This window comes from Symphalangus syndactylus, chromosome 14, assembly GCF_028878055.3.
Source record: "Symphalangus syndactylus isolate Jambi chromosome 14, NHGRI_mSymSyn1-v2.1_pri, whole genome shotgun sequence".
Lineage (NCBI taxonomy): Eukaryota > Metazoa > Chordata > Mammalia > Primates > Hylobatidae > Symphalangus > Symphalangus syndactylus.
In genome coordinates, this window is record NC_072436.2 from 61,143,055 (window position 1) to 61,215,143 (window position 72,089).

Here is a 72,089-nt window from a genome sequence, read left to right on the forward strand (position 1 = left end):
CAACACCCCCCCATCCCAGGTTCAAGCAATTTTCCTGCCTCAGCCTCCCAAGTATCTGGGGTTACAGGTGCCTGCCACCATACCCAGCCAATTTTCGTATTTTTAGTAGAGACAAGGTTTCACCATGTTGGCCAAGCTGGTCTCCAACTCCTGACCTCAGGTAATCTGCCCGCATCAACCTCCCAAGGTGCTGGGATTAAAGGCATAAGCCACTGTGCCTAGCCTATAGGGAGGTTTTAAAACAACACTTTGCATCACTTCTAGGCCTTTTACCTAAGATCAAGTGTAAAAAACCAATTTGAGTTTCTTTAATAGATACAGGGCTATTCAGGTTATCTATTTCTTCTTGGGTGAACTTTGGTAATTTTCTTTCAAGGAATTTGTCAATTGTATCCATGGTGTTGAATTTAATTGGCATAAAAGTATTCCTAATGTTATTTTACTATCGCTTTATACTGTAGAATCTTTAGTGATGTCACCTCTCTCATACCTTCTGCTGGTAATTTTCTCTCTCTTTTTTCCCTGATCAATCTGGCTGAAAATGTATCAATGTTATTGATTTTCCAAAAGAACAAGCTTTGGGATTCATTGATTTTCCTCTAACCTATTTTCTTTCACTGATTCCCACTTTGGTCTTTATTATTCCTCTTTTTCTGCTTACTTTGGATTTAATTTGCTTTTTTTTCCATCTTTAAGTGAAAACTGAAGTCACTGATTTGAGCTCTCTCTTCTTTTCTAATATTTGATGACATAAATCTTCCTCCAGGTACTGTTTTAGTGACAGCCCATATATTCTATGTTGTTTTCTATTTTCATTCACTTTGAATTGGTTTCTAATTTCCCTTTAGATTTCTCCTTTGACCTATGGGTTATTTAGAAGTATATTAGATGTCAGATATTTGGGGATTTTCAAGGATCTTTCTGTCACTGATTTTTAATTTAATTCTAATTCATCATATGCAGTATGTTCCACAAAGAACATACTGTGTATGATGAATACTTTTGAATTTATTGAGACTTTTAAAAATGGGCCACAATGTGGTCTAGATTCATAAATGTTCCATGTGCACTTGGGAAAAATCTGTATTCTGCTATTGTACAGCAAAGTGTTCTACAAATATCAATCAAGTCAAGTTAGCTGATAGTGTTGTTCAAATCTACTATATTCTTTTTTGTTTGTTTGTTTGTTTTTGAGATGGAGTCTCATTCTGTAGCCCAGCTTAGAGTGCAGTGGCACAATCTCGGCTCACTGCAACCTCTGCCTCCTGGGTTCAGGTAATTCCCCCTGCCTCAGCCTCCCAAGTAGCTGGGATTACAGGCACTTGCCACATGCCTGGCTAATTTTTGTATTTTTAGTAGAGATGGGGTTTTGCCATGTTGGCCAGGCTGGTCTCGAACTCCTGACCTCAGGTAATCTGCCCACCTTGGCCTCCCAAAGTGCTGGGATTGCAGGCATGAGCCATTGTACCCAGCCAAATCTACTGCATTCTTACTGATTTTCTGCCCACTTGTTCTATTAATTATTGAGAGAGGGCTATTAAAATATCTGATAGTTGTGCATTTTTCTAGTTCTCTTTGATGTTTTATTAGTTTTTCTTTTATTCGTTTTGAAGCCTTATTAGGTACAAAAACATTTATGATTGTTATATCTTCTTCACTGACCACATTGTCAGTGTGAAATAACCTTTAATTCCTAGAAATAATTCTTTGCTCTGAAATCTATTTTGATGTTAATATAGCCACTCTAAATTTCTTTTGACTAGTGTTAGCATGGTATATCTATTTCCATCTTTATACTTTTAACCTATTTGTGTCTTTATATTTATAGTGCCTTTCTTATAGGTAGAATATAGTTGGGTCTCAGTTTTTCAATGTAATCTGACACTCTCTGCCTTTTAGTTGGGGTATTTAGACTATTTACATTTAATGTGATTACTGATATGATTAGGTTGAGCCACTCATCTTGCATATGTTCTCTATTCATCTCATCTGTTTTTTATTTCCTTTTTCCATTTTCCTTTGAATTAATCAAGTATTTTTATCATACCATTTTATCTCATTTTATCTCTCTTGTCAAACAGCCACAATTATTTTTTTTGAGATGGAGTCTCGCTCTGTCACCCAGGCCAGAGTACAGTGGCATGATCTAGGCTCACTGCAAGCTCCGCCTCCTGGGTTCATGCCATTCTCCTGCCTCAGCCTCCTGAGTAGCTGAGACTACAGGTGCCCACCACCACACCCAGCTAATTTTTTGTATTTTTAGTAGAGACAGGGTTTCACCGTATTAGCCAGGATGGTCTCAATCTCCTGACCTCATGATCTGCCCGCCTCGGCCTCCCAAAGTGCTGGGATTACAGGCGTGAGCCACTGTGCCTGGCCTACAATTCTTTTTTTTTAATTGTAAACCTTAAGATAATACATTTTATTTGAAGAAAGGTGCTGAAGAGGTGTTATTTGTGTAGGGTGTTAAAATAATGGTAAGCTATGAGAAGGGGAAAAGGGCATTGAGGCTAAGGAGTTAGTTTAAAAAAAAAAAAACAGACCAGTACACATGGGAATGTTGGTGTAGTTTTGTACTGGGGTGGTTAGATTTGCAGTCGCTGAAGCTAAGTTTGTAGGCAAAGACTGAATGAGAGATGAATCTGGAATGGCAAGTTCAAATTAGTCACTAGAAGACCTCAAACCATCCCCCCACAACCCCAGTTCTGTAGATATTGAAAGAATGGTGGACCTGGGGCCTGCTCTCTCTGAACTTGACTCCTCACTTCCCTATGAAAGCTGGCTTTGCTATGTTCCCTGTAATATATATCTGTTTGTCCCCACTTTACAAAAGTATGAACCTTGTCTCTGGTTTACCTCCAATGCCTAGAAAAATATGTGGCAGAACACATGCTTCAGTAAATAATCTTTTAATCACTGAATATTTCAAGAATTCCACATAATTCTATATGACATTATTAACTATTGTAAATTTTTAAGTGGAGAAAAAGTACTGTGTTGCCTTTATTTCATGAAAGCAACCTTAAGAGTTGGCATGAACACATCTATCCATCCACTTGTATTTGTGGTCATATACTCGTATCCCACTTACTATGGATGAATGGAATGATCTATCATCTAAAGTCAGTATTTCTTTTTCCTAACTTCCAATCCAAGGACATTATTCCAGAAATACTTCCTCGTATTTCCTACGTTATCAATTTTGCCCTCTCTGTGGAATATTTCCATTGGCATGCAAACATGCTATTATTTTTTCTCATCTTATAGAACATTAAACACAGCAATCTTGACTCTACTTCCTCTATAACTACTTACCTTGTCTCCATTCCTTTTTTGAGTGAAGTTTCTTGAAATTGTTGCCTGTGCTTACTGCATTCAACCCCTCTACTTTGTTCTCTCAGAAATCCCTTTCAGTCAAGCTTTCTCCTTATCACTTCACCCAAAGCACTCTTGTGAGGTCATCAAGGCTAGCCACTTTACTAAATCCAATGGCTGATTATCAGGTCTCATTATCAGGTCTCAGCAGCATTTGATAAAGTTGGCCACCATTTTCTTGAAATAATGTTTTCCTTCGGCCTTGTGAACATCATACTCTCCTTTACTGGTTGCTTTTCAATTTCTTTTTCTGGTTCCTCTTTACTCTTCTTTATTTTTATTTCAATAGGTTTTTGTGGGGAACAGGTGGTGTTTTGTACATGAATAAGTTTTTTAGTGGCAATATCTGAGATTTTTGTGCATCCATCACCAGAGCAGTGTACACTGTACCCAATGCGTAGTCTTTTATCCCTCGACCCCCTCCCACCCTTTCCCCCATGTCCCCAAAGCCCATTGTATCATTCTTATGCCTTTGCATCCTCATAGCTTAGCTCCCACTTACCAGTAACAACATACAATGTTTGGTTTTCCATTTCTGAGTTACTTCACTTGGAATAATGGTCTCCAATTCCATCCAGGTGGCTGCAAATGCCATTATTCCATTCCTTTTTATGGCTAAGTAGTATTCCATTGTATGAATGTGTATATATATATATATATATATATATATATATATATATATATACACATACATACATACATACATATATACATATATACCACATTTTCTTTATTCACTCGTTGATCGATGAGCATTTGGGCTGGTTCCTTATTTTTGCAATTGTGAATGCTGCTATAAACATGCATGTGCAAGTATCTTTTTCATGTAATGATTTCTTTTCCTCCGGGTAGAAAACCAGAAGTGGGATTGCTGGATCAAGTGGTAGATCTACTTTTAGTTCTTTAAGGAATCTCCACACTGTTTTCCATAGTGGTTGTTATTAGTTTACATTCCCACCAACAGTGTAAAAGTGTTCCCTTTTCACCACAACCACACCAACATCTATTTTAAGTTTTTGATTTTTTTATTATGGTCATTCTTGCAGGATTAAGGTGTTATCGTGTTATGGTTTTGATTTGCATTTCCCTGGTAATTAGCGAGGTTGAGTATTTTTTCATATGTTTGTTGGCCATTAGTATATCTTCTTTTGAGAATTGTCTATTCATGTCCTTAGCCCACTTTTTGATGAGATTGTTTGTTTTTTCCTGAACAGCTACAATTCTTTGGCTTGTTATTTTAGTGGTTGCTTTAGGGTTTATAGTGCATGTCTTCAACTGATCACAGTCTACCTTCAAGTGATAATATATCATTTTAGTATAAGAAACTTACATCAGTATACTTCTTCCCTCCTAGTGTTTAAGCTATGACTGTCATCCATCTTATTTTACATGTCGTAAATTCCATAGTACTTTATTATTTTTGTTTAAACAATTATATTTTAAAGAGGTTTAAGTCATAATAACAAATTATATATTTGTCCATGTTGTTACTATTTCCAGTGCTCTTCATTCTCTTGTGCAGATCTAGATTTCAATATGGTATCCTTCTTACTGCCTAAAAGACATCCTTTAATTTTTCTTGTAGTGCAGGTCTCCAGGTAAGAAAGTCTTAAGTCTTTACAAGTCTAAAAATGTATTTATTTCTTCATATCCATTATTCTCTTTTTGGTAGTATCTAGTTGGCTGTGACACTAATCCATTAAACTTTCCGCTTCAATTATGGTATTTTTCAAATCTAGATTTCTATTTGGTAATTTTTCCCAATCTACTTGATTATTTTCATACTCATGCTCTTTAATCCCCTTGTTTCTTTACGTGTAAGACACACTTTATGTGATGTTTGGTGACTCTAATATCTTAAGTCTCTGTAGGTTGTTTCCTCTGTACATTGTTTCTGCTGGCTCTTGCCCATTATACATGTTTGTAATTTTTGATTAAAAACTTACATTCCTTGAAGCTGTCTTCCATTTTGCTTTTGCCAGGCACCTGGAAGGCATTAAAAACCTGATGTCACTTTAAATTTGCAGCTTGGGACTTTTTAGATTTTACAGCTTGTGTGTGAAGCCACCAGTGGAAAGGCTGCCTATGGTTATATATTAATGTATACTCACTCTCAGGAAAGATGTTTTCCCTCAGGATGGACAATCTTGTCTGCTGTTCCAGGGGGCTGCAGGGATTGAGGGGGCAAAAGACAGGGGAGGCAGACAGGTTGATTCATAGTTCCCTCCTACACTAAACCTATCTTTTTGGTGTCCTACTTTTTGATGTCTTTTCCTAACCCTCCCACCTTGGACAGGATCTAAACTTTGTCTGCCATTCTGCTGCCCCATCCTCATCCCAGACTATGAAAAGAGAGTTTCAGTATGACACTTGGCAACTATCTTAAGGGTGAAAAATGGCATCTAATTACTTCTTTGGGTTTCTACTTTGACTTTTTAATTTTAGATTTTTTGCCTTTGTGAACTCTTAATTATTTTGCAGCTCATTGACACATTTTTTTAAAATGGTTCTTGATATGTATTCCAGAAGTTTTTGTTGTTTTCTGGTCCTTGTCAGCCCATGTTGCCGGAAATAAAATTCTTTCAACTTGTTCTTTAACAATTTACACTATCCATATATTCTTTCCTGTTCCAGAGGCAATAGAGTGAGAACACACACTTAGGAGCCAAACTGGCCTGAGATTAAGATCCACCAGCAATGTGACCTCAGTAGCCTATTTACATTCTGAGCCTCAGTTTCTCATAGGGTTGGTGTGATAATTAAATGAGGTAATATATGAATAACACTTAAAACAGCGACTGACACTGGCAAGGATGGACTTTCTTGTTATCACTATCTGAAAAAGTTGAAAAATTATGAGCCTGAGTAACAGTTATACATCTTACCCAATGGTTCACTAACCTCTGGTCCCTGGCTACCCTGGCCCCCTCTACCATGCAGTCACCCACACCCATGCTTATACTGATGGAGAGGAGTCAACTATGAGCTATTTACTGGATGACAGGCCCAGCTACTGTCACAGATGCGCCCCAAGTCCAGGACAGAATGCTAGCAGATAGCTGCTGGTCTGAGAAATGTCATCATCATATAAGCCTGAGTGAAAACACAGCCCCTTTACTACTAAGAAATCTGAAAACAAACAAACATAAACAAACATAATTTTAAATTTTGTATTTTTTATGATGTCATTTATCCCAACAGCCATCTGACATCAATAGCCCTGAATACTAAAAGTCTCAACGTTGTAGAAATGGTCTCCTCCTTTTTGAAAACCATGTTTATTTTTCCCCCACAATACAGCGCTATCTGCAAAGCCTTGAACTGATAACATAGCTCAGGAACTAACTCTGTCTTAGCAGAGTAGCAGCTGAAAAAACATGACAATTCTTAACAAACAGGGAGACCAGGAATGCTCACTTCTAAAAACATTATTTATTCAGGGCAAGTGGTATTTCTGATGTGAGAATGAAGCTTAAACTTCAGCTTTAATTTATAAGAATTAGGAAATGCAGATTAAATCTCTGATGCCATATTGTGAATTCAGTAAAGGTTAACTAATCTACGACGCAAAGACAAACGTTAGCTATCCTACTCTTATTATTCTGGAAATTTAATGAAAATTAAACAAGCAGACTCACAGAGTGTAAGAATTATCACCCCCGCCTTAACAGTGCTGTTTTCAGCCTCTGTTGCCTGAAACATTGCAGAATAATTCAGATTTTTTTAACCCCACCTTTTTATTGAGTAAAACCAAAGTACTAAACTAATAAATGTGAAAAAGGATGTTGGGTTTAAAAAGAAAAAGCCTCTAGACATCGAGCCTCTTAGATATTTTAAAAGTGAAGACTGAGAAGGAACGCACTGTTGCTAAATAGAATTAGAGGACTATGGTCAGTTTATAATCTTTTCAATATGGGATTTGAATGTTCTGATATTAGATATGATGTACATTATTTATATAGTACCTTCCGAGAAGAAAAAAAATCAATATTGGTTTATACAGTATTTGGCATGCTATTCACGTATGCAGTGATGTGTACGATGTCAGAGCTAGAAAATAGCTTAGATACGATTTGGATTCAGCGCTGGGCGGGTCCGCCCCTGCCAAGCCCCGCCCCATCCCCCTCCCCCTCGCCTCGCCTCATCCCGCGTCCTCCGACCCGCCCCCTCCGCTCCCCGCCCCCTGCCTCTCCGCCCCCCTCGCCCCGTCCGCTCCGCCCCCGCCCCGTCCCGTCAACCCCGCCCCGCTCCGCCTTGTCCCCCTCCGCCCCGCCCCGTCCCCTCCGCCCCGCCCCGCCCCCTGAGGCATGCGCGGTGCGCCTGGCCGGCTGGGCTGGCTGTTTGAGAACTGCGCGCGGAGCTCTCTGGCCGGTGTCTGAAGTCGTCAGTTTACTGCTTGTAACAAACATAGCGATCACTGGGAACCTGGAAGTAGAGACTCCTTTCTGCCGTCTCTCCGTCCCTCGGGCTGCTGCGAATTTCCCCCCACGCCGGTCGCCAGGACCCCGGGCTGGCTGAACGCCCCCACCGGTCCCGCCGCCCCAGGGCCCGCTACGCGCCCGGCATAATGGGAGAAAAATCACTACGGAAAGGCCCAGCCCCTCGCCATGCAGACGGGAAGCTTGGCCGCACGTGTGATCACCCTTATGCCCCTTGGGGCTTCACCCCCGCTTCGCGGGCTCCAACAGCCTGGGCCGGGGCCTCCTTGTCCTGTGTGGGCCTCTCGGCGGTAAGAACACAGTCCCCAGCCCCAGCGAGCTCGCGGGCCTCCCACCCGCCGTGCACAGGCTGCACTTCTGCGCCCCAGCACTGCGCCTGCGGGACCACCTGGGTCACTTTTCCATTCTGATGACGTCCTGTACTTCGTGGCTGCAGGCTTCTCAAGCCCCAGGTCTGTGGAGGAACGAGCAAAGCAGCAGAATATCCGTGCCACATCTTTCTGGAGCACCCGTTTTACTACCAGATTTGGAAGGAACGCAGTTAAGTAATTTCCAAGGTAAGTAATTAAAATTTTACGATGAAAAGGCTGGAAACTCTTCTGCTGGTAATAACTGTCAGACGTATCTGTGCCTGAAATGTCAGACTTTCTCTGAGAAAAAAACTGAAAACTTGTTTCCCATTATTTTAAATAGGAAAAATTATAGGGCACAGCAAGTCAATAGAAAAAAACCTACCAATTTCCTAACTCAAAGTGTGGCAGTAGGTTTAAGTTGCACATAAGTTAGGATGTAAAGTGCTTAAATGTTGCCACTTGGTCACCCACATTTGATATGGTTGTTAACATGCAGTTGCCTTGGATGCAGTAGCTGTAGCTTGAGACCAGCAACATCACACGTGAACCTCCCCTTTGTCAACACACCAAAGCTTTTTGAAGTGACTGTCATGATCCTGATGGTCTACCAGTTGTTTCTGGAAGCAACATGTGGCTTTTCCAGCAAACTATTTAGTTTAAAATGTTGTAATTTTTGAAAGCTCAAACATTATGTCTACAACCATCAGCTGAAAAATTTGAGACAGGTTCATGCTCTTTTGCCCAAACTGCACCACGACAGGGGCTCCAGCGATCCACCTGCTTCAGCCTCCCCAGTAGCTGAGACCACAGGTGTGTGCCACCATGCCTGTTAATTTCTAAATTTTTTGTAGAAACTATATCTCCCCACATTGCCCAGGCTGGTCTCGAACTTCTAGACTCAAGCAGTTTTCCTGCCTTGGCCTCCCAAAGTGCTGGGATCACACGCGTGAGTCACCGACTGCACCCAGCCTGAAAAATGTTTTGCGAGATAAATAGCTGCTATACAGTTTAGATATTAAAAACTAGGACGTGTTCTTCCAGGAAAGTAATAATTTCGGATATATTCTGTGTCACATCCTGTATTATGAAATAGATGGCAAAAAAAATCCCATTTAATTTAAAGATGGAAGCTGTAACTTCAAGTAAATTTGGAGCTGAGGAGTCCTTTCGGGCTATGACCCCAGAATTCTGGGGTTCTCTGTACTGATTTTTTGCTAGTGTCCACACACAAGCATTCGTTAATGCTGTGCGTTAAACAAATAGACCTTCTTTGACCGCAGATTTCTCTCCATTTACCATTCTGTTTCTCTGTTCCATGCAGCTACCTCACCTCCTGTCCTCTCTTGAACCCACTCCTTTCTAGCTTTCCTCCATGGCACTTTGCTGAAACGACTTTCATCTCAGTCATTTAGCTGCATTTGACACAGATGATCCAATTGTGGAGTTCCACCCTTTCTTCTGCATTTTAAAGACCTTCCCTCCTGGATTCCCTCTCACCTTTATCTTCATCCTCCTGCTCCTCCTCCACCAGATCTCTAGTGATCCTCTCTGAATGATCCCACACAGTCTCATAGCTTTAAATACCATCCATCTGTTGATTATCACTAGGCTTGGGTCCTCTTCCCTGAGGGGAACACCAAGAGTCATCCCTGACTCTTTTCCCTTCTCCCCCAACCCCCATGCAACCACACAGCAAGTCCTGTGGCTCTTGAGTGCAACCAGCATCCTGATTCACCATCTCCATTTCTACAACCAGTTTCAGTCACCTTCCTCCTACTGGTCTACTGCCAAAGATCCTCCAACCTCCCTGTATCCTGTGTTGCCCTCCTACAGTCCAGCCTCCCCTCAAGCATCCAGAGTGATCTCTTGAAAATATTAAAACATGATATAGGCATACCCCCACCCCTGTGTAAACCCTGCCACTGTCTACTCATTGCAGTAGAATAAAAGCTCAGACCTGGTGCCTGCCTCTTCAACCTCATCTCCTACCCTTGCTTGTTCTTGCTATGTGGATCAGATTTTCTGGTCTCCAGAGCTGAAAACAATCTTAACTGACAGACATTAGATCGTAGACTCTGTCCACAGCATAAGGCATGGAAGGCAAAGTCTGAGAGAGTGAAGGGCCAGAAAAGTTTGTTTAAAAAAAAACTGGAAGCATAACTAACCTGTATGTATATACTCAAAAGAACGTGGAAACAAAATGAACTCTTTAGAAACTGAGCCAATAGACTTGCAAACAAATAGAAATACCTTTGGTCCTACTCTGAAAACAAAAAGAATCCTTAGTGAGTATACAAGAACAAAAATTGTACACATTTCTGGGTCATAATGCAATAAAACCAGAAATAATGGAAAGAGAATTTAAAGATGTTCAGCTTCCTGAAAATGTAAATTATGCTTTTAAACAAATTAATGCCTACATCAGGGTGCAAATCCAAAACACAAATACCTTGCCTATAAAAATATATTTTTGCAAACAACAGTGTATCCGGATGTAAGGAGAGAGCTCACTGACTCAGAAGCTCCCAGAGTGACCAGATGTGTTCATGGGAACCGGAGCACTGCCCTGGAGTCATTTGACATCACCGTATTACAGGTAGGACAGCCATGCTGGGAGATGCCCAGATGCCAGTAATAAGTCAGAGGATTCCCTCCTGAACGGGACCTCCCAGTCCTCTTTGGCACAGGGTTCCAGGCAGTGACCACATATCCGTCGGTGAGGGCTTACAAGATCAACCTGCCCTCAGGCAGTGGAGTGGAAACTGGCACTAGCAGCTACAGTGGAAAAAATGAATGGCCTCTAAGAATATGTCATCTGCCCCATGCAAAGACTGGATCCCAGAAGTCCTCCTGGTAAGGACTCGGAGCCAGACAACTTCATTTCCTGTCACCTGGGCTGCTCTCCCTCTGGCAGCTATGGAAATTGGTGAAGCACAGGAACGTACTGGAAATGGCAATGATGTGCCATTCCAATGTGTGGAAGTGTACAAGTTAAGTAATATTTTAAAAACAGAACACACAACAATTTGCACAATCCGACCAAAGTGCTGTCATGTATGTTTCTAAACAAGTTTGGAAGAGAATTTGGAAATGGCTGAAATTTTTTTATAAAGCTTATGTTTTTAGTTTGTTTAAATGTAAAAGCATACACTTAGAAACAAGTTAGTATGTAAAAATTTTTAATCTTATCTATCTGGAAGCTTCAAATACCTAGAATGAGGCATTTCCCAAAGGTCTCTGTAACTTGAATTTTACTGTAGTTTGAAAACTCTTGCCCAGCATAGTGGCTCACACCACTGTGCACTTTGCACTACTGTGCACATCACTCAGCACTTTGGGAGGTTAAGGTGGGCAGATCACTTGAGCTAGGAGTTAAGAGACCAGCCTGGGCAACATGGTGAAACCCCATCTCTACAAAAAATTTAAAAATGCCTTCCATCCTTCCTTCCTTCCTTCCTTCCTTCCTTTCTTCCTTTCTTTCTTTCTTTCTTTCTTTCTTCTCTTTCCCTCTCTGGCCCAGGCTACAATCTACTCGGCTTGCTGCCGCCCGCGCCGCGGACTGCCTGGGACTGCCGGCGGGCGCGACCACTCCCTGCCTTTTCTCCTTTCGCTGCACGCACGCGTTCGCCATCTTGGCCACGCTGGTCGCCAGCTCCTGACGCCGAGTGCTCTGCCCGCCTCAGCCTCCCGAGGTACTGGGACTACAGACGGAGTCTCGCTCACCCAGTGCTCGGTGTTGCCCGGGCTGGAGTGCGGTGGCGTGGTCTGGCCTCGCGGCAGCCTCTGCCCCCCAGCCGCCTGCCTTGGCCTACTAGGGTGCTGGGATTGCAGCCCCTGCCCGGCCGCCGCCCCATCTGGGAGGTGGGGAGCGCCTCTGCCCGGCCGCCCCGTCTGGGAAGTGAGGAGCGCCTCTGCCCGGCCGCCCCGTCTGGGAAGTGAGGAGCGCCTCTGCCCGGCCACCCATCGTCTGGGAAGTGAGGAGCGCCTCTGCCCGGCCTCCCCGTCCGGGAGGTGAGGAGCGCCTCTGCCCGGCCGCCCTGTCCGGGAGAAAGTGAGGAGCGCCTCTGCCCGGCCGCCCCGTCCGGGAAGAAGTGAGGAGCGCCTCTGCCCGGCCGCCTCGTCCGGGAAGAAGTGAGGAGCGCCTCTGCCCGGCCGCCCCGTCCGGGAAGAAGTGAGTAGCGCCTCTGCCCGGCCGCCCCGTCTGGGAAGTGAGGAGCACCTCTGCCCGGCCGCCCCGTCCGGGAAGAAATGAGGAGTGCCTCTGCCCGGGCGCCCCATCCGGGAAGAAGTGAGGAGCGCCTCTACCCGGCCGCCCCATCCGGGAAGAAGTGAGGAGCGCCTCTGCCCGGCCACCCATCGTCTGGGAAGTGAGGAGCGCCTCTGCCCGGCCACCCACCGTCTGGGAAGTGAGGAGCGCCTCTGCCCGGCTGCCCCGTCCGGGAAGCGAGGAGTGCCTCTGCCCGGCCGCCCCGTCTGGGAAGTGAGCAGCGCCTCTGCCCCCGTCCGGGAAGAAGTGAGGAGCGCCTCTGCCCGGCCGCCCCGCCCGGGAAGAAGTGAGGAGCGCCTCTGCCCGGCCGCCCCGCCCGGGAAGAAGTGAGGAGCGCCTCTGCCCGGCCGCCCCGCCCGGGAAGAAGTGAGGAGCGCCTCTGCCCGGGCGCCCCGCCCGGGAAGAAGTGAGGAGCGCCTCTGCCCGGCCGCCCCGTCCGGGAAGAAGTGAGGAGCGCCTCTGCCCGGCCGCCCCGTCCGGGAAGAAGTGAGGAGCGCCTCTGCCCGGCCGCCCCGTCCGGGAAGAAGTGAGGAGCGCCTCTGCCCGGCCGCCCCGTCGGGAAGAAGTGAGGAGCGCCTATGCCCGGCCGCCCCGTCCGGGAAGAAGTGAGGAGCGCCTCTGCCCGGCCGCCCCGTCTGGGAGGTGAGGAGCGCCTCTGCCTGGCTACCCATCGTCTGGGAGGTGAGGAGCGCCTCTGCCCGGCCACCCATCGTCTGGGAAGTGAGGAGCGCCTCTGCCCGGCCACCCATCGTCTGGGAGGTGAGGAGCGCCTCTGCCCGGCCACCCACCGTCTGGGAAGTGAGGAGCGCCTCTGCCCGGCCACCCATCGTCTGGGAAGTGAGGAGCGCCTCTGCCCGGCCGCCCCGTCTGGGAAGTGAGGAGCGCCTCTGCCCGGCCACCCATCGTCTGGGAAGTGAGGAGCGCCTCTGCCCGGCCACCCATCGTCTGGGAAGTGAGGAGCGCCTCTGCCCGGCCACCCCGTCTGGGAAGTGAGGAGCGCCTCTGCCCGGCCACCCATCTTCTGGGAAGTGAGGAGCGCCTCTGCCCCGCCTCCCCGTCCGGGAGGTGAGGAGCGCCTCTGCCCGGCCGCCCCGTCTGGGAGAAAGTGAGGAGCGCCTCTGCCCGGCCGCCCCGTCCGGGAAGAAGTGAGGAGCGCCTCTGCCCGGCCGCCCCGTCTCGGAAGAAATGAGGAGCGCCTCTGCCCGGCCGCCTCGTCCGGGAAGAAGTGAGGAGCGCCTCTGCCCGGCCGCCCCGTCCGGGAAGAAGTGAGTAGCGCCTCTGCCCGGCCGCCCCGTCTGGGAAGTGAGGAGCGCCTCTGCCCGGCCACCCCGTCCGGGAAGAAATGAGGAGTGCCTCTGCCCGGGCGCCCCATCCGGGAAGAAGTGAGGAGCGCCTCTACCCGGCCGCCCCATCCGGGAAGAAGTGAGGAGCGCCTCTGCCCGGCCACCCATCATCTGGGAAGTGAGGAGCGCCTCTGCCCAGCCACCCACCGTCTGGGAAGTGAGGAGCGCCTCTGCCCGGCCGCCCCGTCTGGGAAGTAAGGAGCGGCTCTGCCCGGCCGCCCCGTCCGGGAAGTGAGGAGTACCTCTGCCCGGCCGCCCCGTCTGGGAAGTGAGCAGCGCCTCTGCCCCCGTCCGGGAAGAAGTGAGGAGCGCCTCTGCCCGGGCGCCCCGTCCAGGAAGAAGTGAGGAGCGCCTCTGCCCGGCCGCCCCGTCCGGGAAGAAGTGAGGAGCGCCTCTGCCCGGCCGCCCCGTCCGGGAAGAAGTGAGGAGCGCCTCTGCCCGGCCGCCCCGTCCGGGAAGAAGTGAGGAGCGCCTCTGCCCGGGCGCCCCGTCCGGGAAGAAGTGAGGAGCGCCTCTGCCCGGGCGCCCCGTCCGGGAAGAAGTGAGGAGCGCCTCTGCCCGGGCGCCCCGTCCGGGAAGAAGTGAGGAGCGCCTCTGCCCGGGCGCCCCGTCCGGGAAGAAGTGAGGAGCGCCTCTGCCCGGCCACCCATCGTCTGGGAAGTGAGGAGCGCCTCTGCCCGGCCACCCACCGTCTGGGAAGTGAGGAGCGCCTCTGCCCGGCCGCCCCGTCTGGGAAGTAAGGAGCGGCTCTGCCCGGCCGCCCCGTCCGGGAAGTGAGGAGTGCCTCTGCCCGGCCGCCCCGTCTGGGAAGTGAGCAGCGCCTCTGCCCCCGTCCGGGAAGAAGTGAGGAGCGCCTCTGCCCGGGCGCCCCGTCCAGGAAGAAGTGAGGAGCGCCTCTGCCCGGCCGCCCCGTCCGGGAAGAAGTGAGGAGCGCCTCTGCCCGGCCGCCCCGTCCGGGAAGAAGTGGGGGGCGCCTCTGCCCGGCCGCCCCGTCCGGGAAGAAGTGAGGAGCGCCTCTGCCCGGCCGCCCCGTCCGGGAAGAAGTGGGGAGCGCCTCTGCCCGGCCGCCCCGTCCGGGAAGAAGTGGGGAGCGCCTCTGCCCGGCCGCCCCGTCGGGAAGAGGTGAGGAGCGCCTATGCCCGGCCGCCCCGTCCGGGAAGAAGTGAGGAGCGCCTCTGCCCGGCCGCCCCGTCTGGGAGGTGAGGAGCGCCTCTGCCCGGCTACCCATCGTCTGGGAGGTGAGGAGCGCCTCTGCCCGGCCGCCCATCGTCTGGGAGGTGAGGAGCGCCTCTGCCCGGCCACCCATCGTCTGGGAGCTGAGGAGCGCCTCTGCCCGGCCACCCATCGTCTGGAAAGTGAGGAGCGCCTCTGCCCGGCTGCCCCATCTGGGAAGTGAGGAGCGCCTCTACCCGGCCACCCATTGTCTGGGAAGTGAGGAGTGCCTCTGCCCGGCCGCCCCGTCCGGGAAGAAGTGAGGAGCGCCTCTGCCCGGCCACCCATCGTCTGGGAAGTGAGGAGCGCCTCTGCCCGGCCACCTATCGTCTGGGAAGAAGTGAGGAGCGTCTCTGCCTTCCCGCCCCGTCTGGGAAGTGAGGAGCTCCTCTGCCCGGCCGCCCCGTGTCTGGGTAGAAGTGAGGAGCTCCTCTGCCTGGCTGCTCCGTCTGGGAGGTCTGCCACGGAGGCCAGAAGCAATGTGGGGGCTGGACGTGGTGGCTCACGCCTGTGGTCCCGGCACTCTGGGGGGCGAGGCGGGTTGATCACTTCGGGCTAGGAGTTCAAGACCAGTCTGGCCAACTTGGCGAAACATGAAGAATACAACAGACAGACCAACCAACCAACTCAGTGACAACAAAACAGGTCTACCCTGGAGTCATACTCTAATTTTTTCTATTTTCCTCCCTTTCTGATCCGTTATCCCACTTCCTTTTTCTTCCTCTTCCTTCTCCCTCTTCTTTGTCAAATAGAGGATTGAGTTATTATCACTGATCCATAAAAAAAAAAAAAAAAATTTAAAAATTAGCTGGGAGTGGTGGCACTGCCGATAGACACAGCTACTCAGGAGGCTGAGGTGGGAGGATCCTTGAGCCCGGGAGGTCTAGGCTGCAGTGAGCCGTGATTGCACCACTGTACTTCAGCCTGGGCAACATGCCAGACTCTGCCCCCTCCCCCAAAAGAAAGAAAACTATTAGTTCATAGTGCAGTTGATGAAATAATGTACATCCACAAAGAAAGGAGCAATCATAATATGTATATAATTACTCAGTATTAAAATATTGTGTATAGTATTACATATATAATATTGAATACCTATAATGAATGGGGCACTGCTTTAAGCACTTTATGCTCATTATCCCACAAGAATTCTCTCTCCAGCAGGTCTTAGTATATTCAATTTAAAGGTTAATTAGTAAGCAATATATAGAATTGAACAAGAAACTACTTAGAACATAGAAGGCTCTCGAAAATACAATGTGGAATGAGTAATGCAAGTTACAGAGATACACAGCACATTTATAGAAAGTGTAAAAACTTACAAAGTTAAACAGTATATTATTTAGAGAAACAATATATTAGAGATATTATGTAATAAAAGTATAATGAAAGTCAGGGAAATAATACTTTTTTTAAAGCTTCAGATGAATGATTGTCCTAGATGGGGTTACATTTCAGAAGGGCCAACCATGCAGATGGCTTCAAATGTAGTGATGTAGGTGATGGGTACAATGTATTTATTTTACTTTTATGTGAGTCTGTGTATGTGTGAGTGTGTCTGTGTAATTTTGTATGTATAAAATAGTTTGTAATAATTTTTTTTTTTGCGTTGGGATGTTTCTCTGTCTCCTGGGCTGGATTGCAGTAGCATGATCATGGCTCACTGCAGCCTCCACCTCTCAGGCTCAAGTGATCCTCCCACGTCAGCCTCCTGAGAACCTGGGACTACAAGTGGGCACCACCATGCTTGGCTAAATTTTTAAAATCTTTTGTAGAGATGGGGTCTCACTCTATTGTCCAGGCTGGTCTTGAACTCTCAGCCTCAAACAATCCTCCTGCCTCAGCCTCCCCAAGTGCTCGTATTACAGGGTGAGCTGCTGTGCCCAGCCTAATTTTTTTTTATTTTTAAACAACTTTATTGAGGCAAAATTCACATACCTTATGACCTGCTAGGGTTTAGTATAACCACAGATGTGTGCAACCAAAACCATGGTTAAGTTTACAACATTTTTGTTAGTCCTGTACCTTTTAGCTATCACCCTGTTTTTCCCTCCACCCCCTACCCCAGTTGTAAGCAACCACAAATCTAGTTTCCATCCCAATAGATGTCTTCTCTGGGCATTTCATATAAATCGATCCATATAAGTGTTTTTTCATGTCTGGCTTCTTCACATTTGTCTCATTCCAGAAGGTGCCTGAATTTTTCCACAACTAGGAATACTAAGCTGTGGGGTGAATTTTTGGTTCCCAAGTGAATGTGAATGAGGCAGAGTGGAAGGAGAGTTCTTTTACTGAGGGAACGGGACAAGAACCAATGAAAGAAAGAGATCCAGCAGGAGGGGAGGCAGGAAGCGGGGTGGAGAGCTTCTTGAAGCAGATGAACAGAGCTCTGGGCCATGACAGCAGAATAGAAGGTGCAGTGCAGCGGGGTGCAGGTCCTGAGGGGGAGGGAGGGGGAATGTGGAAAACAGCAGGTCATAAACTCTGAATTCCAGCTGCTGGAGCTGTGGGTCCCAGGGGCCTGGTTATCCCCTCGCAGGCAGGAGCTGGAAAGTGGGGCTCTGCTCAGGTCCAGGAAGGAAGTGAGTGCACGGGTGGTGTGGACATGTGCATGGAAGCCCGCAATGTGAGGTCAGAACTTCAGGGAGAACCTGCATTTGGGCTCCAGGCTGGTTGGAAGTGTTCTTTCATTCAGCAGCCTTCTCATTAAGTGCCTGCTGTGTGACAGACACTGCAGAGCACAGAGATGCAATCTTACCTGTCCCAGCCTTCCAGGCACCGCACGCGCTTTCAAACAACCAGCTCTCATGTTTCATGGAGCAAGAATTCACTCACTACCACCGGGACAGCACCAAGCCATTCCTTCCAGGGAGTTGTCTGGAAGGCTGGGACATGGTTATTTTCCATCTCCCCACGGTTCATGGAACTGTATTCTGCATAGAATTGGCAAAGTACAACTATCATTGATTAGTAATTGAAGAAACAAAGATTTTAACTTCATGTTTTTTACAAAATGCAATATCTGAGATGTAGCATTCTATATCTTTGGCTTTAATGTTAGCTATACAGACAAAATAGAAAATGAAAAAATTTTTTCCAATATTAAATATTCACATTGATGTCTGTATTAGTCTATTTTGTGTTGCTATAAAAGAACACCTGAGGCTGGGTAATTTATGAAGAAAAGAGATTTATTTGGCTTATAATTCTGCAGGCTGTACCAGCCTGGCACCACCATCTGTTTCTGGTGAGGACCCTAGGAAGCCTCCAGTCGTGGTGGAAGGGGAAGTGGAGCAAGGAAGAAAGGAGGTGGGGAACCACACGCTTTCCAACAACCAGCTCTCGTGTTTCATAGAGCAAGAACTCACTACCACTGGGACAGCACCAAGCCATTCCTGAAGGATCTGCCCCCAAAGACCCAAACACCTCTACTAGGCCCTGTTTTCAACATTGGGAATCAAATTTCTTTCTTCTTTCTTTTTTTTTTTTTTTTTTTTGAGATGGTGTTTCGCTCTGTTGCTCAGGCTGGTGTGCAGTGGCACGATCTCAGCTCACTGCAAGCTCTGCCTCCCGGGTTCATGCCATTCTTCTGCCTCAGCCTCCCGAGTAGCTGGGACTGCAGGTGCCCACCACCACGCCCAGCTAATTTTTTGTATTTTTAGTAGAGACAGGGTTTCACTGTGTTAACCAGGATGGTCTCGATCTCCTGACCTTGTGATCCGCCTGCCTCGGCCTCCCGAAGTGCTGGGATTACAGGCGTGAGCCACCGCACCTGTCCTAGGCCCCACTTTCAACATTGGGAATCAAATTTCTTTCTTCTGTTTTGTTTTGTTTTGTTTTGTTTTGTTTTGTTTTGTTAAAGAGATAATCTCACTCTGTCACCCAGGGTGGAGTGAAGTAGCGCAGTTACAGCTCACTATCGAAGCCATGGCTGAGCTGAGCCATAGCTTACTGTGGCATTCAACTCCTGGGGCTCCAGAGGTCCTCCCACCTCAGCCTCCTGACTAGCTGGGATAACAGGCTCAATCCACCATGCCCAACTAAGTTTTTAATTTTTTGTAGAGACAGGGTCTCACTAGGTCAAATTTCAACATGAGATTTGGAGGGGACAAATATTCAAACTGTATCAATGTCAATAGGTTTTTTTCCTCATAAAGAGTATCTACGTGTTAGGAACTTTAGATGTTTAAAAAGTGGTGGGGGGGGAAGAAGTATATAATAAGGGACACACACTTTATACTTTCCTCACATTTTAAATTACTCCGATAACTAATACATAGATGGATTTATGGGTCTGGAATTTTTTCAGTGAGACATTTGTTTATAATTAAAATGTGGATTTTAATCTCCTTATTCCTTTTTAATTCAGTCCCAGGCCTGAGCCACCATCAAAACCTTCCTACATTGAAGCTGGGGTTTTTTCCTGAAAATGTTGCTTGTTAGGAAAAAAGGAAGCACTTGCCTTGAGCCAGCTGACCTTGGCTGCCATGCCACTCTCACAGAGGAGTGTTATTCAGTGGGAAGTTTTGCTCTCTGCATGGCACCACAGCCCCTCAGCCCTGAACTCAGCAAACACTGTCCCATTTTGCCCCCAGTAGCAAGCACAGGGGCACCATCACAGGCTAGTACCCAGTGTGGACTAAGTCTTGGGAACTTACTGGAATTGTTGGAAGATATGTCCCTTTTTAGTAATGCACATGGCCGTAAATATTAGGTACAATTTGAGTTCAGGCTCAATTCATCATGTGTTTTGGCTCAGCTGTGGCCTGCATATGGTATTGCTGATAATAGCAATTAAAATGCTGGTGAGCCACAGAAAGAAAAATCCTGTGTTTTCTGAAAGCTTCAAACACCTTTGGACTTGTTCCTTAATCACCTGGGAGGAAGAGAACCTACAAAAACTGGAAACGCAGTGGCCAGCAAGCAGCCCTGGAGAGGCTTGCTGAGCTATGAGGGTCTGGAGGAGGAGGAAGCTCTGCATTGTTTCTGCAGCCCCCGTGCAAAACAATGTTGAATTCCAGTGTGATATTGAAATGAATGTATTTTATTGTAATGTTAAATCCTAAATTTTTTATTAAGTCCTTTGTTCACAAATGGAAACAACAAAATGTTGTTTAAATTATTTAAAATTTTCAGATTTTATAACCTTCCTGTCCTCTAGCAAAAAAAAAAAAAAAAAAAAAAAAAGAAAGAAATTTGATTCCCAATGTTGAAAGCGGGGCCTAGTGAGAGGTGTTTGGGTCTTGGGGGCAGATCCTTCAGGAATGGCTTGGTGCTGTCCCGGTGGTAGTGAGTGAGTTCCTGCTCTATGGAACATGAGAGCTGGTTGTTTGAAAGCATGTGGCACCCCACCTCCTTTCTTCCTTGCTCCACTTCCCCTTCCACCATGACTGGAGGCAGCCTGAGCTTCAGAAGGCAGGCAGTCCTTTAAGACAGCCGTGTCCAATATAAACAGAATATGAGCTATGCCTGTCTGTAATTTTAAATTTTCTACTAGCCAGGTTAAGGAAACTAAAGAGAAACAGGTGGAATTGATTTGTAATAATATAATTTATTTGACCCAATGTATCCAAAATATCATTTTAATGTGTGATCAGTATAAAATTATTAATGAAACATTTTACATTTCTTTGTCCTAAATCTTTAAAACTCACTCCATATTTTACACTTCTAGCATATCTCAGTTCAAAGCAGCCGGATTCCAGATGTTCTGAGAGCTCTGACTCCCTGAACTCAGGAAGGTGAAGGGCCTGAACCCCACTTCTCTGCCAGGAGCGAGGGAGCTCCCCCTTCCTACCCACATCTCTTCTCAGTCCCAAAGGAAGAGAGAGTGCCCTGAGAGAGCAGGGGCTGCCAGCAGGAGGTGGCCACAGGTAGGCCACTGCTGCCGATCTGCTTGGTAGGGCCATTCTCCCCTCCAGAGATCAGAGGACAGTGGGGTCCCAGGAGGTGGAACCTGTCCACAGCCTTGACCTCCAGAGTTTCGATTTGGAAGGAATAGATTGCAGACAAATGCCTTACCTTGCTATTTGGCCTTTGCCCTAGTGGTCAGGCTGTCATCTATTTCCTCCTGTGTTGTGTGATACTGTGTGAGTTTTAAGCACACACATGTCTACATGCACTTCTTTATAATTCAAGGGACCCAACTTCTAATAAGGGGAAAAGGAATTCAGTACCTAGACGGTCCCTATAGTGTGCCAGCTAACTTGTAGTCAGCATGTAGTTAATCCTGGCATCCTGTCAGCTCTGGGAGTGTTAGTTAGCTGTTACTGTGTAATGAGCCATCCCAAAACTTATTTAGCTCATGATTGAGCAAGTCAGCAATTTATGGCAGGCTCCTGCCATAAATTAATTGCTATACCTATAAAACCTGCCGTACCTTTATAAGGTATAGCAATCTTCATGTGTGTGTATGGGAGAAGGGGGTCAGCTGCTGGTGACCAGGCAGCTCTGCTGTTGAGAATGAGTTGGCTGTGGACTGGGCAACTTTGGTTCTCTTCCCCAAAGTGTTTCATCCTCTAGCAGGCTAACCTGGGCTTGTTGTCATGGAGATGGCAGGGTTCTGAAAGAAAAGGAAGAAGCATTCAAGACTTTTTGAGACTGGGCCCAAAACTGCCAGCTGGATCCAAGTCTTGGGAAACAGATTCTAACTCTAGATGGGAGCAGCTGTAAAAGCACATTGCAAAGGGTGTGTATACAGGGAAGGATGAAGAAACACATATAAAGCACTCCACATGTTTGGAAATTCTTTTCATCCCATTTTGGTATTTGTAGGCTATTACTGGTCTTCAGCACAGACTAAATCAAAATGCTGTGCCCAAAACAACCTCCTACTCTGAAAGCAAGTGATGTAAAGATAGATCTGCTGAAAAGACATTTCCTCCTGCTGCAATTTAGTCAAGCAGCTGAGCACGTCTTGAAGCCGTCCTTTGGTTTTAACAGGGCAGAGCTGTTTTCTAAGACTGCCCATCAGCCCTCCCCACAAAGCTGAGATGCTGCAATGAGGCAAATCACCGCAGCACACAAGGAAATCAGGCACAGCTAAGGTTCTCACCCCGATGCACCTTACAATCACCTGGGTGGTAGGGGGCTTTTAAAATTCCCAAAACCCAAGTTGCAACAAACCAGTGCAATCAGAATCCCTGGGGTAGGATCCAGACATCCTTGCTGTTTAAAGCTCTCCAACTGGTTACAATGTGTGGCCAGAATTGAGAACCACAGCATGAAACCAACGTCTTTTGATGAACTAGTAGCAAATGGTTTCTCAAACAAATGTGAAGTCTTTGCTGCCGAGCTGTAGCCTTTCAGTCTTACTTGCGTTATTTACATTATTTACGTACTGTCTTTTGCAGGACTTGACCTCTGCTCCTGGTTTCGTTTCTGATTCAACTCAGTTTCACAAGTACTGAGTGCATATGATGTGCAGAGCACCATGCTAGTTATTGTGGTCTTTGTTTGGGGAGGACTTTGCTGGGAAATAAAATCACATGGTCAGAAATAAGAGTCTTACTACTTACCAAATGGAGGCAAAAATGGGAAGACCTAGGGGGTCTCACCCAAGGGTTAGGACACTAATAGATACATCAGAATGTTACAGTTCATCTGATGATGCTGTGAGTGGAAGTGTCCCACTTTGAAACAAAAAACACTGCTGTTACTCTGAGATACTAAGTTATGTGTGCAAATATGTGGTATTTAAATATTTTGTTGATATATAACATGCATATAGAAATACATGCATAAAGCATTCACTTAAGCTCAATGTATATTATGACAAAATTAATAACACGTGGGTAACCAAGAAATAGAAGCAGCCTCACTCATGTGGCCCACAAGCGCTTTCTCTCTCCCTCCTCTTCAAATGTACCAGTGTCTTAACAGCTGACATTATAGATCAGTTTTGTCTTTCTGTGCAAGTCTTTCATTACAGAAAAATTTAAATATATAAAAAATGAACAAAATTCTATAATAGAGCCATGACCCAGCTTCAACAGCTAATAATCGTGCCATTTTTGTTTCTTCTGTACCTCAGCCCTTTCCCTACTACTGCTCACTTTATTTTTTTAGTTCTTTTTTGGTGAGGTGAGATACACATGCATTGAAAGACACAAATCTTAATTTTACAGCTTTGAAAAATAAATACACCCATATAACCTTCACCTCTTTTCAGAATGGAATATTTCCATCATCCCCAGAAAACACCCTCATGCTCATTCCTAGGCAATTTTTAACTCCCCCAGAGGAAAGTACTGTTGTGGAGGTTTTTTAACCGTAAGTTCATTCTGCTTGAAATCATACAATATACATTTTTATGTCCAGCTGTCTCAGCATAATATTTGTGAGACACCTCCATAGTGTGTGTTTTAGTAGTTCCTTTGTATTGCTGAATAGTATTCTGTTGTATGAATGCACTGTGGTTTGTTCATACATTTCTCTGTTGATGAATATTTGGGTTATTTCCTGTTTTGGGCTATCATAACAGTAAAGATCTATGAACATTCTTATACAAGTACTTTTTTGTATTGTTTTATTCCTTTATTAGCATTGAAGTGACACATTTTTCCATTTTTTAGCAGTTGCTCCAAGGATTACAATGTGCATCATTAACATTCTCACAGTCTAGAGTTAATATTGTACTATTACAGTGAGTGTAAAATAGAAAAACTTACTACAGAATAGCACCATTTATCTCCTATCCTTTGTGCTGTTGTTGCTATAAATTTTACATCTGCTCATGTGATAAACCCCACAACACAGTGTTATATTTGCTTTAGTCATAGATCTTTAGATAAAATTAAGAGGAAAAAAAAGAAAAATATATAATAAATATTTGGAGGGAGACGTTTTGAGGCCACAGAAACATACTGTTTCTTCATCCACTATTTTTGCATTCGTTGATGACTCTTTCCTGCAGTAATGATTACTGTGGTGTTCTAGTGGTAGTTTTCTATTTGTGCTCCTTCAACATTTATTACTTGGAATTCTTCTGTAAGTAAGATTTGTCTTTCCTTCCTGATTTATTTAATCTTTTCTATATCAGTATGGACTTGTGGATATTTATTTTATGTTGTTGGTTATAATTTAGTGCTGTCATAATTATTTGCCACTCACATTGTTCCACCTTGAGTCATAGAGAGCTCTTCCAGGTTGGCTTCTTTTGACATGTCCCCACCCTTTTATGTTTTTTAAAAGCACTTTCTTATTTTCTGGCACTGCAGGTTGCTCTAGTCTCATCTTGTGTTTTTCATGGCAGGCCTAGAATTAGTCATTTCTCCAAGAAGCCTTGGTTTCTTTTATAGGAGAATAGTATTTAGAAACCAGGATCTGGGTACTGGGTGTGCTCATTAATACTGGGATATCACTGCTTCAAGGCCCTCTCAGCATAGTTTGGAAACACATGAATGTTTCCAAACACGTATGCATGAATACAAACTCAGCATCTACCTATCTATATCTGTCTATCTAAACGGATACATTAAAATAGACATGGGTTCATACTGACATTCCTAACTCCAGTCCAGTACCTTAGGGTTTATTCTAGCATTCTCCCTTTGTTTATTTATAACTCTTTCACCTACAGAGAGAAACTGGGCTCTAATTCTCTAAAATATATTTGCTAACATGGAAAATCATTTCAGAATGGCTAACCCATACCCTGAAACAAATTTGCGAACCAGAATACTGTATGTTTGTGTGCAGTTCTTGAGTCTTAACAGTATGCAGTCAAAACAGTATTTTCCAAGGTTACTTAGGTGAAGACTTTTTTCCCCCACACTCTTCAGTATGGGTTAGTCATAATTTTTAATGCAGTAAGATTCATTTGTCACCAACTGCATTCCATCTGACTTGCCCACCATCTTTGTTGATTTTTAAATTTACATAGGATAAAACTCATTCTTTGTAACATACAGTTTTATGAGTTTTGACAACTGTATAGAGTTATACATTCACATTCACAGTAACAGAACTGTCTCATCACCTCTAAAATTCTCTATTGTTGACGCCTCTTTGTAGTCAACCCCTTCCCCAACCGCATTCTTTGGCAACCACTAATCATTTTCTATCCCTATAATACTGCCTTTTCTAAAATATCATATAAATAGGATTATAGAACATATACAACACAGATGAATCAATTGGGTTGTTTGTTGTTGTTGAGTTGTCAAGAATCAATTGGCAATATATGTGAGAGTTTATTTTGGGGCTCTCTAGTCTATTCTGTTGGTCTATATGTCTGTCTTTATGCCAGCACCACATTGTTTTGATTTCTGTAGCTTTGTACTAAGTTTTGAAATCAGGAAGTATGAGTTTTCTAACATTGTTCTTTTTCAGGATTGTTTGGACTATTCTGGATCCTGAAATTTTATATTAATTTTAGGATGAATTTTTCTATTTTGCACAGGACATCATTGGGATTTTTACATTCTTGCTTTAGTTAATTCCTAAGTGTTTTATTCTTTTTGATGCTATTGTAAACAGAATTTTCTTAATTTCCTTTTCAGATTATTCATTATTAGTATTTAGAAACACAGCTGATTTTTGTGCGCCAATTTTGTATCCTACCATTCAGCTGAATTTGTTTATTCTAACAGGTGTGTGTATGTGTGTGTGTGTGTGTGTGTGTAATCTTTAGGGTTTTCTATATCTAAGATCATATCATCTGCAAACACATATAATTTTACCTCTTTCTTTTCAGTTTGGATGCCATTTGTTTCTTCTTCTGGCCTAACTGTTCTGGCTAGAACTTCCAAGCCATTCTGAATAGAAGTGGTGAAAGCAGGTCTCCTTGCTCTGTTCCTATCTTAGTAGAAAACCTGTCAGTCTTTCACCATTAAGTGTGATGTTAGTGTGTGTTTTTCATATATAGTCTTTATTATATTGAGGTAGCTTCCATCCCCTCTGCATTTGCTGAGTGTTTTTTCATGGAAGGGTGTTTAAATTTTGTCAGATGCTTTTTCTCCATCAGTTGAGATAATCATGTGATTTACCACTCCATTCTGCTAATGCAGTGATGTTTGAATGTTCAACCATCCTTGCATTCCAGGAATAAATTCTACTTGGTCATAGTGTATAATTATTTTAATATGCTGCTGAATTTAGTTTGTTGGTATTTTGTTGAGGATTTCTGCATTGATATGCATCAGGGAAGTGATACGTGTCTCCAGTTTTCTTGTCTACTTTTTTTTCTGACTTTGGTATCAGGGTAATGCTGACCTCATAGAATGAGTTTAGAAATGTTCTTTGATTTTCAGTTTTTTAGAAGAGTTGGATTCATTTGGTAAGATTCACCAGTGAAGCCATCTGATTCAGGGCCTTTGTCAGAAAGTTTTTGATGACTGATTCAGTCTTCTTAGTAGTTGTGAGGTCTATTCTAATTTTCTGTTTTGTCATGATTCAGTCCTAGTAGGTTTTGTATACCTAAGAACTTGTCTATTTTATTTAGACTGTCCTATTTGTTGGCAAACAGTTGTTTATAATACACCTCTTATAATTCTTTATTTCTGTAGAATTCGTAATAATGCCCCACTTTTATTTTTGGCTTTAAGTCTCTTTTTCTTAGTCAATCTAGCTAAAGTTTGGTCAGTTTTGTTCACCTTTTCAAAAACCAACTTTTGGTTTTGTTTATTTACTGATAAGGAGGGATTTATTTCTGTCATATACTGTTTGTTGTTTATATGCCTTATAGCTTTTTTGTTCTTCATTTCCTGCATACTGCCTTCTTTTGTATTTAATTGATTTTTGGTAATGAAATGTTTTAATTTCCTCATTTCCTTTTGTATATGTTCTAGTGTGTGTGTGTGTGTGTGTGTGTACCACCATGGGATTACATTTAACTTGCAAGTTTATTCGTTTTATTCAATTGTATAAACATACTGTAATTTATTTATCCATTCTACCCTTGATGGTCCTTTGGATTTTTTTTAATTACTGGACTTTTTTTTAGAGCAGTTTTAGATTTACATGAAAAATGAGTGGAAAGTACAGGGAGTTCTCATATATCCAGTCTCCTGCCCACATGCCCTGTTGTTACCCTTACAGTCTTGCCTTGTGGTATATTTGTTACAGTTGATGAACAATGTAGAAACATTATTATTAACTAAAATTCATTAGAGGTCACTCTTTGTGTTGTACCTTCTATAATTTTGAGAAATGTGTAATGACATGACATGTATCCATCATTAATGCAGCATACAGAATAGTTTCACTGTCTTAAAATATCCCTTGTACTTCAGCTACTTGTTCCTTTCTTTCACCCTCCCCCTCCCACAACCCTGGCAACTACTGCTCTCTTTACTGTTTCCATAGTTTTACCTTTTACAGAATATCATATGGTTGGAATTCTATGGTAGATAGCATTTGTGGGCTCCTTTCACTTACCAATATGCATTTAAGTTTCCTGTGTGTCTTTTCATGGCTTGTTAGCTCAGTTTTAATCAAGGAATAATAGTTCATTGTGTGAATCCAAAACAGTTTATCCATTCACCTATTGAAAGGCATCTTGATTGCCTCCAAGTTTTAGCAGTTATGAATAAAGCTGTCATAAACATTTACATGGAAGTTTTTGTGTGGATATAAGTTGTCAGCTTACATATGATAAGTGTATACTTAGCTTTATAAGGAACTGCCAGGCCAGGCACAGTGACTCACGCCTGTAATCCCAGCACCTCGGGAGGTTGAGGTGGAAGGATTGCTTGAGCCCAGGAGTTCATGACCAGCCTGAGCAATATAATGAGACCTCATCTCTGCAAAATAAATTTAAAAATTAACCACATGTGGTGGTGCCTGTTGGTGTTAATATCATTGTTATGCAACCTGCTCTAGGAAATGACGGTCCTGTGTTCTCTAAGATAAACCTAATGAGAACCACTCAAGTCGGTAGTCACAATCCATCATTAGCAGAAGCTCAGAAAATAAGATGTTAAATGCCTGGCCATTAAGTTTTCTTATCTTTGTTTATTTCTACAGAATCATCTCCCCTCCCCCACAAACAGGAAAGAAAAGACAAGAGAAGCACCCCAGAAGAGGAGGGGAGAAGTGCCCCAGAAAAAATCATCCAGTCTCTGAAGCTTTGCCCAGGTGGGCACAGGCCAGCCAGCCTCTCCTCTAGTTGCCCAGCCGGTTGCAGGCTGTCATTTAACCTTCCTCCTGGCATGCTTTTGAGTGTTCAGAAGTGCTGCACGCCCTCTTCTTTGAAAACCTGTTGAGCCAATGCCTCCACATTTTATGCACCTTCAACCTCCACAGCCAAAGGCCCCCAAGACCAAACATGCTGTGCACACACAGCAGCTCTTTGTGTCCCGCTCCTGGCCGATCTCCTGCATCATCTCATTGAGCTTCATTGAACTCCGCATCTGCATGCTCTGTGGAACTCAGGGTCTTCATTTTGCATGGAACTCAAAGTCTTCTTGCTCTGTGGAACTCAGGGCCTTTGTGCTCCATGGAACTTGGGGTCTGTGTGATTCATGGAACTCAGAGTCCTTGTGCTCTGTGGTACTCGGGGTCTGCATGCTCCGTGGAAAGCATCGGGATGCACTTGACCCGCCACATGCACACATACATCCTTCATTTTATTCCTGGCCCTCACCTGTCCACCCTGTGAGGCTTCTTCACCCCCACTCTCCTTTGAGCTCATGCCGGGTCTTTCGGGCTGGCCTGAAGCATGGGTGTTGGTAGGAGGGAGTGGCTGAGGTCATGCCTTCAGGCAAATTCTGCTAGTGTCGCACCTGATGGAGCTGCCTGGGGAGGATGTTTCCTTGGAGGACACGCCCTGGCAGCCAATGGCTTCTTATGGTGCCTGCACTGCTGCTGCTGCCATGGGGGCGCCACAGGGCCACACTGGGGGCTGTTCTGAAATTGGTGGTTTCCATTTCCAGGTTAGGTAGGGACTGGCAGGCACCTTGGCTGTCCTTGTGGCTTCTGTCCTGGCCCTGGTCCTCCCCAGGCTGCTGATTTTCTGGGCTGCTGCTCTTCCAGGAGGAATTAAAGGTGGGAATGGCTGAAACCTCAGCTTTGGATTTGCAGAGACCCTAGGCTATGTCATGCAGAAAGGGAAAGGATTGCAGATGGTGGTGGGATCAGCCGAAGGCAGGGCCTTCACTGTGATGCTGGATGATGCTGGATGTATGCAAACACTGGGATGTTTGCATACAGCCCAGGTTCAGTTCAGTGGCCCATCAGGGAGTCCTGGACCTGGTCTCACTCGCAAGCCATGGGCAACGTGAGCTCAATTTGCCAGGACTCTTGGGGTTAGGGAGAACTCAGCGTCAGGGCGGCTCTGGTTCCTTCTCATGCTGAAACTCTGCTGGTGTTCCTCCATGGGGCCCTTGTGGGTTTTTCTGAGGTGCCCCTCTTGCTGGAGTTAAGGATGAGAAATGTTTGCCCTGGGTTTGCACCCTCCACACGTATGTAAGAGGTGTTGTGTTTCATTCCTGTCAGTATCCATTGCTGCAGCTTCCTGAAGTAGTGTCTGTTAAAAGGCAGGGACCCGGTGTCCAGGCTACAGAGGGTGACTTCAGGTTCCACACCACCACTGTGGACCAGTGTGCCTGTGGCCTTAGGAGAATTCCCAGATAGCACAAGGGGGCTGCCCCAGAGGGTGTTCAGTTTGTTGCCAACAGTTGCTGAAGCCAAAGTCTGCAATCTTGATGTTCAGGTCAAGCAGCCAGAAACAGGAGTTCTGGCTTTAGGTCCCTGTGGACAACACTATTCTCTCCTTCCCAGGCTACTGATGTCCTGGGTTGCTCCTCTTATGGTAGAAGCTCGAGATGGAATGGCTGGAGCTCGGCTGCCTCCGGTTAGAGCCTGGGCTCTGTATTGCAGACATGACCCGGCAGAATTCCTCATGGGCCCCTTTTGTCATGGGTGCGACTGCTGGGGCCAGAGTTGTCGTGGGTAGTAAAGGTATTTACCAAGACAGTTGTGAGTAAAGAAAGGCAAATTTATTACAGAAACTATGAAAATACATTGCAAGAATGCAACATGCAGCACAGCAGAGAAGGGGCTGTCTGCAAAGATAAAGGGCTGGAGGGAAGTTTTATAAGGTTGTGCTGGATGAGGCTATGTGCAAGTGAGCTTGTGCTGTATGCTAAGAATATGTTGGAATAATTTTAACTGCCAGGACTTTCCTCTTCTGATGCCCAAGGAAAACACCCTGCTGCTTTTAGCTGTCTTGTAACCCACATTCCTTTTCGTTTCTGAAGTTGCAAGATAATGGCTATGGTTTTTCACACAAAAGGGTTGCAGACTGGGTTAGGTCCCTGTTCCGCCAACCTGGCTCTTTCCCAGTTTCAGTTAATTTACTGGTTTACTAGAGCCCCACACCTTGCTCTTTCATTTGGCCATGATCCAGGAGGTAATCCGTCACCTCCCCTCCGCTAGGGCGCTCCATGGCCAGGGGTAATCGTCACCTCTCCTCCGCTAGAGCGCTCCATGGCCAGGGGTAATCCTCACCTCTCCTCTGCTAGAGTGCTCCATGGCCAGGGGTAATTGTCACCTCCCCTCCACTAGAGTGCTCCATGGCCAGGGGTAATTGTCACCTCTCCTCCGCTAGAGTGCTCCGTGGCCAGGGGTAATCGTCACCACTCCTCTGCTAGAGTGCTCCGTGGCCAGGCAGTGTTTCCTGGGTCCAGAGCACCTCAAACAATTTCAGTGTTGGTGACTCAGGGCCTTCACGTTGCAGACTTGGCAGCATGGTCTAGAGGCTGGAGGGGCTCTGTGACTCCCATTAATGACAGTCACTGCCACGGTTTCCCCAAGCAGGATGTGCCGGGAGAACTGCTCCATGTTGGTTCAGCAGAATGTTATTATAGGTAGCTCAAAAAGAGAGGGAACAGGCCTTCTCTAGATTATTTCAGGGAACGAGCTATTATTTGAATGTTAATTTAAGACTATTTTATCAATTAAAAATGTAAGGGCCAAGAAACTTCAGTTAGGAAGAATGAATAAATTGAATAAATATTGTTAAACTTTATGCTTCTTTCAACAAATATTTTCTGCTCCTATGAGTCAGGCACTGTGCTACATACCATAACACAGAAACACAGTGTCAATCAAATGGGGTGTGGGTACTGTATGTCAAATTTAAAAATAAAATAAAAGTGCTATATAAGAAACCTCTCAGTGCCATGGAGGCAGGGTCCAGAGACATCTCCTGTGGATGACTGGGCTGAGGTTTAAGGGATGAGCCTCAGTGATGAGATGGATGGGAGCGGGAACCTAGGAAAAGCGTCTTCAGGCAATCGTGGTTCAGTGAGCTTCAGCCATCGCAGCAGGAGAGTGAGGAGCGCGGCCCATCTGGTGATTTGCTGTGGTTACGTTCTGTAAACTCACCTCGGGTGCTGAAGTTTTGCTTCTGGAGAAACACAAGGTAAGGTCCCTGCAAGCCTCTGGTCGCAATATTTTCAACTGCCAAGGCACCATTCATGTTCCATGGGTTCATTTTCCAACATCCCTGTAAAACAAGCCAGTCCCATCAGTGTTGAAAACTGCTCTCCACACACCCTTTTCCTGTAGAGTACTTCCTGATCTACAGAGCTGCCGCTCCTGAAAAGCTACCATTTTCCATGCCATGCTGCCTTTCGAAAGGTGCCAGCCAGGCAGCATTAGCTAAGGCCTCTTTTTGGCTCTCCTCACAACAGTGCCGCCTGCTGTGCTTTCATTGGTCGTCATCTCATGAAGTCACAAATGTAACTGCTTTTCCATGGTTTCCTTGATTTCGCCACGCACTATGGGTGTTAGTTTTGCTCTTTCCCCAGCAGCCTCGTGTACAGGTTGGTGAAGCTCCCCTTCCTCTTTCTGGATGCACTGCAGTGTTTGTCATTAGTGTTGAACTCACAGTTTGCAGCACTAGAACCCACACCTGAACCAAGCTTGGCTAACAAGCGTTTTCTCTGTAAGGCACATCACAGCCTTCTTGTTCATAAGGACACTAGACAGCGCTTCAGCATTATGCTTGGAGGCTGTTTCAAACAGTGAAATCTCCAACAACAAGCTCAAAAATGCAAAAGAAGTGGTACTATATAGACCATGAGAAGACTAGTTTGCAGGTTGAGAGTCGGAACAAGAAGGCAGCATGGGGCCCTGCATGGCCTCCGCTGGGAGGCCGATGGCTCAAATTGTTGCCCTGCTCTGCACATGTTTTCCTGTGACTGTGAAAGCAACACGAGTATTGATTTGGGGTTAAAAATACATTTTAACAAGCAGACAAGTTCACAAATATGAAATAGTGGCTAGTGAGGACCACCCCCATGCTGGAGCCACAGAGGCTGTTGTGAGTGCGAGGCTTGCTCCTATCCCGGGAGCTTCTGGTTGCTACCAGCACCTTGTAAGCCAGGGAGTGGTGTCACTTGTACTGTAGCAAAAGCACCTTTTCTCAATGTGAAGTATGGCTTGAAGAGAGGAAGATGGAAGACTGCCTGGAAGATGGCTGTGTTAGGGGTGAAGCAAGGATGGGGGTGGATTGACCAAGCTGGGCCAGAGGTCTGAGGCGCTGATCCGAGAGCCCTGTGTGCCTGTGAGTCCTGGCGGAGTGTCCATGCATGGTGACAGGGAGGAGGCATCCAGGATAGCACCCACGTTCCCGCCTGAGGCGCATGAGGGTGGATGACAGGGTTCGGGGCCCTGGCCTTCAAGTCAGACACACCTGAGTTCAAATCCAGACTCCACCACTGACTGGCTGTGTAGCCTTAGACATGTCCCTTCACTTCCCTAAGGGTCCATTTTCTCACGTCCGATACATAGATTACTATGCCATAGGAATATTAAATCACTCAGTGATTTTGAGGTTAAAATGAGTGCTGGTGCTTTTTATTGAAATAAAGAAAATGGGAAAAGAAGTAGCATTTGAGGTGTGAGGGAGGGGAATCTGGGCATGGGGAGTTGGATGTGCCTGTGGACACCCATGGACAAATGTCCAGCAGCCATCTGATGTGCTTCCAGGATGCTGGGGCCAGGATGTGGGGCAGCAACATACAGACCTGGAAGTTACAACCAGGCAGGCAGCTGCTGCAGCTGTGAAGAGCAGGCAGTGCAGGATCAGAGGCCCGAGGGTAAAGCCTGGGGAATGCCAGCATTTAGGAAGAGGCCACTGGAGATCAGAAAAGAGCAGCAGGAAAAGCAGGAGGGTGTGGAGGGATGGGAGGTGCAGGAGGAGGGTTTCCAAGAGGGAGGGGCAGGAGTCGGTGTTCTGCAGGCATGGACTGGAAGTCATAGCACTTTTGAACTGTAGGGACCTAAGACATCTTTTAGTCTAATCCCCTTCTGTATCCTGAAGAAGAAATCATGATTCCAAGGTGACGTGAGTTGCTTGCTTTAGGTCACACTGATTTCACATTGGGATACCTCGACTTCTAATGAGTAATAAAATCTTTAATAAATAATATTCTAGAATTTGGAATTGCTCCTATTCAGTCACACTGGATATTTTCCCAATTTGGTGAAACTGAGATTTTAACAACTGTTAACCTTTCCATGTACTAAGATGCTTATTGTCAAACTGTGCCTCTTAAACCTATTTTTATTGTATATTTAACAAATTTTGCTATAATGTTAAAAACAACATAACTCATCAAACTGCATTTTAATTTTAGTAAACACAAATTACACTGAAACAGGAGTTTTCCCTGGCCCCCCTCGCAGGAAGTGTGACAAGGGTGCGGCTTGCTGCCTGTTCAAACCCCTTATGGGAGGGGGATCACGCAGAGGGACAGGTCCAGGAGCCCAAGTGGGTGTGTACTACGGTGTGCTATTTTAGCCTTGGCATCTGTGGATGGCTTGAGTGTTAACCAGCTCAGTGGACCCTCAGCCTTTCTGCAAAGGCAGAGGGTCATTGTGACAGCTTTCTGTATCCCAAGCTCTTGTCCAGCACCCTGGAAGAATCAGGTCACACACGGACTTGAAGAATAAATGCAGGGGTTTCACTGAGGGGTAGAAGTGGCTCTCAGTGGGATGGACGGGGAGCTGGAAGGGGAGAGGCAGTGGGAAGATGATCTTTCCCTGGAGTTTGGCCGCTGGACGGCCAAACTCCTCTCTTACCACCCCCAGCTGAACTCTCAGCGTTCAGGTATTCCTCATCTTCTCACTTTCTCTGCCGCGCCATTCTGCTGTTTGTCTGCTTTTCTCTTCATCTCTTCATCTCTTCATCTCCTCCTGGAGCCTGGGGTTTGGGGTTTATATGGGTACAGGATACGGGGATGTGGTGGGCCAAAGGGCAACTTTTTTGGGTACGAAAACAGAAATGCCTGTTCCCAGTTAGGGCCATGGGTCTCCAGGCTTGAGGGTAGGGCCTTTGCTGGGGAACCACCCTCTTATATGCAGTATTCCCATCTCCTTTCCATATCAATACCTCAATAAAATTTAGTTTTAAAAAATAGCACAAGTAAAATGTTTGGCTATTTAAACTAAAAAGTAATTATGTCCTAAATTATTTTGTATACAAAGACCTGAGGATTTGAAATATTTTAATAATTGGAGCTCGTCTCTCCTTTGAGGGCACCACTCACCCCTAAGCCATCTTGGTTTCCCCCACAAGGCAGCAGGAGTGCCCATGAATGAACATGGGTGAAATCGTTGGATACAGATAGTAAATACATTCTATTTCCTGAAAAATATTACCTAACTACCTGTCTAGATATGGAATTACATTTTCAAGCCAAGTTGGAATTACAAATTGTAGCCCATTTGAAAATGCATACAAATGTGTGACATATACACCCAGAGGAAAAGAAGTCACAATTATGATAGAAAAAAGTGGGAAAATACCTCTTCCATGTAAGATTGAGCATTTTGGTTGATACTGTGATAAAAAATCTTGTGACTGATTCTCTTTTACATTGGTTTTTAGTGTCATTTGCACTCTGCCCAACTCAGATAAAATTGTATATGATGTAAATAGCAGGAAACTATAAATGGTGATATTGTCCTGAAAGGAAGCCACTTCATTTTTCAAAGATTTCTTCCGCAGCAGGGATCTAGGAGTGTGCAGTGATGGAGTTTTGCATTTCTAGAGGAAACAGCAGGCGGGGTGTGTGCAGCCGGAAAGGGAGGCATCTAGGTCCCAAGGGCAAATCCCACCCCCTGAGAGGGGATTGGAGAGCCTGGGAAAGAGGCTGGGCTGCCTGTGATCCCCACCCCACACCCTGCCTCCTGCAAGCCCCTAGAAGGTCCACACCTTGAGTTGTCAGCCAGAGACAGTGACTCAAAACCTCGACTTTGGGCAGATGGCAGGCCTAGACACCAGGGATGAAAATAAAATGAAAATTGAAAATTACATACATGTAATGTTTCATATATTCTATATATTTTAATATAAATACCAGAGGTTTTTGAACCAGAGCAACTCCATCTTGGATAGGGGCTGGGTAAATAAGGCCCCACTCTCAAGCCTGGAGAATCTTGAATAAGGCTGAGACCTACTGGGCCGCATTCCCAGGAAAGTATGCATTCTAAGTCACAGGATGAGATAGGAGGTCAGCACAAGACACAGGTCACAAAGACCTTGCTGATAAAACAGGTTGTGGCACAGAAGCCAGCCACAACCAAGATGGTGATGAAAGTGGCGTGTGGTTGTCCTCACTGCTCATTACACGCTAATTATGATGCATTAGCATGCTAAAAGACACTCTCACCAGCACCATGAGAGTTTATGAATGCCATGGCAACGTCAGGAAGTTATCCTATACGGTCTAAAAGGGGGAGGAACCCTCAATTCCAGGAATTGCCCACACCTTTCCTGGAAAACTCATGGATAATCCACCCCTTGTTTAATATATAATCAAAAAGTAACAATAAGTACAAGCAGTTGAGCACCCCATTCCACTGCTCTGCCTATGGGGTGGCCATTATTTTATTATTTTTTTTTTTTTATTTTTGAGACAGAGTTTCACTCTTGTTGCCCAGGCTGGAGTGCAATGGTGCAATCTCAGCTCACTGCAACCTCCGTCTCCTGGGTTCAAGCGATTCTCCTGCCTCAGACTCCTGAGTAGCTGGGAATACAGGCACCCGCCACCATGCCCAGCTAATTTTAACATTTTTGGTAGAGACGGGATTACTCCATGTTGGTCAGGCTGATCTTAAACTCCCGACATCAGGTGATCTGCCTGCCTCCTCGCCCTCCCAAAGTGCTGGGATTACAGGTGTGAGCCACTGTGCTTGGCCACTGGAGTGGCCATTGTTTTATTCCTTTACTTTCTCTAATAAACTTGCTTTCACTTTATGGATTTGCCTCAAATTCTTTCTTGCACGAGATCCAAGAATTCTCTGTTGGGGTCTGGAACACTGCCCCTTCCCAGTAACATCAATATGTAATAAAACAAAGGTCCATAACTTGACCCAATTGGAAACACAAAATTTACTATAAGGATTTATATAACAAAGAGGTAAAAGGGGCCCTTATTGGCTTTTGTGCCTGTGCAGCATGGGCTCCAGATTAACAAATGCTAAAATGCACCAATTGACAAAGCTTCATGAACTTAGTCAATGCTGGGACTCAAGTTACAGTTATACCTGCGAATCTCACTAAATTTAAACACTGCAATGCCTGTAATCCTAGCAAAATAACTATAGAGGAAAAATAGCCGTGCTTTATTTTAATTATAGCTTTGCCTAAATTTCACATAGTCGTACTACTCATTGCCCTAAAATATGCTCTAACACTAGGAACAATATATATGATTCAACTAAGTCTTCGGCACTTACAAATTCGCTTTGTCCTTGGAGGTCCCCAGTAAAAATAGTTAATATTGCTATAACTATGAGACAAATTGGACCTTGCTGGTCCCCAGATAAAATAGTTAATATGACTCTATGTAAGTTATAGCAAGATGTGTTAGTCTGCTAGGGCTACCAGAGACTGGGTGACTTTAACAATAGAAATTTATGGCCGGGCACGGTGGCTCACACCTGTAATCCCAACACTTTGGGAGGCCGAGGCGGGTGGATCACGAGGTCAGGAGATCGAGACCATCCTGGCAAACACGGTAAAACCCCGTCTCTACTAAAAATACAAAAAAAAATTAGCCAGGCGCAGTGGCAGGTGCCTGTAGTACCAGCTACTCGGGAGGCTGAGGCAGGAGAATGGCGTGAACCCAGGAGGCGGAGCTTGCAGTGAGCCGAGATAGTGCCACTGCAGTCCGGCCTGGGCTAAAGAGTGAGACTCCGTCTCAAAAAAAAAAAAAAAAAAAAAAAATAGAAATTTATTTTCTCACTGTTCTGGAGGCTGGAATTCCAAGACCAAGGTGTGGGGAATTTGGTTTCTCTGAGGCCTTTCTCTCACCCTGAGACGACCTTTCCTGTGAGCACACCCAGCACTGAGGTCTCTTTATGTCTCCAAATTTCTCCTTTTATAGCGACACCTGTCATGTTGGATTAGGGCCCACCTTAATGGTCTCACTTTAACTTAACCATACCCTTTAAAGGCTGTATCTGTAAATTCAGGCACATTCTGAGGTACTGGGGTAAGGGCTTCAGTATGTAATTTTGGGAGAGACACAATTCAGATGTACAGGACCTTCAAGTTTAAAACTTAATATATAAAACCTAATTAATAAAAGGGTGATTCTCTCCACTGCTTCTCAATTTGACAGCTCAGTCTTGCCTGTGCTTAAGCCTGGAAAAAATAAATGGTGCTTCACGGTGGATTACTACAACCTTAACATTGTAATCCTTTCATTAAGGCCCCATACCCAACATCCAGTATTATAGAACTTACTGACCCCATCCAATCAACAACTGGTAAATATTTTGCTGTTATAGATTCGTCTATCATGTTCTGTTCAGTGCCTATTTCAATAGCCTCTCTGCCTTAATTCACCTTCACCTGCAGTGGGACACAGTACTTCTTCTCTAGGCTACCCATGGGGTACCCCAACAGCGTTGCCACCACATACAATCTTCATAGAGCTCTTAACTGCACCCAACTTTCTCCAGGAGCTTAGGATGCCCCAGACCCTCATCCCAGACAGCATTGCCCTAGAGCTCATGGCTGGAGATGACATCGCCACAGACATCCCCAACCCAGCTCTGTCCTGGGAGCAGGATTCTGGCCTCCCTAGTTAGGCCTCAGAACTGGCTAATCACCTGGCTTTATAAACCTGGCTGTTTTCAGGGAAAATTTTGTTCTCTACAAACCATGACATGTAGAGAGGGACACACATCTGATTCAACAGTCCCTGATCCACAGACATATTTGCCTACAAGGAGTAACCTAGAATCTCTCTCTGGTGAAGGTCAGGCGCATTACATGAGCTGAGTAGAGCTTAGTTTTTAATCACTAGACATAGGCAAGGTGTTTAAGTTATTACACTTTCAAGCAGCATGGCCCTCACTCACTCAAGGTGAGATAAACATTGCTGCAAAGGAACAATCGCTGCATTGTTGGAGTTTCACTTTTGAGGCGTGTGTGTGTGTGTGTGTGTGCGCACGTGTGTTGATTTCTTTCACAAAATACATTTTCAAATACTTCCTTACTCCAATCAACATTGCCCCTTTCTTTTAAATAAATTTTTTGAAAACTAACAAGCCTATTTTATTTATTTACATTTTTTTGTTTATGTTTCTTTACAAACTGTTTGCTATTAGTCTACAGTGAAAAGTCAACACTTTATAAAATAAGATTGGCATTTAAAATCTTCTCAATTCTAATACTTTGAAAGGCTACACCCATTTTCAGAAAGTCTGGGCTATTCAAAGTATTTTACAAAATTCTGAAACTTTGAAAAGCTGCAAGATTTGTAGACAGCAAGATGAGGCATTTTTTCTAATAGCCAGTTTTGTCCACTATATTATGAAATAAGCACTTTTTAAATTAACAGCTTGAATTCTAAAATATATTTTTGAAAATCAATAATGATTTTTGTAAAAATAGAAAATATGTTGTACCTTTATCTTAAAATCCATTTCTTATCTATTTTCTAGATTTGATGTTTTGCCATTTTATAGGATACTAGACAAGAGGATCTCAATTTGGATCACTATATTGGGCTCCTAATATCCTAATATAATTTTAAATCACCCCAAACAATGCATTATTACCATATACATCAGCATTTCCCAAACTGTGCTATAAGCTATGTATACTATTGATATTTTTCAGCTAAAATATACTTATAAATACGTGAAAATATAAAAATATATTTATCTAGGTGTTGTTATGCAATAATGCACTTTTCAAAAAGAAATGATATACCAGTCTCAAGAATACCTAGAAGCTGCATGAAAATTCTTGATTCCTTTTATATATAGTGACAGAAAAAGATGTGAATCTAACAATTGGTTATTTTTATTGTATAAAGTTTTTTCTATAAGCACATGTGAATTAAGTATTCATTATTCCACATTCCCCATGTCACTGCCGCTGGGTGCCCACTGCACAGTTATTCTAACACTGCAGCTGCGGGTCTGAGGGTGGCAGACCGGGCACCTGCACTGAACCGCATTGGTCACATAGTTGGACCAGCCCTGAGCCGGGGGCGGAAACATCCTGACGTGAAAAGCTGTTTGCCAAGTACAATGACCACACATTTCTTCTATTTTGAATACACCATCACAACAAACTCTACACTCTTGACAGATGAGACAGACAGATATGATCTTTGAACATGAGTGAGAAAGGCGTTCACACAGACTCCCATCCTCCCTCACATGACTGGAGGATTAAAATTGCGGGGGGGGCGGTGGTGGATGATCAGCTCAGGGGCAGATCAGTGACACTGTTACAGCTATTTTAGGACCTGAAATATTTATATGATCCTATTCCAAACCCTAATACATAAATAATGAACTCAGAACTCTAGACAAAGCAAAACAAAAAAACCACTCTGACAGTGTCCAGGTCTCTCATAAACTCCCCAGAAGTCAAGGAGGTCAAGGCTGGTCTCAAATTTCTGGGCTCAAGCGATCTGCCCACCTCGGCCTCCCAAACCTCTGGGATTATAGGCATAAGCCACCACATACAGCCTAGTAAGTTCTTTTGATATGTTTGGAATGAATGTGTTTCCAAGGATAAAAGCATACAATGACATCTTTCTTACCTGTAACATACCCAAAGAGCAGAGAGAGGGTCCCCAGGCTGGCTAAGCATCCAGAACACTGGGGGAGCTTTAAAAACATAGATATAAATTATTGTGCCTCATCCCTTACTTAACTGAGTGACAATCCCAGGGATGGAAGCACCCAGAGATCTGTCTTTTTAGAACTTTTCCAGCTCTCCAGGTGGTGCTGACAATCAGGCGGATTGAGAGCCAGTGCTGCAGGCAGCTTGTCCCAGACCTCGGGAGCAGGGGAGTCACCCAGGGCTAGGTCAGACTGAAGGTTCTGGTGCACCAGGGGTGGGGAGGGGCTTGAGAGTTGGCCTTTCCAACAAGCTTCCCAGAGGAGCTGGTTTGCTGAACCTCAGACCAGGCTTTGAGGGTGCACAGCACTCTTCCTCTAGGTGTGTATCCACATACCTAGCACCTTTGTTGTTGCATTGCCCCAGGTGTAAAGTGCAGGGTGCCCCCTCTACGCCTTCAGCCCTGCTCTCTCCCCTGCTGACCCCCAAATCTCTGGGGCTTGGACTTGTCTTTATAAAGAGAGCTCTCAGCTCAGGGGTGGGCCCTTCCCGCTGGCCCCTTCTTCCCAAGGCCCAGCATCAGCAGCAGCTGCTCGAGCAATTCATCCTGAGGGGTCTATGTGGTGTGAAAGGCTGAGGGAGACTGTTCTGTTTATTGTCAAGGGCTAGGAAACCAAGCCTGGAAACAAAGTCTGGTATTGCTCAACCCAGTGGATGAGCGACAAGATAGGGCAGGGTGCGGAGGAGACTCCCACACACAGCAGGATGGAGTGAGCACCAATTCTTCCTTCTAACACTGGCACCAAAGAGAGACTGCTGTCCCTTCCCATAAAGGCAGTGGATAAATAGAAGCATCGCTTGGTGTGCCAGCTCCTTTGGGGCAGAAGAACAAGAGAAGCCCCATCCCAAGCACAGTGGATGCTGAAGGGGGTCCTGGGCTCCCCAGGTCCTGGGCTTTTCTTGACTCTCAATATTAAGTTTGTTGATTGAATATAGTTGGTTAATGCGGACCCCAAGGCAAGGAAAAGACACAGGCCAAGAACCGGGGGCTTCAGTCAGCTGTGAAAAGTCAGGAAGAGCATTTCTTTTTCTTTTTTTTTTTTTTGAGACGGAGTCTCGCTCTGTCACCTAGGCTGGAGTGCAGTGGCGCGATATCGGCGCACTGCAAGCTCCGCCTCCGGGGTTCACGCCATTCTCCTGCCTCAGCCTGCGGAGTAGCTGGGACTACAGGCGCCCGCCACCACGCCCGGCTAATTTTTTGTATTTTTAGTAGAGATGGGGTTTCACCGTGTTAGCCAGGATGGTCTCGATCTCCTGACCTCATGATCTGCCCGCCTCGGCCTCTCAAAGTGCTGGGATTACAGGCGTGAACTACCGCGCCCGGCCAAGAAGAGCATTTCTAATATCCAAATGCAAACGTCTGCCACCCCGGGCTTCTCCCCTCTGGAAACTGCACTGCAGGGCACAGCAGGTCCCAGGTTTGCCTTTCCTAATTCCCTGCACCACCCAGCTCCCGCCTCCCTCACTGTGCGGGATGAGAGGTCCACACAGATAGTTCTTTCTCACCTTCGAAATGGCAGTGGGGGCTGCAGCCTGGGAGCTGAGGCCATCCCAAGCTGGTGAGACCCCCACCAGGGGCCCTGGGTGCCTGCCGGCCACAGGCTGAGCCATCCAGGCTATGCACAGCCACGCCTCAGCCACCAGGATTTCCTTCCTGTGGAACTGGGCCTTCCATCCAGAGAGCCTTGCAGCAGAGAGCAGAAATGGGCTTTCTCTCTGCTGCTGTAGGAAAGCCATGGCAGGAAGGTGGTACCAACAACACACAGCTGCCTGTCCCACGTGGGGTCCCGTACCTCCTGCCTCCCGGCTTTCCTGCCCCTTTCCTTTGTAAGTGTGCTCTTTGATTAAGTGTCCTCTTTTTAATTGTGTCCAAATGTTCACACTGTCTCAAGTGATGCTGGAGCCACGGCCTGGGGCCACTGCAGGTCCTTCCTCTGGAGCAAAGGGTCTTTGTCACAGTGTTTCTCTAAAAGCATATCCATCCTGAGTGACACTTCTTTTAGAAACAGATAGAATTGGTGAAAAAAGGGTTGAGCATTCGGAAATGTCTCTGGATTTCAAAGAAGTTGGCCACTATATATGAGGAATTGGGGGTGAGTAACGGCTCTTTAAGTAAATGAGGACAGGCCAGGCATGGTGGCTCATGCCTGTAATCCCAAGACTTTGGGAGGCCGAGACAGTTGGATCACTTGAGGTCAAGAGTTTGAGACCAGCCTGGCCAAGATGGTGAAACCCCATCTCTACTAAAAATACAAAAATTAGCTGGGCATGGTGGCGTGCACCTGTAATCCCAGCTACTCAGGAGGCTGAGGCAGGAGAATTGCTTGAACCCAGGAGATGGAGGTTGCAGTGAGCCGAGATTACACCACTGCACTCCAGCCTGGGTGACAGAGCAAGATTCCATCTCAAAAAAAAGTAAATGAGCACAAAATCCCAAAGGCTAGAGCCACTGCCCAGAGCAGGTTCAGGATCGAAGTGCCCCTGTGGTTCCCCTCCCACCTGAATGCTCTATTTTAAAATGAAGGTCCAGGACAAGGGGAGAGCATGTCATTACTAAAGTTCAGTGTTAGAGACATTCTTCCACCGATGACAGCCATGATGGGCCACCTGAGCTTTCTTTGGCTTTCCCTGCCATCTGCATGGTCTTCCATTGCACTTGAACGAGGAGTCCTGAGGGTCCGAGTAACTTGCAGGGATTGCTGTGCTGCCAGGAGCGAGTGAAAGAAGAGGCGAGAGCAGCTGCCTCAGCTAAAAAGAAAGCCAGAGGAGAGGGTGGGTATTTAGGGAGCGGGGATTTTTAATTTCAAGTGAATTCTGTAATTAAGGACAAGGGGTGGTGGCGGTGGGGCTCGGGGCTGGGTGCTCTGGCACTGTCCCTAAAGGCAATCACAGTGATGGCTTTGCTCCCGTGCTGCCATCCCTCCTCCCTCTCAGCAACAGGAAGAATGTGTGCTTTTGAAGTACATGGTGCAGCAGGCCTAGGATGCCACATTTCACACAAGCTTCAGGTGACCCCAGTGCTGCTGGTGCATGGACCACGCTGTGAGTAGCAAGGTCACAAACTCCCCTGAGGGAGGGGAGTAGCTGGGCTGGGTTTCTGAGAGACCCTATTACGACTGGACTACTTTGAACCTCCCTTCTTGAGAACCCAAAACAGCTGCTGGGTGTGCTGAAGCCATATTCACCCCACCACAAAGAGGATGGTCAGCACCTTTCTCCACACAATGGTATAAGGTTTTGTTTTCATATAAAACCTCAACAGATGAATGGGGCCACTCTCAATCATTTTCAGAAAGAAAGGCTCAAATACCAACTATTTTTTTTTTATGGAGTCTTGCTCTGTCACCCAGGCTGGAGTGCAGTGGCACAATCTCCACTCACTGCAACTTCTGACTCCCGAGTTCAAGCAATCCACTCGCCTCAGCCTCCCGAGTAGCTGGGACTACAGGTGTGCGCCACGCCTGGCTAATTTTTGTACTTTTAGTAGAGATGGGTTTCACCATGTTGGCCAGGCTGGTCTCAAACTACCCTGACCTGAAGTGATCCACCTGCCTCTGCCTCCCAAAGTGCTGGGATTACAGGTGTGAGCCACCGTACCCAGCCCCCAAATACCAACTATTCTTTAAAAAAAAATTATGATTATGTTGGAGGCACAGTGGCTCATGCTGTAATTTCAATACTTTGGGAGGCCAAGGCAGGCAAATTGCTTGAACCCCAGTGTTGGAGACCAGCCTGGGAAACATGGCGAAACCCTGCCTCTACAAAAAGTTTTTAAAAAATCAGCCGGGCATAATGGCATTCATCTATAGTCCCAGCTACTCAGGAAGCTGAGGTGGGAGGATTGCTTGAGCCCAGGAGATTGAGGCTGCAGTGAGCTGTGATGGCACCACTGCACTCCAGCCTGGGTGACAGAGTGAGACCCTGTCTCAAAAAAAAAAATATATATATATATACATATATATATATAGTATATATATTATGTTGGGAGAGACGTCCCTCATAATTAAACTAGGCTAATACAGATGATTTTATTTAACAGTTGAAATGGTTCTGTTACCTGGGAGCTTGTTTTATATTTAGTTGATCTTGGAGGATCCATCATGAACCCCCCAGAAGTGCCCACAGTTACGTGTTCCATGAGTGCTTGATGGAAAACCATGTATTTCTAAGGCTCTGGTGGCAGGTAGCAGTTATGCGATGGCAAGAGGAAAATCCATTTAGTAGAGTTGTCCAAAAGTGCAATGGCCTGGCTCGGTAAGCTGTAAATTCTCTGTTCCTGTGAGGGGTAGAAAGTAAGGATGGAAAAGGAAGGAATATGCCAGACAGGGGTTGAACCAGACGGGCTTCTTCCAGCTGTCAGCTTCGTGACTACGGGTACAGTCCACGTCTCCAGGATCCACCTGGGATGCCTCTGATAATGTAACCACATACCCCCATTTTTCTTGGGCAGTTTATTCCAACAAGTGAGCTATGGTGCAGGCATTGAGCCATGCAGTATCTGTTTGACTTGCAGGGCCTTAGGTCAGCTTGGTGGAGTTCTCTGGGTCCCTGTAGAGAATCATCCAACCCAGGGATGGCCTGTAGGGTCCCACCCCACCCCTAAAGCACTTACATTCACACAAAATCCTGGAGCTGAATGTTCTCAGCAGGCTTATTCCTCGTAGCCAAAAGCCAGAAACAAATGCAGAGGTTCTTCAAGGAGCGAGTGGCGAAACAGTTGGGGTCATTGTGGAAATGGAGGGAAGCCTTTGGAGAGATGTATTGGAAGAATGAACAGGACTCGGTAATGGATTGTTTATGATGTGGGGGGATACAGGCTGAAGAAACTCTCCTAGAGTCTGGAATGGAGTCCCTAGGTGGGCCGTCACACCATTTATTTAGACAGTAAGTCTGGGTCACAGCCAAGTCAAGGAAGATGACCTAGACTATAGAGTGGGATCAGTTTTAATCTGTAATGTCAAAGAGGCATTTCAGTCTGGAAATCAGCTAGGCAGCTGTACATATAATTCTGAGTGGAGATAAAATCTGGAGGTTGTAAGAATAGAGTTAATAATTAGTGCCTTAAATATCAATTTGGTCACCCAGAGGGCTTGGGGTTCTTTTTTTCTGGCATACCAGTAAAAGAATAACAGAGTCCAGGGGTGAGTTATGACACACTTCAGATTTTAAATCCCAAGCAGGGGTTGTGAGCGTGCTGGCAAACCTTGGGAAGGAGCATCCAGAAAGGCAGGATGAGAAGGAGAAGCATCGGCGTCAGGAGCCAGGAGCAAGATGGACCCCAGAAACAAAAGGAGTCACTTACCTGGACTGCTCCTTGGACATGGTAAATGGAAAGTGGCCATTAGATTTTCCATCATGGAACTGTCAAAAGACAAAAGTACAACAGATTTAGTTTAAAGATCCTAATTGGCTTTATTTGCTATTCTAGAATCAGGCAACACTTCATTCCATGAAACAGACTGAGTGTTTCTCCGAGCAGAGTGGGGGAGATGTGCTTTATGGATAGAAAAGGCTGAAGCAGAAACAGAGAACAAAGCATAGACTGGTTGCAAAGTGACTTTCCTTGTAAACATTAAAGCAGAGGGGAGGGACTGCTTATCATTCTGGCTAAACCTGGCCTGTTGGGGATTTGCCTTTTATCTCTCTGTGTCCTGACTTCTCAGAAGGTCAGATCAACAACTTAGTTTTGGTTTGGAAAAGTGGAACTTTAGCACAAGGAACTCCATTCCAGTCTGGTCTTGTTACTGAACTGAACCTGCGTCTGCTTGCCCCGTGTGGTAAAACCAAACACCCACACCGAGGTTTGCAGCAGGAGAAAGGAGGGTGTTAACTTGCAGGACACCAACCAAGGGATTTTAAAGGCAGGGGAACAATTCAGGAAAGCAGAAGTTACAGGGAAACCATAAATCAATACAGAGGGTATACATTGGTTTGGCCCAAAAAGGCGGAAGCTCTTGAAGCAAGGGGCTTACAGGTCAGAGGCGGCTTCAGGATTCTTTGATTGCAATTGGTTAAGGAAGCCAGGCTTTGTCTAAAAACTTGGAGTCAGCAGAAAGGAATGTTAAGGTCTGGCCTATGGGCATGACTCTCTCCACGCCCCTGAGAAAGAAATTTACAACAAAGAGCAGCCGTCAGAGTGCAGGCCTCAGCTCCCCGACATCTGAGGTCTCTGTGATGATGGTCAGTGTTTTCCATCTGAGGTGGGTCCGGGTTTCTGAAAAACCATTCAGGGACATATGCTAAGATGTAATCTTTAGTTTCAATAGGGGACCAAACACCTTGTCGCTCTGACTTACTTGAGTGGCTGTTACTTGAAGCTATTATTCCCTTGTTGCTTATCCGGTGGCTCATTTACTTCTCAAGGCCAGCTAGGTACCTGGAATTTCCCTTGAAGGAAATCAAGATTTTCCTTTGTTTCCATGCTTGGAGGAGGCCCAGCAGGCCTCTAATAGGGGTCCATGCTCCATCTCAGTCTGTTGGGCCTAGTGCAGAAGTTCAGTCCAAACCAATGGCCTCCTGTAAATGTATTTTACAGAAGTCAGCAGTGTCCACAGCAAGGGAGAGTTTCTTGAGCAACCTGCTGGGGGACATAAGAGTGATATAAAGAGTGAATGTCAGGTGAAAACAATGAAAAGATGAGGACTGACAAGTATTTACAGAGGGTTAACTCTGAAGTGGTTCCAACAAACTGGGATCTTAAAAAGCAGGTAGTGGAGGGAAAAATGGCTTCTCCTTCCACTTCTAGGTTCTTTGGCTGGGCTAGGAATTAAATTGACATAAGAAAGGCTAATAGGAGAATAACCATTTTAATTACATCTATATGCACAGGAGTCCCCCAAACTATAGACCAGGAGAAGGGCCAGATGAATGAAGCTTAGATAGTGTCCTGAGTTACAGAAAGGAACAAGGGCTTGGGGCTCGTTGGGAATGGGCACAAGTTCTGGGAGGGTGAGGGGAGGCAATGTCTGGTGAATAAAAGGTGTCTGGTTCTGCAGAGAAAAGTCTCTGGGGGTGATAGAAGTTGTCTGGAATCAGCCCTCTTCCTGATACAGATACTTTACTAATGTAGATTTATTTTATAGTTATAAATTTCTTTTACAACAGGGCAGTTTTTCAGAGCTACTCCTGTGTCTGCAATTTCTTAGAGTAACAAGATCAAAATTTGCCTAAGAAGTATATTTTGTGTCCACATATCTGGTTTTGTACTGTCATATTTTGGGGTGGTGTGTCCTGAGCCCCACCAGCAAGGGCCATGTTATAGGAATACAATTTTTAATTAACTTTTTAGAGTTGTTTTGAATTCACAGCTGAAGGGGCTTAGAATATGCCATCCCAAAATATGCCACTCTGACATAAAGATTATTTTCAGCTGAAGACAACTGAGACCAAGTAGACACAGGACAAACTCTCTGCCCTGCCCCCATCTACCAGAAGGGCAGGATAGCTCTTACCAGCCCAGAGATGGCACCAGAAAAATCAACATCACAAGCACGCCAAATCAGCCTTATCTGTCAGCTTCCCCCATATATCTACCTTCCCACAACTTGTTATCCAAAGAAGCTCAAGGTCCCCTTCCTTTGTCTTTCCACCTCTCTACAAATACATTGCTCTCTCATTAGGGTGCTAATAAGCACAAGTTCTAACCACCTTTTTGAGTTATTACTTATCACTGAGCTCTCCCATGTGTATTTGTGATGCACGAATTAATAAATGTGTTGTTTTCTCTTGTTAACCTGGCTTTCATTGGTCTAAATTTGTAGGGCCAAGACAATAAACCTAAGATGGGTGGAGGGAAGATTTTTTCTACACCTACACAGCAAAATTGAGCTGAGTGTGCAGAGAGCTCTCATATGCACCCCTCACCAGCCCCACACGTGTGCGCACACACACACACGCACAGCCTGCCCTACTGTCCATGTCCTGCACCAGCAGGGCGCATTTGTTACTACTGCTAAACGCACACCAACACATCATTATCACCCAAAGTCTGTGATTCACATTAGGGTCACTCTTGGTGTTGCACTGTCAGTGAAAAGAGCCAAACTCTGTAAAATATTTGAAGAGATTTATTCTGAGCCAAATGTAAGTGACCCAAGGTACAGTCTCAAGAGGCCCTGAGAACATGTGCCCAAAGCGGTTGTTTTACAGTTTGGTTTTATGCATTTTAAGGAGACATGAGACATTAATCAGTACATGTGAGATGTACTGATTCAGTCCAGAAAGGTGGGACAGCTCGAAGGGGGTCGGTGGGAGGAAGGCTTCCAGGTCATAGGTGGATTCAAAGATTTTCTGATTGGCAATTGATTGAAACAGTTATTATCTAAAAACCTGCAATCAATACAAAGGAGTATCTGGGTCAAGATAAGGGGTTGTGGAGACCAAGGTTCTTACCATGTAGATGAAGTCTCATGGGGGTCGCCCTTAGAGACAATAGATGGCCAATGTTTCCTATTTAGACTTTTAAAAGGTGCTAGACTTTCAGCCAATCTCTAGAGGACTGGGAGGGCCCGGAAGGGAAAAGAGCTAGTTATGGTAATAGAGATTCTTTACAGATGCAAATTTTCCCCACAAGAGATAGCGTTGCAGGGCCATTTCAAAATATGCAAAAAAAAAACCACCTATTTTGGGGTAAAATATTTTTATTTCATTCTTTATCTGTCATAGGATGTTATACTAGAGTCAGGTAGGAAAGTAAGCTGTGTTATATATGAGGTTAAATAAAGCTCATCTGTTGAGATGTTAGTTTATAGGGCCTGACTCCCCAGGCCCCTTAGATAGGAATTTGGGCAAGAGAGAAAAAATGTCAGTTTAGTCCTCAGTACATTCTGTGGGTTTGAACAGATGTCTAATGCCATATCCACCACTGTCATATCATACAGAGTAGTTTCACAGTCCTGCAAATCCCCTGTGCTCTGCCTGTTCATCCCTCTCTCCCCCAACCCTTGCCAACCACTGCTCTTTTTACTGTCTCCATGGTTTTGCCTTTTCCAGAATGTGACACAGTTGGAATCTTACAGTATGCAGCCTTTTCAGATCAGTTTCTTTCAGTTAGTAATATGCATTTAAGGTTCTTTCATGCAGCTCAATAGTGTTTGGCAGAGACTCAAAGGCAGGGAGAGGAATGGGAAATCTGTGTGGTGGAAAAGGGGAAGAGGAGTCCCGATGGGGTTGCCAGCTGCTTGAGGAAGCCAGAGGTGGCTGCTAGTGAAGTGGCCTCATTGTCTGGGGTGACACCCAAGGTTCATTGTCTCACAGCCACAGAGATCAAGGATGCGGACACACAAAGGGTAAGGTTAAGAGTGGAAATTTAATAGCTGAAAGAAAAAGAATAGCTCTCTGTTACAGAGAGGGGTCCCAGAAAAATAGGTTGCTGATGCACAGTGAAATGCAAAGATTTTTATAGATGAGCTAGCAGGGAGCAGTGTCTGATCTACATCGGGTGCGAAAAAAGTTAGGACCAGGTGTGCCATCTGCATAGGGCACGAATCTCTGGACGCCCCCACACCAATCTTTTATTACGCACGTGGGTAGCTACTCTATGTTGCTTATGTCTTTCTTGCGGTGCGTGTGTTAACAACAACAAAAAAACATTAGGGAAGGTGAATCCCCCATGGTGGACATGCCTGGCCCCAGGTAGTCCCTTTTATCAATGCACCTGCAGGCCTCCCACCAGGCAAGATTCCAGCTTCCTTATCTATGTTTGCAGCTCAATCTTTCAGGCTTCTCTTTGTTAGAAAGAAATGATTTCTTGGGCTGTTTTTTATTAGAAGTTCTGCCAAGGACTCTTTTGCCCTATCTGCCTAAACAATTTATTTCCATCTCCTGTATCACTGGAAGAGGGGATCCTACCTGACTGGTAAGAGGGTGCCTATTTGGTTCTCCCTGTTGGTCCTAAGTTGGAAGCAAGGGCAAAAAGGAGGGAAGCCATCAGTGCAGTCCTGACCATTAGGGTTGCTGTATGCAGTTTCCAGCTGGTTGCTTCGCAGACTGTGGGTCAAAGCATCACCAGGCTCTTGGGTGGATTTTTTAAATCCCACGGACTGAAACCCTTCTTTATTATCTCCAGTCACTTGAACACCTTTCTTTGATACAGACAGTTTATTCAGTGTTGTTATTTAAATAAAAAAAAAAACAGCCGTTACTATTATTACTACTACTACAATTACTATTTATAATAATGGTAATAATTACAGTAATGATGAATCCCAGCAAGGACCAAATAATTAGAATTACTGATTTAATATTTATACATAAATATTTACTAAAATATATAATCTATATATTACATATATTTATACTATGACATTTATAGTATCTACATAAGTATATATTATTTGCGTATTTATCACAATTTATATTTATAAATTACATAATAAAAAGAAGAATATTATTACTACTACTACTGTAAGCCTCAGGACTCCCCCCCGCCCCCTACCATAACCGGATATCCCCTTTAACCATCCGGCCCCCCAGTCCCACGTTGCCCCTGCTGGTCGAGCTTGCTATATATAAAGGTGGCTGCCAGGTGTTGTCAGACAACCAGCCTGAAAGCCAGCTGGACGGATCCGGATCGCCGGCGGGTGGGTAGGATGCCAGGCCTCGTCCGGGTCCACCTAGGGTCGCATTCCCACCTCGGGGCTCCCTGGCAGGCATGAGTGGAACCGTGAGATCCCTGGCAGCCAAAAGAAGTCTTGGAAATTTTGTGGGGGGAGCGTCCTGGGCCAGGGACAGCTGCCGGGCAGGGGACAGACTCCCCAGCGCCTCCCGGGCCAGCTCCCCACCCAGAGTGGACTTCAAAATTCACTGGGGTCGGCCTGCCTCAGCCTCCCCAGGAGCATTTAGAAATTTCCGCAGACCGAAAGCCCCTCCTGCGTCCTCTTCAGAACTATAACTGTTTATGTCTAATCACTATTTATATAGATTTATTATTTATAAAGTATAATTTATACTTATAATTCTATAAATGTATATTATTTATATTGACATAGTTTTTGAATGTAAATAAATTATTATTTGTTTATAATACTTGCTTATAACAATTACTATTGCTATATAAACCTCAGGTTCCCCCATCCCCCTACCCTTACCCTCCCCTCCTCACCTCCGCACAGGCCTCCCCCCACGCCCTTCTCCCCTCGCCTTGCCCCCTTCTCCTCTCCCAAATTCTAGTTGCCCATCTGCTGGGTTGGGCTGCTGGTCAATCTGATCAACTTTCTGAGGCCACATCAAAACTGCAGAAATGAGGCTGATCGACCCAGCAACTGTAACAAAGATCATCCATGGGACATCTGGTCGCCCCTCTATCTCGGAGCCAGAGGCTGTACGCTCTTCCCCTGTGGGGAGAGTGGGGCCCCAAAGTCCAACCACAAGATCCCATTATGCGGGCCAAGGCTAAATCCACTGCGCCTTCCCCGTTTTTCTCGTACTGCCCAAGCCAGTCTCCACCTCCAAGACTCGGAAAAAGGTGTGAAGCTCAAGTCGGATGACCACCACCCACGCGTGGCCACGGACGGGCCCATGTTACCCTTCGCAGTCCTCCTGGAACAGCCGGGCCGGTCCTCACCTCAGGGGCGGGGCTTGGAGAGCATGGGTGTAATGGAAGGCCTGAGCACCGGGCCCCAAGCCAGTCGGCGTCCGGGCGGAGTACCCCATCCCCCGTTCGCACTCTCGGGAGGCCCAGCGATTCCCGCGTGTACTAGTTGACCCGCTCAGGCCACAACACTCCGAACTCAAGAGCGTGCCTCCAACGCTGACCCGCAGGTTTAATCTCCGAAGAAAGGACGAAGAGTACACCCAACAAAGCCGGGCTCATCCTGCCAGCGCTGCCAGTCCCCTGGAACTCTGCACCGCGCCCTGTGGCCAAATCCCCTTTCTTGCCGGCTTCGCCAGACCGCCGGAGAGAAAACCTTAGTGCAGCCAGGTGGCGCCCGACAGCCGGCGCCAGCGGCCGCGGATCGCAGTCGCATCACCGGCGGGCGAGGCCTCTCTTACTCCCTGACCAACTGGGATCGCGTTTCTCGGCCGGGGGCGGGTAGAGGAGCTCCCAGTCGGCACCGCCTGGAATGGCGCGACCCCGCAGCCAAAGGAGACTTGAAAATTTTTCCTAACCACCGTTCCGCTCCGAGGGACTGCTACCCGCGAGGACAAACAGCCCACGCGGCTCCGGGCCGGGCGACCTTCGCGGGAACGTTTCCGGAGACCCTCGCAGGCCGGTGCCCTGCCTCGGCTTCCCAGCGCCGAGCGGGGTCCCGGGCTCCTCGCGAATTAGAAAGTTTTGCGGGGCTCTGGCGGCGGGAGAGACCGTGAAGTTGAAACCGTGAAAGGGAGAACATGGGTGAATCGCTTTTATTCTGTCTTTTCGGAATGGGGAAGCCTTTCTAAAGCATAAAATAAACCCAGAAGCCAACAAGGAAATGATTGATCAGCTTGACAACATAAAGTTTGAACAAAATACACAAGCAAAGTCAAAGGATAACAAATGAGTGTGGGGATCGCTTATGCATAAGATAAGAATATTGATTTCATTCACAGTAGCCAAGATACGGAAGCAACCTAGCCAAGATACGGAAGAGTCTACCAGTGGGTGAACGGATAAAGAAAATGTGGTGTATGTACACCACGGGGTACTGTCCCGCCTTTGAATAAAAGGAAATACTGCCATTGACGACAACATGGATGAACATGGAGGCCATTGTACTACGCAGAGTAAGCCAGGCACAGAAACAAATACCACCTGGTCTCTTCTGTATGTGGAATCTGAAAATAGCTGAACTCATAGAAACGGAGAGTAGAACGGTGGCTACTTGAGGCCGGGGGAAGGGCAGGAGGGGGAGATGTTGGTCAAAGGGTACAAGGATTCAGTTAGACAAGAGGAATACGTTTTAATGATCCACATGACACGGTGACTGTAGTTAATGCATTTTATATGTCAAAATTCCTTAAATAGTAGATTTAAATATTCTCACCACAAAAAAATAGATGTGTTCGTGATGGATATCTTAATTAGCTTAAAGTAATTGTTCCACCAATGTGTACATATATCAAAACATCACATTGTATCGCATGAATATATACAATTATGATTTGTCAATTAAAAATAAACTTTAAAAAATCTTTTAAAAATATTTCAGCTTTATTTACTATAATAACAAAAAAACTGGGGTGGGGGATAATAGCCATTGATTAAGAGGGGTCGGGTTAAATAAACTCCAGTACATCCACACCGTCCACACCGTACACTATGTGAATTTGTTTTGTTTGTTTTAGATGAGATAAATGTTGATGATGAAATGTTAAATGAAGAGTTTAAAACAAGTATTAAGTTACCCCTATTTCAACACATTAAATAGCTAGTAAAGACCGTGTGGTATGGACAGAGGGAGATGATCTACAGAACAGAAAAGAGACCAAAACAAATGCACCCAGCTGGTTTTTGACAAGCATGCAAAAGCACCTCATGGGAGGAAAGGTAGCCTCTCCTTCAAATGGGAGTAGGGCAATTGCACATCACAAGCACAGCAAACAAGCAGGCAAACCAAAACCCTTGACCTAGATACTGTCAACTTTAGAATCCTAATCCCGCACCAAATGAATGGACCCCCTCTTGGCCAAGGGGACCTCAGGAAAATCTTAAAAGTTTAGTTCTAGTCATGATGGGGTGGGACGTCAAACACGCCTCATTATACCCCCTGCCTTTTGGGGTTTAGACCAGCATTAATGTTAACATAGAGATCAGAAGACTGACAGAACAGACTCTGTGGCAATAAAATACCAAATTATAAACAGAACCTAAGGCCATGCCAGGCAAGGGTTAAGTCACTGAGCCTACGCCTAAAGAATAAACTGTGTTCTAAGGACCTCAAGACTTTTCTTTTTCTCTAGCAGCCAAACAACCACTGGCCTCGAGACAGACAAGATTAAAACAATCTCCAGCTCCACTACCCACTGACTTACTGAACCCCTGCTCTACCAGCCATAACTTCCTGATAAGACCACCAACCATGGATTGTCTCTGGCTGGTTTACAGAGGCTGCACACTTGTGTGGCTTCATGCCCTGAAAAGACCTGTTGACATATAAGACCTAACTATAATACATTTAAATGTTAAGTCTCCACCCCAAAGTGAACATAGGTCATATGCTACATGCATGTCTGTTCAATATGCATGTGTCAGGACCACCTTCATGAATATTCATAGCCCCTCCTATAACCTGTTCAATATGTATGTTTAGCCAACCTGCCCAGCATAAAGCTCCTACCCTAACCCCTCCTCCTTCGAAGTGCCTGTTTCTGGTCCCTTGGCTGGGATGGCCACCTTGAAGGCTGTAATCCTTATGAGAAATAAAGTCTCCTCACCTTTCTAAATGGATAATTGTGGGGGTTTTACCCTCACACCTCATACAGACATTAACTCCAAATGGATCGCATATTTCAATGTAAAATGTAAAACTATAAAATTTTAGGAAAAAAAATTCTTAGAGATAATTGAGATCTAGGCTAAAAAAGGAGACTTTATACTTGACATCAAAAGCATGATTCATAAAGAGAGATGGATAAATTGGAAGTCATCAAAATTAAAACCCCAGGCTCTGTGAAAGGTCCTCTTTTTTTTCTTTTCTTTTTTTTTTTTTTTTTTTCCCGAGACAGAGTCTGGCTCTGTCACCCAGGCTGGAGTGCAGTGGTGCAATCTCAGTTCAGTGCAACCTCCTGCTCCCAAGTTCAAGCGATTCTCCTGCCTCAGCCTCCCAAGTAGCTGGGACTACAGGTGCGTGCCACCACTCCCAGCTAATTTTTGTATTTTTGGTATGGACAGGGTTTCACCATATTGGTCAGGCTGGTCTTGAACCCCTGACCTCGTGATCTTTCTGCCTTGGCCTCCCAAAGTGCTGGGATTACAGGCATGAGCCACCACACCCAGCTAAGAAGTCGTTTTAAAAGGAGGAAAACAAATTATAGATGAGAAGAATATATTTACAAACCACATATTCTACAGGAATGTGTAAAAAAAAAAAAAAAAAAACTCAAAATGCAACAGTATTTTTCTTCAAAATCCAATTACAAAATTGACGAAAGACATGTTAAAGTATGCCCCCTGCAGAAAGACAAAATGACTCCCAGGAGACTAACTGAGGTGCTCAAAGTTAAAATGGAACCAGGCAGCCGTAGCCGGGTGACAGAGCCTTCATGTACTCTGTGTTCTCAGAAAGATGTTACAAAAGTATCACAAGACCTCCCTTTCACAACCAAACCAAACCAGTTCCTGTTGTCAGTGCCAAGATAACTGTAGCCTGAGCACCGCTTCCCTGGACCCCTGACAGCCATTTCTAAGAAATTCCTGACAGTCTTCTGCTTAAGGCTTAAAGAATAACAAGTCAGAACTCCCCTGCCCCAGCCAATCAGGACTCAACTGCATCAATCAATCAGGGTTCACCTGTATCGACTAATGAGGATTCAGCTACATCCACCAATCAGGACAGCACGAGTTTCAGTCCTTCATTTACATAAATGAAAGTAGTTGGAAACCTGGAGAGAAACTTTTACCGTAGAACCCAAACTCTTTCTTAGTTTTCTAGAACTTACTTTCTTTTTACACTGAAGGCTGCAAATTCCCCATTTCAAACTGTTCACTGAAATAAAGTCACTTTCCACATTCCTTTTCAAAAAACTTAGTTCACAGACATGAACTAGCATTTCACTGAGCAGGATGTACAGATGGCAACTCGGCACATGAGAAGACGTTAGCCTTTTGTGTGAGTGTAAATTAAAATCACGGTGAGACATCATGACACATCCATCAAATGCCTTCAACAAAATATAGGAACAGCATCAAATGCGAGCAAGGCTGTGGAGGAATGGGCTTTCTCACAGATTGCTGGTGGTAAGGTAATATTGTACTGCCACTCTGGAAAACAGTGTGGCAGTTTCAACAAAGAAAACAGCAACAACAAAAATGTGCAAGTGAAGCGTGGCAGAATATGCCACCCCAAAATATGCCACTTTAGCACAAGGGTTATTTTGAGCTAAAGGCACTTTAAAAACAGCAGACACAAGGAAGAGGCCCTGACCTCCCCTTTTTCTTCCTGAAAGTAGGAGGTGAATCTCCCATGAGAAAGGGGCCCTCCTTGTACCAGGAGGAAGGAAGCCATTCTTACCACCAGAGGCAGGGAGTTAGGGCCGAGGGGAATCTGTATGAACAAATCTCGTTAAACTAACCCTCATCTGCCTCGTCACTTCTCCACGATGAACTGCCCTATCCCAGACCCCATTGTCTTGCACGTTTTCACAACTTACTCTTTGTCCAACCTAGTATATAAGCGTTCAGGACTAACTGCTTCTTCGGATCTCTTTTTCCTACAGGGTTCCATTTACATGTGCAAATCTGTGTGCTTTTCTCCTGTTAATGTGTTTTATGTCCACTTACCTCTTAGGCGCAGCCAGAGACACTAACAGTAGAGGCAAAGTTTTGCTTCCCCTGCATAAGGACCATGTAACCCAGCAACCAAACCCCTCGGCATTCACCCCAGAGACACGGGAACTTGCTGTGCGTGAAGGGTTGATTCAGCACCTCTGGGGCCGAGGACTCCCCCTGACCTCTGCCTGTGAGGAGTCCCTGGGCTACAGCAGGAATTACAATATTTCCCAGCCTGAAACTCCTCCTTCCTCATCTTCAGTCAACCAGACACCCTTTATGGATGGAAAAATCTCATTCTGTGTTTTTATAACAATAACAAATAATAATGGTAATCATTACAATAATGATGAACAACAGCAACAATAACTATTATTATTATTAACCTCGGAGGATGAAAGGGTAGGGTACAGACCTCCGCACATCCTCTTGGAGAATGACCACCCACTCCTGCTGGGTCCCAGGGTGGGTTGGAGTCAGAGCCCCAGGTTTGCACATGCAACATGCTCTGTGAAGGCAAGGGTCGAGCAGCAGGAGGAAAGGAAAATTGCCCCAAGAGGATGTGGCAGGCAGGTGAGGACCGTGGGAGGGGAAATGGGGGAGGGGCGCGCAGGGAGAGGGACCCAGGTCGGGCACCCGCTGCCTGGTCAGTGAGCTGCCAAAGCTTCCTCCACAAGTGCTGGACTCCTTGTCCATGCCTGCCTACCTGGCCCCAGGCCAGCAAACTGTGGGCACCAGCTTACGGTGCACAGAAGTATGCACTCCGGGGGAATCACACACCTCAATGTTAAACGTAAAAGAGAAAACTTCAGTAGAGAATGCTAAGCGTTTGTGTCCCCTGGAGAAATGTTCTTCAGTGTGGCACAGCAGAAACCCAGGTGGTCGGCAGCCCGGTCTGGTGTGGTGCCAGGGAAGAGCGCTGACTTGTTAGAGCAGCCAGGAATTCTGCCTGCTGCGATCCACCACGGCGGCCTCTGCATCTGCAGGGTAAGGCCTTCAGGTTTAGCACCCCAAACCCAGGCACTTGGAGTCTGTTGGGCCAGTATCGCTGCTCAGGTGCAGATGGGCTGGCTGACTTCACCTGAATTGTAGCTGCCAGCCTTCGTGAGAAATGGTGGCGCTGCTGGGACCGGCCGGCTGGGGCCTCAGGTGCACCATTTCTGCTTGAACATACGTCCCCCAGGCACTTGGGGCCCCTAACCCCCAAAGCGACCACGAGGTGCTGGGCCTCCCTCTGGCTAGGGGGAGCAAGGAGACAGCAAGTGTGGCAGCCAAGACTGGGCCTCAGTGCTCCCAGAGGGTGGGGGTGTGACTGGTGGCATCAGGCCAGGTCCACAGAGAAAGTTTGTAGGACTGGGGCTGGGGGCTAGCCTTGAGTCCGGAGCCACCCACCAGCGGCAAACTGCAGTTTTGCAGAGTTTGACCCTCCAGCACCTCTCCAAAGCAGCTAGGCTGGGACAGGACTGGCAACAGCAGCACCAATGCCTGTGTGTCCTGAGCAGGGGGTGCTGCACTCACAGGCTCCAACCAGCAATGTCATTAACGTTTTTCTCCACTGCCAGGATCATGCAAACCCTACCAGATTCATTCCAATGTTTTTTGAAAAACATACTTGAACACAGAGCCGGGAGTTTTGACAGGTAGGCTTTAGGAGCTTTGTCACCACTGCCAGGACACAGGGATCTCTCAGCAAGGTGCTCAGGGACCTGTGGGGCCCAGAGGCCAGGGGGCTGGGAGGGCCTGGAGTGGCTGGCAGGGAGGCCTCAGAGCCATGCCTTCTCCTCCCCTAGTCACCCCAGCAGACCTTCCCCTGAGAAACAGCAGACCAGGAAGGGGGCATCTGTCATTCTCTGCCTGTCACTTTCTTCTCCACTCCACCACCTATGCATTTAACACAGAAAGTGCATGAGGCCACACCGTCTGCAGTCAGCCACAGCCACTGCTCCATCCAAGGACTCTGCACCGGAGGCCAGCAGGATGCCCTGGGCTTCCTGCAGGGGCTAAGCCGCGCACGGGTCCCAGTGCAGTCAGGGCCCCAAGGCAGTGAGAAAGGTTCAGCCTAGAGGCTGTGGTTAGACATAGGTCCTCGAGGATCCCTTTAAGGTCTCAACCCTAGGATCCCGTGGGCTCTCATTGCTGTGGTTCAAATTTCTCAGTCTCTCCCTTGATTTTGCTGGTTTTGCCTCTTGACAGATTATTTCCTTTTGGGTTTTCTCTACTTCTTTTTTTACAGCCCAGAGGTCCTTTTTGTTTTTGTTTTTTTTAACACCTATTATGCCATGAATTCACAGGGAATAGGTTCCAGCAGCTCAGGCTCCTTCCCATTGGTTCTCACAAAGTGTGCTTCTCTGGGTGGAGCAGGCTGATGCTTCAGTTGAACCCAGGTACATTTCTCTTTGGCTTCTTTCTTTTTCTGATCATTTTCCTTCACGCATTTCAGGAAGCTATCTCGGCTCTTACGGTGCTTACTGCGCTCAATACACACATTAATTCTCCTGGCAAGAATCTTGCCCTTAACTTGTTTGTTTACAACAATGCCAACAGCATGCTGGGTAACACTGTAGACTCTTCCAGTTTTGCCATGGTAGCACTTGTGGGGCATTCCTTTTTGAACAGTACCCATTCCCTTGATGTCTACAATATCACCTTTCTTATAGATGCGCATAAACGTGGCCAAAGGAACGACTCCATGTTTTCTAAAAGGCCTAGAGAACATATATTGGGTGCCTCTCCTCTTTCTCTTTGTGTTCGTCATTTTGGCGAATTACTGGAAGATGGCGTTTCAGCTGAAAGGCGGGTTTTCTCTACTTCTAAAGAATTTTTTGTTGTAATTATTTCAGACACTGCCTGAGGATTGAGATTTTATGGTTTTCAAGAGTTATGGTTTTCAATACATTTTTATGTTTCCTCGTCCTGTTCTCCTAGAAGTTGGCTCTGTGCTGTTAGCTGCCTCCACACATGCCCTTCATTTGTTAGGACTCAAGTGTCACATCCAAAATGGGGGCTAGTGAAGCAGATCTGTAAGACCCATCCCTTGGTTGAAGTAGCAAGCCATGGAGTGGCCCAGCAGGTGCTGATAAGCTGATCTGTGAGAGACTGAATATACAATGACAGTGGTGAGATTACATACAAAAATCAAACTCTGAGCCATAATCTGCAGCAATCAGCCCCAAAGCTGGCCCGAGATCTGCAGCAACAGCCCAGGAAGCCAGCCCACTAGAAGTCAGACGTGCAGGAAGCCAGCCCACTATCTCCAGTCAATCCAGGCAGCCTAACACCACCCTGTAACAATCAGCCCAAAACAGCCAGAACTTGACTAATAACAGCTTCCCTAATTTTTGTCCTGGCTTCCAACTTAGAACCAACCAGATAAATTGAAATCTGCTGCCCTAACCAACCACACAGGAGGCCCCATTTCTGGTCGGCCACCCCAGTTTCCCCAAGCCAACAGCCTCCACTCAGAGTGCACCTGGAGCCTCCCCTTTTTCCACTGTGAACCTTTCCCATCCTCTGCCTGCCTGGAAATTTCTGCCAAAATGCAACTGGCGATGGCTGACTCCCTTGCTGGGGCCTTTGCGTCTCTCATTTGAGTGGTCTCTGTTTATCTCCATGCTGCTTCCCGTGCTACTATGGAAGGGCATTTCCTGCCCATCCAAGAAGATTTCACATGCGTGCCTGGGGAGGCGGCATGCCCAGGTGCATTTCTCCTGCCTCCTTCTCTGTTTATCCCACAGTCTTCCTCCTCACCCAGCTAGCCACAGGTGTCCACATGGAGCACAGTCTGAGGAGAGAGCAGGGTAAAACACAGGCAGGTTCTGTGCGGAGCTGAGTGGTGTTTGACAGGTGCCAGGTGCTCCCCCAGATGGATGTTTACATCATAAAAACGATTTTGTGCTTGAGGATGTTGCTTCAGATCCACTAGGCATGAAGTCACCACCTGAAATTAGAAAGAAAACATCCAATAAAGAGACATTCTTCACTCCAGCATCCCTCTCCCTGTGTGCCTTCTGAAGCTCCTGCAGCAAGTCTGCAGATGGGTTCAGAAAGTGTTTCCAAGAGGAGCACCACACAGCTCTAACAAACACACACACACACACACACACACACACACACACAGAGAGTCAACATGAGGGTAAGAATGAGGAAAGTGATGGCTGCAGTGTCTGAGAGAATCTAGTCTTGAGGATTAAGGGAAGGCTCCCCAGGCGAGTGAGAAAAGTGAGCAGTGTTCAGTCTCTCGGAGGCGTGGATGGAAGTGTCGTCCAGGCAGAAGACAAATGCACAAGGCTTGAAGCTGGATCAAACAGCTTCCATATGCAGGAGTGCAAATGGCAGGTGCTTCTATGGCAAATCCAAGAGTGAGGCAGGAGGGGTCAGGGCCTGGCATGCCAGGCCAGTGACTTCTTGGAACCAGCAAACCAAGCTAGGCAAAGTGTGGCATGTTACTTCCTTATAATATTTTTAATTAGAATCGTAATATTTTCTCTTTAATGCAAAGAATAAATAAATTCTTAAATAATACCTAGCCCAAGGCCCACTATCCAGAGACACTCACGCTGCTAGAATTTTTAATGTGTCCTTCAAGAAATATTTTCTATATAAAAGGAAGGCTGAGATGTATATGCCATTTTTTGTGGTCTCTTCCACCAAAACTTCCTCAAATGTATTAAGAGCACAACTCTTCAAAACATGTTCCCACAGAAACGTGCACACAAATGTTCTTAGCAGCATCATTCATTATAGCCAAGAAGAGGAAACAACCCAAATGTTCACCGACTGATGAGTGAATAAATAACATGTGCTCCATCCACACAATGCGACATTCACATGTGAGGAATGCCGCACCGTGGTGAACGCCGGAAACAGCACGTTCGGTGAAAGAAGCCGGTCATAAATGACTCCATTCATGGAAATGTCCAGAATAGGCAAATTCGTAGAAATAGAAAGTAGATGAGCGGTTGCTTAGGTCTGGAAGGGATGGGGAGCATCCTTTCAGGATGCTGAAAATATTCTGCAATTGACTGGATAATGGCTTCACGGCTCTGTGAATATACTAACAACCGCTGAATTGTACACTTCAGTGGTGAATTGTTTGAAATGCAAATGATGTCTCACTAAAGCTCTTATTAAGAAATAAATGAGTTGATGGCAGATGGCTATCAGGATTATGAGGGTGACATCGCAGGGAAGGGGCTGTGTGTGTGGAGGGGCCAGCACTGCACAGGACGTCAGCCATTGAAGTGTCCTCTGATGTAAAAATAGGAATTGTGACCTGAGTAATTAATGAGATGCTGGCTGTCCTGAATTTGCAGCTAGTAAAAAAGTTGTGAGGCAGAAACAAGCTAGGTTTTTCCATAATGGGATTTTGGCTGCTGCGTAAGAGAATTGGCTGGAAGAAGCACCATTCACAAGCACTTACCATCAAGAAGCAAGAAGCACAAAGCACTTACCATCAAGTAAGAGGGACAGGACTCCCAGTAAGGGGTAGCAGAGAGATGGTGGCAAGTGGATAGATGCATGATACACTTGGGAGGTGACACTGACAGAACATGTCTCTGCGGACATGCAAGAAGAATTAGGTAAAAGCATAGGTCATATCAGGGTATGTCAAAAACAGTGACAGGAGCAAATAAATAATCTAAATTGAGGAACGCTGATCTGAGAATTCCCAGACATGGATTATTGATGGAAAAGCCAGACTCTGTAAAATATTTGAAAGAGGTTTACTGTGAGTGAATGAGTGACTGTGGCCTGGGGCAAGAGTCTCAGAGGGCCTGAGGAAGCGTTCCCGAGGCAGTTGGTTTAGTTTGGTTGTACATATTTTAAGGAGGAAAGAGTTCTAGGCAAAGACATAAGTCAACACATGGAAGGTGTACATTGGTGTGACCCGAATAGGTGGGACATCTTGAAGCAGGGGTTTACAGGTTATAGATGGATTCAGAGATTCTCTAATTTGCAGTTGGTTAAAGGAGTAAGCTCTGTCTAAAATTTGATGTCAGCAGAAAGGCATGTTTTAAGTTAAGGATGCTATGTAGCAAGGTTGATGGCCTGCAGGCCTGACTAAACCCTCTCCTGGCATGGCCTTAGGTCTTGTTTATAATTTGGTCTTTTATTGACACAGAATCTGCCCTGTCAGTCTTAGGATCTCTAATGTTAATGCTGGACGGTTGCACCTAAACTCCAAAAGGGAAGGAGTGTAACAAGGCTTGGGATCCCCTTGGCCAAGAGGGTGTCTGTTCAGTCAGTGGGGGTGGCTTAGGATTTTATTTTTAGTTTGTAGGATGGATCAGATTGTTTTTCTTTTGTCATTACAAATAAGGCAGAGGCCGAGCATAGTGGCTCACGCCTGTAATCTCAACACTTTGAGGGTTGAGGTAGGAGGATCATGTGAGCCCAGGAATTCAAGACCAGCCTGGGCAATATAGGGGGACCTCGTCACTACAAAGAATAAAAAAAAAAAATAGCTAGGCATAGGAGCCTACTCATGTGGTCCCAGCTGCTCAGAAGGCTGAGGCAGGAGAATCACTGGAGCCCAGGATTTCCGTGCTGCAGTGAGCCATTGTTGTGCCACTGCACTCCAGCCTAGGCAACAGAGTGAGACTCTGTCTCAAAAAATAACAAATAAATAAGGCTGAAATGAACAGCCTCATCCATATCTTTTCATGAACACCCACCAACTTTTCCCTCTGAATAGCTTTCTAAAGCTTTCGAATAGCTTATTTTTAAGTCGTGCAATGACTTAACAAATTGCATGTTAGAAAGCCTGTTACCAATTTAGACTCCTGTGCTATTTTGAAATAGATATTTGGTCTTCATCCCCATCCCCATTTCCTGGCAAAAAGCTTCTAAAACCCTTGGAATCTCCAGAGTACTAAGAGTGTCATTTGTGTGCTAATGAAATGACTGGTGGCTGGGGACCCTGGAGAGCTTCAGGATGGGGGCTGGCCACCAGAAAGACAGAGGCGGGATTAGGGGTTTGGGACTTTCAGCCCCACCTGCCAAGCTCTGGGGAGAGGAGAGGGACTGAAGGTTGAGGTGATCACCAATTGCCAATGATATGGTGGATCGATCATGCCTCTGTAATGCCGCCTCAATGAAAACCCACAAGGACAGGGTTTGGAGAGCTCCCAGATAGCTGAATACGTGGAGCCTGGAGGGCAGTGTGTCTGGAGCAGGTGTGGGAGCTCTGAGCCCCTTCCAACATGCCTCACCCTGTGCAAATCTTCCATCTGCCTCTGCATTTTCATCCTTTGAAATATCCCTTGTAATAAATGAGTAAGTGTAAATAAAGTGTTTCCCTGAGCTCTGTGAGCCACTGTAGCAAATTAATCAAACCCGAGGAGGGGATACTGGGAATCCTGATTTGCAGCCAGTTGGGCAGAAGCACAGGTCACAACCTACTACTTGTGACTGGCACCTGAAGCAGGGACAGTCTGGTGGGACTGAGCCCTTAACCTGTGGGGTCTGACACTGTCCAGGTAGAGAGTTTCAGAATGGAATTGAATTAGGAGACACCCAGCTGTTATCTGCTGAAGGAGTGGTTGATGTGGAGAAATCTCTACACATTTTAGAGACCAGTGATCAGAGAAATACAATTATCCTTTGGTATCTTCAAAGGGATTGGTCCCAAAACTCCTCCTCTGGAAGGGTTTTGGTGATTTGGACACCAAAATTACTGGATGCTCAAGTCCCTTATATAAGAAAGTATAGTATCTGCATATAACCTACACACATCCTCCACAAGCTTTAAATCAGATGTGTCCAATCTTTTGGCTTTCCTGGGCCACATTCGAAGAAGAATTGTCTTGGGCCATACATAAAATACAATAATGATAGCTGATGAGCTTTAAAAAATCGCAAAATAAATATCATAATGTTTTAAGAAAGTTTACAAATTTGTGTTGGAGGGTAGGCCACAGGTTGGACCAGGTTGCTTTAAATCACCTCTAGATTACTTATATCTAATACAATGTAAATACTATGTAAATAGTTGTTATATTGTATTGTTTAGAGAATAATGGCAAGAAAAAAGTCTGTATGTTTAGTACAGACACAATCATTCTTTTTTTTCAAATGTTTTTGAATCGAGGTTGGCTGAATCCATGGATGCAGAACCCGTGGGTATGAAGAAGTGACTGTATTCTGTGTGGAATTTATGCTGAGTGGGGTGGCAGAACATACATATTCAATAAGCTATAGGAGAAGCAATGAATATTTATGAAAGGAGAAAGGTGAATGTGCCATTGAGTTTCATGCCTCTTCACGGGTCACATGTTCAGGCATTAGCATGATCCAGGGGTGGAGTTTTTAGCCTCTGACATCATAAGATGAAGCAGGGGCCACAAACCACTCACTGTGCATCCTCTGTGAGCCAGCCAAAACTGGTCCAGAGGCAGTGGTCCGTTTTAGGAAGGATGCATTGTGAAGCTGGTGACTGTCACTCCAAAACTGCAAACAGGTAGGGTGAGTCCAGCCACAGCCTCAGATGATTGGGTAAAGATGATAACGGAATGAGTCCTGTGTTTCTTGTTTGCCAGAGCTGGTTTCTGCTTACTCCTTAGGAAAGAGTTCTGGCTAAAGGTTAATATGGAAGGGACATGCTGAAGTGTGTCTGACCTCCCATCCTGTCATGGCCAGGAGCTCAGTTTTTAAGGTTTCTCTGGGGTCCCTTTGGCCAAGAGAGGGTTCTATCCGTCAGCTGGGGAAACTTATGATTTAATTTTTATTCCTTGGGTCAATTTAGTAGACCTTGCAACTTTAAAATAAGCATTATCAGGTCTAAGAACTCAGTGTGTGAGCACCACTCAAGCATCACAGCCTGCTGCCAAGATGCTAAATGTTGTAAGAAAATTAATAACTTAAAGGTAAAAACTGACCTCCATGAAGATGAAAAGCCTGAAGGCACTGTAACTCTAGAGAAAGGAGCATGTGTCCCCATTGTGGGGAAGGCAGTGTCCACTTCAGGGCACACTGCAGGCATGCCAGGGTTTTTCAGGAGTCTGCCAGGTGTCCTGTCCTGTCACTCGAGACTCCAGCTCAGGGACAGACAGAAAACCAGAAGACAGCACCTCCTGGCCAGGATCCCAGCATCTATTTGAGGGAGACAAGATGAGAAGGAACATTGTTGTAGCAAAAATAATAGGTTCGCCACTTCCCTACACAGGAGGAAATTCCCACACCTTGATAGGAAGCAGTTCCCCTTCCTGCCCACCTTGGCACAGGCAGTCACACTCCCCACCTCTATGTTGAGGGATGGTGCAAGAGGGCAGCACTGTCCGAGTTGGGACATCCACAAGCCCCTGCTCCAGCCCACCCTTGGCTTTAGTGCTGGTGATGGCAATGTCCCCTCTCGGCCCTGGCCTGAGGTCCTCCACCCTTCTTCAGTTCTCCCTCTCAGGCCTCCATCATCTCGCAGCTTTTCTTCCAATCTCTCCTCTTTTTTCTTTTTGATGATGTTTCAAAAGAGTCAGCATTTTGGAAGACAACTGTAGACTTGCTTTCAAATGCAGAGTGTCAGAGAGCCATGGTCTGCCCACAGGTGGCCTGCAGCTGGGCAGGGCTGTGCCTCTGATGGCCAAAGGGGAGGTCACAGTTGCTGCTTCTGTCCTCCTCAATGCTCCTGTGACACAATTAGAACAAAGCCTGACTGCTGTGACAAAGAAGAGGCGAACTCATGCTGGTGGGTGTCTTGTCCAGAGCACGTCAGCCACCCCGTGAGTTGGCAGAGCCAATGGGCAGACACACAGGATGAGGTTACAGGAAGATGCTCTTCTGCAGCAGATCTGAGGAGACAGAGACCCCAGCAGATGGCCCGAGAAGCTCCCACCTGCACCTCCAGCATCAACAGGCAGACAGAGCACTCCTGTGAGAGGGGACGAGGCAAGTGTGGGGGCCTTGGAAGACTGCAGGAAGAGCTGCGGAGGGTGTGAAGCAGGTTCACTAATGACCAGTCCAAGGGAGGCCTCCCACTGCATGGAGAGGAGCAGAGACCATCGCTGCCCCTCTCATGAGGAATATTCGGCCTGGAATATTTGCTACTTACACAGTATGAATCTCCCAGTTACCCATTGGTGTGCTTTTAACTAACATGAGAAGCAGGGACCGGGCTGTTTGTTGAGTATCATGTCTTGATATGTTTTAGTTCAATTGTACGTGTTGGTACCAAGGGTAGGGGTGGAGGGTGTCCTCATGCATGGCTGCTATAAAGGTCACGAGCAATCAAAAATAGAAATAATTATTTCCATTAATTGGGATATTATTGTAGGATGAAGGTGGAGAATGTATGCTCTGAACATGAAAAAGAGGGCTTGGATCATAGCTCTGCCTTCTGATATTTTGTTCGTTTGTTTGGAGCAGGTGCTTGATCCTTTAGGTAGAAAACAGGCTCAGTGAAGTTAAGTGATTGTCCAAAATCATGCTGCTTCTTACCAGTTGGCTAGAATTCAAACCCGAGCTGACTTGAATAAGAGCCCAAATTTACACTGGTTATGTGGGAGAGGGATTGCATTTGTTTATTTCTCGTTACTGTGAAAAGACATCTTATACTCAGTAGAGGATACAGAGTCTATTTTTATACTCTAAAAATTATAATGAAATGCACATGCATGTACCATCACCCACTAGAGATATGCACCGGTCCACCTGCCTTTGTAGCTCTGATTTCACACTCCAGCCGCTACACTCACGTCAGCAGTGCATAGAAGAGCTTTGGTTATTTCTCGTGCGAGAGTTCACCTTTTGCAAAGGCTGACAGGAAATGGATGACGAAGAACTGAGTTTTATGTAAAGGAGAGGGAGAGGTAATTGATGGATCAAGGCTGAGCGCACCACAGGGAGGAAGGATGGAGGGCACAGGTGGAGGGGAAGGTCACCATGGCAGAGACGGGGACATCTCAGATGAGATGCGCAGAGGTGTAAGAACTCTCATAGGAAGCCGTGTGTGTGCCACATGCCTCTGCAGGCTGCAGCCCAGTTTGGATCTTACTGGTCTACATATCAATATATGGAGTGAGCTTACCCTCTCCAGGCTGCAATTCCTGTGAGTTTCTCTCTTCTCCTTGAAATCTGAGTTTGTTGGTTCCAGAGTAGCTTTCCAGCTGGAAATCTGGGGTGAGATGTCGCCAGCCAAAGGCTGTTGGAAGGCAAATCAGGATGTTTGGTATGGGCTGGGCCGACTGCAGGACTGGACTGAGCACTGGACCCTCGGGGTGTCACTCCTGGGGCAGGGTGGGCTTTGGGAGGAACACAGCCCTGGCAGGTGCCACCTCTGCTTAGTTTGTGCTGGTTGCTATGGGAGTGAAGGGGCCACCAAGTGGTAGCTCCAGGTGGGGCTGACCCTCCAAATTCCAGGTCTATAATTTGTGTGGCACATATAACCCCTCATTTGAGGCTTAATTTGTTTCCAAACCCTTGGGTTTAAGAGATCTTATAAAACTTTTATGTCATTGTCATCATATTGTGACAAATGAAGACGTACCCCAACAAAAAATTGAGGATAAACTCTAGTTTGATGAGTTTTTCCTCCTTTTGGTGTGTTGATATCAAGGACCCTGTTAGACATATGGATTAATATCAGGTCTGCTTTTCAGACACTGACTCAGCCGGGAGGAGGGGGACATGGCCCTGGCCCAGCCAGTATACATAATAGATACGGACCTCAGGTGGCTGCAGGCCCAGGCACATGGGCATGGAAGCTTGTGGTGCCGGCTGAAGAGGCTGAGACTTGGGGGACAGCCAGATTCCTCCTTGCCTCTGCTTAGGATGCTGCATTCTCTAACCAGGTGTGGCTGTTGGTTCTGGCCTCTGCCTGCCTCACAACTCCAGTGAGACGCCTTCCAGATAGTCTACCCGGGAGATCAGTGAGCCTGGAGAGAAGGGCGGATTATCAGAGCTGCAGGTGGAGCTTGCCTTGCAGCAAGGAATCCCAGGCCAAACTAAGCAGGGCAAGCAGCACCATTGAGTGTCCCGTCACATGATTGGTTTTGTGTGTTGAAGAATCTGCAGCCTGGAAAACAAGTGGCAGAAATCTGAATGGCAGCGTGGTCACGGACACAGGCTGGCTGAGGACTTCGAGACCGTTCTGGTACTTTCTCAAGGCTTCTGTTCCCTTACTGGTCCAATTAGAGTTGACACCGGACACACCCTAAGGTCAACTGATCCCTGTCTCTCCTGTGGATTCACTGCTACCTGGAGTCAGGAGAAGGGAGCGGGAGGCAGTCAAATCCTTTAGGGCCTTAGTTCTCATGGACCAACATGTTAACAAGTGCAGCTGTCCCAAGCTCTTCGTTACTGTGGTAGGCAGAGCAATGACCCCCAAAACTATTCCCATCCTAGGCCATGAACCCAGTGACCATGTTACATATGTGGCAATGGGGATGTGCCCCTGCATTGAGGTGCGGCTCTGGAGAAGATGTCCTGGATTTCACGGGTGGGTCCAAGGTGATCACAAGCGTTCCTAAAGAGGGAGGCAGGAGGGCCAGGTCATAGAAAGAGAGGTGGGCACGGAAGCAGAGGTTGGAGTGATGTGGCTGTGAGTTAGAGAATGTGGGCAGCTTCTAAAAGCTGAGATGGTGAGGAACCGTCTCCCCAGGAGCCCCCAGAAAGGAGCGCAGCCCTGCAGACAACCTGACTCTAGCCAGATAGACCCATTTGGGATTTCTTGCCTCCAGAAATGTAGCACAAACGTGTATGGTCTTAAGCCAGTTTGTGGTATTCAGCCATAGCAGCAATGAGAAACAGACATAACTTCCATGTGATTCCTTGACAGGCCACGTGGCTCAGGACTCCCTACTCCTTCCTGGCTTTGTTTGCTTGACTGCAAGACACAGCGGGGCTAGACACCTGCTGTGGTCTGAGTGTGGCCCCCAAACGCATGTGTTGGAAACTTGGTCCCAAGTGCAACAGCATTAAGAGGTAGGACCTTTTTTTTTTTAAATAAAAATGTTCCGTGAGGAAGAGCTGAAGTAGGTGGAATCTTTAAGAAGACGTGATTAGGCCATGAAAGCTCTACCCTCGTGAATGGATCGATGCCCTTATCTCGGGAGTGGGTTAGTTATCATGGCAGTGGGTATCTCTCTCCTTCTCACTCGCTCTCTCTCTCTCCTCTCTCTCTCCCCCTTTCTTTGACCTTCCACCATGGGATGATGCAGCAAGAAAGCCTTCCCTTACCAGATGTCAGCATCTTAATACTAGACCTATCAGTCTCAAGAACTGTGAGACATAAATTTCTTTATAAATTATCCCATCTGTATGGTACTCTCTTGTAGTAATACGAAATGGACTAAGACAACACATAATGTTTTATAAATAAATTGTATTCGTGGGGTGCTTTTGTCTTTCCAATCTCTCCAGCAAAAGACAGCTTTGCAGGCCCACTTCTGTTTGCAGGCCCTCTGAAAAGCCATCTCAAAATATGCCAAAGTATCCTTTTTCTTTTTTTCCAGAGTCCTTTTTTCCAATGCACCAAAGTATATGTTGAGATAAAATATTTTTGGCTTTCTCCACTCCCCACTTTGAAACTTCAAATGTTTCACATATAAAAAGCCAAGTTGATTCCTTTGGAGAGATTTAGGTTGGAGTTTGTTAGATAAGAGACAGGCAAAGAAGAGAAATGACAAATTTGAATGAGCAGGAAAGAACAAATTTAAATATTTTGTCTCAGATCTTCTTGAGACATTTCCATGGAAACAGAAGAAAAACAAGGGTTAATGTCTGGAATAGTCTATAGACTAGTTTTTCCAGAGTCGCTGAAGCATCTTCAAATCATAGTGGTAATCTGACAGATTTTTCTGGGTATTAGTTGGAATGAGGTGTTCCAACAAACTTTCTGAGTGGTCTATACATCAACAGGTACAAAGGCTGTTTACATGTAAAGTTGCTACAGTGATTTCCCCTAAAGTTTATATCAAGTTTTCTAGCATCAATTTGCAGGGCTTTAAGAAAAGCACAGTTTTTTTTATTTCTAGTGATTCCAAGTCAGAAAAATGTGAGAAAATGTGAAAACATTAGCTTGGAGACTTGTAGCCAGAAAAGAATTCAGGATTCAGTCCCAGTTGTAGACAAATAATAAAAACTGAAAAACAATGGACAGGGCTAGAATAGAATAGTGGGTATACTATAGTTTTCTTCTGAAACATAATTTTTCTCTCTCCAGTTCCCCATTTCTAACAAAGACAAATCACAATAGGACCAATTTATTCACAAAATAAGTTTTTGTTTTGTTATAATTGGCCTGATGGTTTGAATAAAGTACAGAAAAAATGGTGATTGGCCATTCTTTTTTTTTTTTTTTTTTTTTTTTTTTTTTTGAGACGGAGTCTCGCTCTTTCACCCAGGCTGGAGTGCAGTGGCGCGATCTCGGCTCACTGCAAGCTCCGCCCCCCGGGTTCACGCCATTCTCCTGCCTCAGCCTCTCCGAGTAGCTGGGACTACAGGCGTCCGCCACCACGCCCGGCTAATTTTTGTATTTTTAGTAGAGATGGGGTTTCACCTTGGTCTCGATCTCCTGACCTCGTGATCCGCCCGCCTCGGCCTCCCAAAGTGCTGGGATTACAAGCGTGAGCCACCGCGCCCGGCCTGGCCATTCTTTTAAGTTGGCCTTGCTGGAACTTTTTCATAAGGAATTTCAGATTAGACTTTTGAAATCCTCTAAAGGCTAGGAAACCAAGCCAAGGGTTTGCCATCAGACTGTGCCTGTAATGCCTGTACAAATTCAGTGAATTCCTCCCCTCTTGAGGTCCCAATATATCTTGAGGTTCTTGGGCCCTTTAGAAAGTGACATTCTTTACTTACTGCAAGGTCCAGAACCTTGTAAGGGAACTGTGTAGACAAGGTACCTGGCCAGTCTTTCCACAAGGATTTTTATTAGATCTATAAAATCAACTTTAGTTCTGCTAAATAGGCTCATCATATCTGAAAATATGCCATTCTAGTCAAAACCTTGGTAAAATAACCACTGTCTCCAGTTATGTCCTGTTATTAAAAAAAAAAAACCAATTCTCACTGAGCTTATGCAAATAACAGATTTCTAGAGAAATCTGGTAGAGACAGAGATAAATGTTTCAATTTTGTTCAATTGTTAAAAGCTATAGATGGCTTAAGAGAAAAAAGTTTTCTTGATTCTGGAAAACAAAGCATAGAAAGAATCCACAATGTTTCAAACCAAAGAGTCAAGAAAAAAAAATTTTCAGTCCTCTATCAGTTCAGTCCCATGTAATTAACTCTTGTTCTGCTTGATGTTGGTTTAGCAACCTTCAGGAACCCATCAACTTTTCTTATCACAGTTCTGGAAGTTTTTGCCTAGTCCAACAGTATGATATCCAAACTTACCAGAAATCTGTATCCAAGAGTACTTGTCAAGGACTTTTTGATAAATTTCCTTGAAGAAGAAGCAAGCTTTCAACTATAGTAAATCATAAACTGCTTTTTGAGAAGAGTCAAAGTAAAACAAAAATTATCTGTGGATGACAAAAGACAAAATAACCAGGGTTAAAGACAAAATTGACAAGGAAATTTGGTTACTTCTGTGACATTCAGCAATTTAATATAATAATCATAATTATTACTGATAACACATATGAAGACATATC

The 72,089-nt window shown here is 45.8% G+C and overlaps 1 long non-coding RNA gene and 1 pseudogene across 1 annotated transcript; one reads left to right on the forward strand and one right to left on the reverse strand.

The window, feature by feature from the left end:
* Nucleotides 1–7,668: 7,668 nt before the first annotated feature.
* On the forward strand, nucleotides 7,669–36,200 carry LOC129461727 (putative uncharacterized protein LINC02693; annotated as a pseudogene).
* Nucleotides 36,201–41,317: 5,117 nt separating this feature from the next.
* Nucleotides 41,318–49,654, reverse strand: LOC129462053 (uncharacterized). Its single transcript, XR_008650755.2, has 4 exons — nucleotides 46,471–49,654; nucleotides 44,707–45,455; nucleotides 44,152–44,370; nucleotides 41,318–42,842 (listed from the first exon to the last, which is right to left on the reverse strand). It is a non-coding gene; the product is annotated as an uncharacterized lncRNA (long non-coding RNA).
* Nucleotides 49,655–72,089: the final 22,435 nt, after the last annotated feature.